Source organism: Python bivittatus, unplaced genomic scaffold (assembly GCF_059951505.1).
Source record: "Python bivittatus isolate LINGU-HERP-01145 unplaced genomic scaffold, Pbiv_v1 ctg000320_np1212, whole genome shotgun sequence".
NCBI classification, from domain to species: Eukaryota; Metazoa; Chordata; class Lepidosauria; order Squamata; family Pythonidae; genus Python; species Python bivittatus.
The window spans coordinates 2,894,036-2,951,055 of record NW_028277052.1 but is presented as its reverse complement, the minus strand read 5'-3'; the positions used below and the strand labels follow the sequence as shown (position 1 = coordinate 2,951,055).

The following is a 57,020-nucleotide window of genomic DNA, read 5'->3' as shown; positions in this document are numbered from 1 at the left end:
GTCCTGTTAAGCAAGGAATTCCCTCTTCACCTTCACACACAAGCAAAAAATACTTCCCTGGGGGCTCCTCTTACGTAATAACCATGTATCCATCGTTCAAAACCCAAGACAAACCAGGAATATTCTACATACCCCATTCGTGAATTGATTAATCAACTACACCCCTAAGAAGCTGCTTTAATTTGGTGACAGCTCCAAAGTTTTTGCACTTTGATATTCTCTGTATATTCCTGCTTCACCTTCCCACCTCCATTATCCACTGATAATCCATTTCTCCGTGGCCCAAAGGTTCCCCTACCGTGTCTGGTTATTATGGAGTTCGAAGATCCTTGATGACAGATATGGATTTACAAAACAGCAAGGAGATCTCCAGCGAAGTCTACACTTCTTCCCTGCTACCCAAGTCATTGGCTTATGAATCACCAGCAACTCAGGGATATTCTTTGTCTCTGGATACCCATTTAATTGATCAGTATGTGGACCATCGGGCTGGATCCATCCCTTCTGGAGTCTCCACTCTCCTTGGCAACTCCCCGCTGACTTCTGTCACATCATCCTTTCCAAGTGATTCTGCTCATTTTTTTAGTGTAAGTAGAAGAAAAGTGGGGTTCCATGGAGAAGGGCCTTGATTTATCATTTATTTTTGAATGCACAGCATAGCCCACCTTTCAGTTTATACGAACACTTGAGCTCATGATATTTTCAAAAAGTCCATTGCAGAGTTGAGGACCTGATGGCTCTCCCTGTGTTGTAGCACTACAATTCCCATTATCTGTGACCACCGAACAGGGGGGTTGGGGCAGATGAACAACTCCTATAAACATTGGTAGCCCATCAATAGTTGGAGTTTAAAAAATTTCCCCACATCTGTCTTAGGAGATTTAAGTAATTATGCTTCCCACACTGGCCCCAGAGATGCTTCTGGGGATCCTATGACCATGGTGACGGAAAGCCCTGAAGTTGTTGGGTTGTGCTGAATTTTGTATAGTACCACGAAGTGACATTGTGTTTGGACTCTCAGATCATGCTAAATCATACTGTGCTTTAGTTTTGGCTTAGAATTTAGTGAGCCAACCAATTCTAATCATCCTCTCAACTCAGTCTATGGGCCTTTCCCCATGGCTGATCTGAAGTTCCCTACTCAATTCTCAAGTGGGCAGAACAAAATCCTGGCTTGACATTTGCTCTGCAATGCTGATTCCTGTCCTGCCTTTATTGCCTGTTTCAAGTTGTTATAGTCCCATGACTTCCCTCCAAGATGATGGATCACAAAGACGACCCAATTTTACACATCTTGAGGCTGCCCTTGGATGGTGTTAGGGAAGGGGGAAGGACCACTTTAACATCAGTCCAGCTATCAATGATTCAAGGCTGTCTCACTCCTAGGATGGAGATGAGAGTCCACCGTGTCATGGGACCCAGCAGGAAAACGATGCTCCCAGGGCGCATCTTTGCTGCAGTTAGTGCAAGGGGGAAAGGCCCACTGTTGTGTAAATTGTGCATAATTTCATACCGGAGGGCAGGCAGCACACAAACTCAGCTACCTGCTAACCAGTGCTAACATCCAACCTGAATTGTGGCCCTGTCCATTGAAAAGAATGAAGTTGTTGGACAGCAGAGCAAAGAGAAAGTCAGATATTGTGAACGTGGGGCAGATACATCTGGGGAAAGGACCTGTTCAGGTTGGCTCATGCTGAAAAAAAAAAAGCAGTTATTGATCCACTACTCTACAGGGTGGATAGCAACATTGCCTGTGCTTTTCAAAGCACATTATCCTTATTGACCTATTGATTAGAAGCTCATGTTTTTAACAATTAGAATGCATTCCAAGACGGTTGATCTCGAGGTGTTAAATTCTGCTCCCAAGGCCAGATTCTGTGCTTGCAAAGGTTGCATCGCAGAATTTCAGGGCACATGCATCCTACTGGCTGTGGTTCATCTCTTGACGTTTCAAAGGCTTCCCAAAATAACATGAGTGGCAATCTTGATGTGCTCCTTATGCAGGCAAATTGAAACTATCTGGGAGACACGTTATGCCTCCTCTCTGTGGCCTGCACTGATAATTCTGCAGGGAAGATTGTTCCCCTTCAACACTTTTGGAACTTTAAATGCACCCCTTTCTTTCTCCAACAGAGAGACTCCTGGGAACAATCTGTGCCAGACGGCCTTGGTCAGTTGGAAGCATGTCCAGAATCTCTCCAAGTAGCTCCAGCCACCAGCTGCCTTTCAGCTCATGAGCCGGGAACAGCTTCCCAGTGTAGAAACTCCCACTGGAGTTCACCCATCTCTGGAACTCAGTCCTACTCCTTCCACCCTCTTGAAGATATCCACTACCCAGCTGCTTTCTCTGGCTCTTCAAACTACCCCTTCTCCTCATTCATGGCTGCAGTGGCCAATGATCTCCCTGTGCCCAAGATGCTCCCAGTGTCTTCTGAAGAACCTTCAGATGCAGCCTCTCTCCAAGATAGCAGCCCTTTCTGGCCCAAGGAAGACACAAGTCCTCTCTGGGGGTCCTACGAAGAACGAAGGACTTACTGAGCAGAAGGGACAGCCAGCCAAGACTTCTATGGCTTCCTATTTAAGTCACTGCTGAAAATGTTAAAGTTGGAAAGGGGCTGACCACCATTAGTTGAGACTTCCTTGTAACCACGCCCATATCACCCCAACACTAACAATCAAAAGTATGTTACGGCAAAGTTGCAGAGTGTATGGTCTACCATGACTCATGGAAAGCATGTGCTTCGCTTGTAGACGTTGCCAGTGGATCCCATGGGAGGCATCAGGAAAGAGCTCCTCCCAGCTAGCAGAAATAGCGTGGGGCTAAATGGACCAAAAAGTTGGGTTCACCTGTTACACTTAGCCACAGTCTGGTTTGCTGAAGCATGTTGAGAAACCCACTCACTGCACTTTGTAAATATATTTCCCAGCCCTGCCATTCTCTGACCATTCCCTATGTGATCATTCTCTGCATGATCTGCCATTCTCTATATGATCAGAACAAACTGTTCTTCTCCTCCAACAAGACTGCAAGGCAAGTGACAAAAGCCCATTTATTTGCACACGTTTTGAATTCTACCAAAGGGGAATTTATGATGTACGTCTCTAAAATGGCCCTTAAAGAACGGAGCCGCATCAAGAAAGCAACCAAGTCTCCTTTAAATCCTGCACAGCTACCGCTTAAATGGGTGTGCATACTCCGAACAGAGTGATCCTCGCACAAACTTAGAAAAAAGTTGAACAGATAGCACCTTATAGAAGATAACAAACACTAAAATCTAGTGAGCTAAAATTCAAAGAATTACTCGGTGCAGACCTATTCCTGCATCACATTTTGAGATGGTGATATTTGGTCCTTCTCAACTTTATTACTCTTTAATTCCTATCATCATCGTCATCATCCTCATCTGTAACTGATGGGAAAACAGCAGTCAGCCCATAACATCCGCAGAGGGTTTCTATACAATACAGTATAAGCCCCCCATAGGGATTCCCAACACTGTATGTTTTCATGGGTGTTTTGGCAGCCAACAATGCCTCCTTTTCCAAAACAAGGGGATGCAGGACATCTTCAAAACACACACTATAAACAGAGCAATAGCTACAGAAAAAAGGTTCTGACGAGGCCACCAGATGGAGCTGCGCATAGTGTACAGAAACACCCCCCCCACACACACAGCTTGCTTTCAGCTATGTGCTACCCGCAGCATCTGTTCCTTCCTGCCAGAGCCAACCACTGGCACAGCAGGAACCATTTCCTCTTTGTAATCATTGGATCCCAACCCTCAAAGAGAACTCATGGCTCCCTAGTTTGATTCTCAGGCAATTGTGTGTGTATGCTACTGACGTTTCCAGCCCAAATCCAACCCCATGTATTGAAATGTGAACCTCCTGTTCCAGCAGAACACACCCAAACATCTTCTGCAGAAATGTGATACGAAGGGTAGCCTCCTTAAGTAGGTTGCTGCCCAGAGCAACAGAGGAATCTGGATCTTTCTGCTTGCCAGACTGTGTTTTGATTTTGGCTTACTGTGTTTTGTGAACTTTCCTCACCAAACCATGGTTAGTATAATGGATGAACCTGGAATCTTATCCCCTTGTAAAGACCCCAGTCTGGGGACATGAGGGAAAGGATCAACTCTGTGCTCCAACATAATTCCTTCACTTAAATTGCTCCCAACAGTAAAGATGGTATTTTTCCCTATTCCCCTTAACTAAAAGCACTTTTTAAAAATCAAACTAGCATAAAGCTATAATCTGCTCCAACGCTTTGCCGCAAAGGCTAGACTTCTTTAACCTGATGCCTTACAAATGTGGGGGATAGCAGCTCCTGCAGTTCCCACTACCAAACATTTCTGGCAATTATGGTCCAGCACTTCTCAAGGGCTCCCCAATAGCCAAGATTGGGTATATCTTGAAGCCAATCCTGCCTTCAGTCTTAAGAGACTAATAACCACTGAATCCATCAGGGCTTGACCTAAGGGCCACCACCAACCTGAGTGCCAAAGACAGTATTCAGGCTCTACCTGTCAGGCCAATTCAAAGAACAACAGGAAAACAGTCCATCCGAGTTCAGTTCTTTTATTGCTTACATAGAGACAATCTTGCCAGACTAAATCTGTACTACTCTAACCTAGTGGATATACCCTGGGAGATTCTAGGGAGTAGCTATCCTAAATCTCTTCCCATGCTCCTGGTCCGGACTGTGTTGTCTCTTGTCTCACCTCCACTTCCTGGAATGTGCTCCCTCCTTCCTGAGAACCTGCTGCATTCCTGTAGTCCATCACACCACTGTTTCTCTTCCATGTGGTCAATACTGGCCTGGTAATCCCCCCCCCAAGAGAGTTGTCACTCCAACGTCTAGAAAAGATGCTATGCCAGCTGAACCTCTGCAGGGCAGCCAAGCTGAGCCCAAGAAGTGGAAGGCGCGGTGGAGTTCCTGCCAGCAGGGCACTATTTTCTCCACAACCTGTCCAGATGTTCAGTGTCTCAAAAGGGAATGATGATATGGGGTGCCATGGGATCCCAGTTGATTTTGCAGCGGCCTAAAACATTGTAGGATAGCTCCCACAAGGAGGAAAATCCTCAGCCAGGTTGGCCCCCAGAATGAGAGTGTTGTATTCTCACGTCTGGCCATCAGGTGGCAGTGTTTGCTAAAAGATCCTTTCTTCTGGCCTGTGGGATACCTTGCAAAGGACCCCCTCCAGTTGAATAGAAGCAGTGGACCTTCTCTGGAGGTATTGCCAAATGCCCCCACTTGAGCTGGGTGGTGCATGTTTTATGCCACCTTCCAGAATGCCCTGCAGAGGCTCCATGGTGCCTTGAAAAGTCACTCCCAGCCAGACAAACTGGACGTTTGCAGGATTCCTGGTGATCAGAACTGCAAAAAAACCTGGGCTGAATTCCAAGCACCTTCACAACCAGTTTTCCCATGTGATTCTGGAACACCTTCATGAAGTCCTCTGAGGAGCACTTCTGAAAGGAGCTGTTCTGTCTCACAGATGCTTGCTTGGACACATTCATTGTGCATGCCAGTGAAAATGTTTCTACAGGTCAACATAATCTATTTCACCTAAGACTGTGGTGCATCTGGGGAGCAGGGCATTTTGAACCAGTCCGATCAGTGGACAAAGGAGCTACTTGTTCCAGGATCACATCAGCCCTTCCTGGTAGGCCGTCCAAACCAGTTACTTTGGTAGAAAAAAATGGAGAGTCCATTCTCCCCATTTAGCAGAATGAAAGAATGGACTGGGGATCTATTGTGGACTGCCTAACTTTCAACTGCATTGTCTGGAACACTCCCTTGTTTAATGTATCAATATACGGAAGTGTAGGAATAGAGTAAGGAGTTTTGTCATGAGCAAATAAAAATGTGAAATACAGACTCTTGCTTTATTCCAGAAGTCGTAGGCCTTATTCCAGCCAAGACAGACAGACAGACAAGGAAGGAAGGAAGGAAGGAAGGAAGGAAGGAAGGAAGGAAGGAAGGAAGGAAGGAAGGAAGGAAGGAAGGAAGGAAGGAAGGAAGGAAGGAAGGAAGGAAGGAAGGTAGGTAGGTAGGTAGGTAGGTAGGTAGGTTGGTTGGTTGGTTGGTTGGTTGGTTGGTTGGTTGGTTGGTTGTAGTCTAAGAAGCTAATTTCTAAGAACCGTTTCTGCCAAGCAAGTCCAACAACGCTCTCATTATCCCCTTTTATGACCTGGTTCAGACTCCTTTACCAAACCCTTCAGATATTTGAGCAAACAACGGAGAGCCCGAAACAGGAAGGGGGACAACCAAGTCAAGCTGGACTCCAGGACTGACGTTCCTATCTCTGCCCTGCCATCTTGGCACTCCTTCTCGTCAGGGGATGTCTTCACTTTCTTCTTTCTTTTCAAAGTCCTGCTCCAACTTGCTGCGATGGAAACCGATCTCTGCACGCTGGGCATACCGCTGACCCCCCTTCTCCTCCAGCAATTTGGGGCGGTTGCGACATCTCTTTTGAGGCCTTTGTCAAAGCAAGACCTGGCGAGGAAAACAACAGAATAAAGTCATTCGAGCAATCCTGGACTTTGCCCCCAAGACAAATGGATTCAGGAAGGCAGGTGGAGCAGAGCTGGGGTGGCCTGGGCTTGTCCGGAGCAGATTCTGTCTTGATAAGCAAAAGGCCTCTGCATGCAATCTGCTATTCGGGGGCTGCCCCAGTTTTCTGCTTCCAGCCCCCGCCAGCAGGACACACACACACACACTTGAAGCCCGAGGCGTCAGCCAGAACACGCAACCTATGGGAAAGACCATTACAAGAATCGATGGTGCATCTCTGCTCTCCAAAACAGCAACTCTCCTTCTGCTGATTGCACAGAAGGGCCCCCAACCCTGCACTGAGTTGCGTCCTTCTCGAAGAAAAATCCCTCGATTTGCAGCATATTTGTCCGCATGAAATGTCTTAGCTTCCTTGGAAACTGTTCTGGCAGAGGAGGCACAGCTGTGCCCACTGTTTGAATTACTCCATTCAGGGGCAGGAAGGAAAGCCCAGGGACGGAGCTCCATCGTCCTGGGCCTGCAGAGTCAAGGTGGAGTTTGGTGGGGCCTTCTCTTCCTTTAGGGGATCTTGAGGGGCAAGGGCAATCCTCCCATCATGAACTTTGGATGGCACTGGAGAGTTGAGGGTGCCAGGTTCAGTTTCCCATCATGCATCTCAACTAGCATCAGACTCAGGGCATTGTGGGAATTGAAAGGGCAGCTGGCGAAGCCCCCCCACTCAAAATGCCAGGCGGTGCCTGCTTTTTCCAGATGGCCCATGGATGCCCACTGTGCCCTGCTGCTGAGTCTAATGGAGAACACTTTGCGCATGAGCAGAAATACTTGCTTATGCTCCTTACATCAAATATGCCCCCTAAATGTAAAGTTGTGGCTGAAAGAGGAAAAACCAGCCAGATGCTACTTACCCAATTCACACTTTGTCTCTCTAGGACCATCACTATTCCGCGCCCAGCTCCATACCTAAACGCCTGCAGCTCAATCCAGCCCAGAGTGCTCGTGCAGAAATTATGAATTCTGCCCAGCTACATTATCTTTGAAAAGGGGGCCAACTCCACATCTGCTTTTTTTTTTAAGTGCATCATTGAAAATTACTATGCAAAAGTGACTTATAGCTGAGGGGGAGAAAAGGGGGAAAAAGCTAATGCCCAAACACCTAAATGCTTCCCAACTGCAAAAAATAAATAAATAAATAAAACAATAAAAAAATTCCAGGACCTTGTAGACCAGTGTTTTTCCAACAGGGCCACTTTAAGATGTGTGGACTTCAACTCCCAGAATTCCCCAGCCAGCCATGCTGGCTGGGGAATTCTGGGAGTTGAAGTCCACACATCTTAAAGTGGCCCTGTTGGAAAAACACTGCTTTAGATACATCTGTAGCAATGTTGCCTTTAGAGTAGGAATGTTGCCAAGCAATTCTTGAGCAGATGGTTACCCAGTAATCGCACATCCTGGCTTGGCTTGGGACACACTCATGCCCCTTTTAAAGGACTGCCTGGGTTAAGTCCCACGACGTGGTTCCACATACCTGCATTGAAGCCTTAGTAGTGGAGGCTCCTGGTCAAAGGATAGGACAGTCTTCCAACAACCCCTTCTTTCAGTTCTGAAAGTGCACAGCTTCGACCCTTAATTGCCATTACTTACTGATGAGAGATTTTGGTTTTGAATCCTCACTCAGTCACAGACGCACTGCTGATTAGAAAGAGGGCCCCTCAATATTAAATCTATGCCCAACAATGCAGTTCCTCTCAGACCGAAGTCCATTGTGCTTAAATTCATTGTTTGTAATGAGCTAGGCCAGAGTTGTGCAATTCAAAAGCCACACTGCGCTTTGCTACGCATGTCAAAGGCTATACCCCAAAAGATGCCCCAACCAAGGGCCCATTCTGAGAACAAGTTCAGGAAACGTAAGGGATGGAACCACCTCCTTATATCACTGCAAGGCTCAAGGCACCCATTTTGTGCTTTAAAACTACCCAACCCCACTCAAAATACCCATAAAATATCCCAGTTTTAACCCACCCACAAAAGGGAGGCTGAGGGTTCCTTCAGTGTCACCCAACTGTAGCTTACGAAAGAAGCAAATCGTCTAATGCGATCTGTGAAACCAGCTATTCAATCAGTCCTCCGTCACCTTCAGATATGTTGCTAAGTCAACTTTTAACCAGTTTCCTTTAAAAGAGCTAAGAGGGATGGCAAAGAGGAGAGAGGAAAAAGAGAGAGAGAGAGAGAAGGATGCAGGTCAGATTCAAAGGCCAATGTTTATTATCTTGAACTCCAGTCCTATGCATATTCATGCTGTTTTTTCCTGAAATTGAGAGAGGATTATTTCCAAATTTGGCAGATTTTGATATTCCAGAAATTAGGGTTCCCTGGTTGAGTTTTGGAAACAGCCAGTTCACATCCAACCATTTCTACCTTCCTGAGAATGACTCTGGAGTTTAGTGGGCACCTTTCAGATTCTATATTCTATCACAAGAGCAACCAATAAATGTTGTTGTTCAGTCTCTTCTCACCCAGCATCCTCTAGATCTGTTAGATCACAATTCCCATTATCCCCAGCTAGCATTGTGTTTGGGGTGATGGGAACTGTAGCCCAAGAGATCCAAGTAGAGGGGATCTTCCAACTTCTGCATAATTTCCCAGGATTTCATCTGAAACTGGAGATCAAAACAAGGTAGCATTTTCCCGCTGAAGCCCCAAACTGGTTAGGTCAACTTTCCCCATATATGAAATAGCATTTAATTCCAAACCTTTATCTTCCCTGCTTCCTCTTTAAATAAACATTGAACTCTTCTGTTTGGAATAATGTTTTCCATCTCCCTCTGCCATCCAAAAAAAGGATTTTTTCTTATCTGGACATTGTTCATCAATCCAGAGCAGGGGGCATTATTTTTGCAGTTTGAACAGAAGATCTTTCTATTAGATACATTCATGAATTTTGAGACTCAAGGGCGCAAAATATACGGTTTGAAAAAGCAAGATATATGTCCCCATTTCAAGTCATGGCTACTTATTTTGAAAAGGGAAGACCAGCACAGACCCCATTTGGAGAATTCAGTTTCATTTTTAAAAGTAATATATTAAGCTATGCTTGCTTCTTCCACCCACGCAACCAATACAATAATCCCCCAACCTGTAGGCATGACAGGACTCAGCAGCAGGAGGTTTATGTTAAGGTCCCTGAGGATATGCAGAGTGCATCTTTCAGGTATCACTACCAGAACTCAGGGCCAAAGCTTGCAGGCCTCCCTTAAACTTTCGTATTCAAGTATTACAGGCCAAGAATACATGTTATGAGACAGGCCATTATTTGAAAGATCCAGTTCAGGGGGGCAGATCCTTGGGCAAACTCCCCCAGCAATTCATATCTCCCTGGGGTCCTGGTCTAGCGCCTCTCTTCCTCATGAACGTCGTGAGAGTTTCCAATGTCAGTACAGACAGTCTCTGAATTTTAAGCGGTGGCTGAGCCCTCAAATCACCCTCTCCTTTTGTAAAACCCTGCTGGGTACTCTCTCAGATTTCTAGAGTGTCACATAACCCCTTCTGGGATACCTTTCAGATTATGCAGTTTAAAAAAAAAAGTGGAAGGAAGACAGAGCATTTAAATGTGCAAGAGATGCTCTGAAAGACTGAAAGCAGAAAAGGAATTGCATTGTCAAGTCAGCAATACACGTCTCTTTATCTCAAATCAAGAATATTTGTTGAAGTATTTCAAAAAAACAAAAAATGAACTGGAACAATAGCCAAATTATATTCATAGTAGATCATTAACAACTTAGCCTACATTTTCGTTGACCTAGCTCTCCCAAGTTCCTTCTAGGGAGGCATGGGAGGAAAAGGTGTGAAAGAATCCAGAATCAAAATTTGGAAATTTCCTCTGAAGTTACAATACACCTCAGCCTACCTTCCACATGACTGTAAGGATATAGAAGTGGGGGGAAATCCAGCTTTCCAAAGACGCTGAGCTCCCACAATGCAAATCGGAACAGCTATAGCAAAGGAGAAGTTAAAAACACACCTACATCAAGGAGAAGAATGGGGGGAGTGGGGCAGAAAGGGGGGACACATCAGAAGTTCCCAAGGTTCATGGAATGATGTTCCCCATTCACCAACCACCACTGCTTACAGGCCTCAATGGCTATCTTCTTGACCATGTCACGCCCCCCTTGCAGGCCATCCTTGTCCACAAAAATATCAGGCAGCCCCCCCAAATGTACCCCAATCCCCAGATCTCCCCAAACTGTTGCAGAGAGATGTCATCAGGTGGCGGGTGGAATGGAAGCCCCAGGGATGACCCAGAATTTGTCATCTGCAAAAATGTGGGCTCTCTTTGGGGGCGCCTGCCTTGTTTGGGGCAAGGAAGCTAAAAAGCTGAAAAGGTCCCCCAAAGGGGGGCCCTAGGAAGACAAGGCCAGCGGATCTTGTTCCCCCAGACCCTCTCCTAGATGGGGATATGCAGGGTTTTCCTCCAAGAGAGTCCATTTTCTGAAGCCTTTGAATATTCAAATTGAAACTATCGCGCAATCCTTGATTGTCAAATCAATGGATTCTAGAGGTTTTAAATACTTGGCTTGTGGGGAGAAAAATTCAAACTTATATCCGTAGGTATAAAAGATTAATATTGTTTGTCTCCCAGTCAAGATCTGCACCAAGGATTTAGAATTCTTTTTTAATCCAAAAAATCCTGTTTTCTTGCATGTTTTCCTTTTGCATTAGGAAGCCCAGCTGAGTGTTCTTGATTTGGTCCACACGACACAGTTGGGGGTGGAAAACAAATTTCTCCATTTTCTGTTCCTGCAGAATGTCAGGTAAGTCAAAATTGAATCTCCACTGGGTTTTGGGGTGTGGGGTCAGATTCCTTCTCTCCCATGCCTTTTTGAACAGTTTGCCTTCAAATTATTAAAAAAAGAATGGAAAGGAAAGGAGAGAACGGGAAAAGAGAGTCAGTTTCCCAAATTCACAGAGCAATGAAATCAAATGTTTTTAAGTGCATGCATGTTAAACCAAACCTGATGCAAACTCATATACATAAAATACACACAGAGACACACACGCGCGCACACACACACACACACAGTGCCGTTGCGCCAGGGCTGTACAGAGATTCCCAGCTGCGAGTGCTCTGGAATGTGGTTGCTCCAAATATGGTTGTTGAAACCATTCTTTGGGGGGGGGGGAGGAAAAAAAAATCACTAAGTACATTGCTAATCCTTAATCTGCCTGGTTAAAAATTGCACTTTTCAGAACAGACTGAGAGTTTCTGGCATTTCAAGCTAGGGAAGTGGGTTGCAAAGTGTTTTTTCAACCTGTGTGTATGTATGTACCCCAAACCCCAACCAGTTCATTATAATTTGGATAAACGAGGGAGGGGGGCTGCCATCCCGCTCACCAAAGTGCTGGGTTCGAGAAGGACCGGCCACGCGGGCGCAAAACGGCCCGTGGCACGGGAAGGGCCCCCCTTTCTGGGGGGCGCGGGGCTGCTCAAGGGGGTCCCCCGCACACCGACCGGGCTCAGAAGGGTCCCCCACCCGCTCGTGCAGTGCTTCCGGCGGCCAGCAGCAGCGCTGCCGCGCACCGAGTTCCGCGCGCGAAGCAGCAGCGCGCTCCTCGCCCGCCGCAGCACTCCCGAGGCGCGACCGGCGCGGTCTGCGCCTGCCTCCCCGGGAGCCGCTCCCGGCAGCCGGGAGAGGCGGGCGAGGGGCGGGCGGGGGTCGGCGGGGCGCGTCCGGTGCAACTGGCGGAGAGGAAACTGGGGCAGCTTCGGGCGCGCGTCGGGCTGCCCGCTGCGGGGAAGGAACCGCGAGTGCCACAGCGCGCTGCGCCCCTGGAAGCGGGCTTCGGGGCGACGCCGGGCGCGTCTCCCCCAGCGCCGCCACCCCTCCCGGCGAGGCAGAGGCCGGGGCCGGGGCGCCGTGCCATCGCCGCCGCCCGGCCACGGCTGGCCGGAGAGGGGCGGCCGGCGCTCCGCCCTCCGCGCACGGCCCCGGGAGGCTCTCCAGGGAGCGCGCGGGCCGGCGCGGGCTCCGCTCTTCTCGCGGGCGCCGGGGCTCTCCCTTCCCCTCTGCCCCACCTCCCCCCCCGAACCGGACCGGGAGGCAGCCGCGGCGCCCGCCGCCCCCTGCTTGGGGCGCCGCAGGAGCTGCGAGCGGGCCGGCCTTCCCGCTCCTCCCACCCGGGCGATGCTGCGCCCGAGGACGGAGACGCGCAGGCTGTCAACCCTGCGCCCGCGTCCCCGGGCAGGCAGTCGCGCCACAACCTCCCGGGCGCGCTCTGCAGACCGCGGTGGCAGCCGAGTCCTCCGCGCCCCCTCCGGACGATCTCGCCTCCCGGAGAGCGGCGGGACCGGCGAGAGGACGCAGAGCCCCCGAACGCCCAGCCTCCCTGGCCTTCCCGCAGCCCCTCTCCTCCTCCTCCTCCGCTCCCAGGTCCGAGCCGCCCGCCCGCCCCGCTCGCCCCTTCCCCGGCAACGAGCGCGCGACTCACTCCCGACGGCCGGCGCTGCCGCACCGCCCAGAGGCGTCCAGGACCCTCCTCGCTCCGGCGTCAAATCGCAGGACGCGGGGCGCTCGGCAGCCGCGCAGGCAAAACTACACTTCCCAGGATGCCTTGAGGGGGAAAAAAGCCCAGGTGGTCCAGACCCCCAGGGGGGGTCTGTGTTCAACAGGCTTCTCCAACCTGGAGCCCTCGGAGCCAATGGTCATCCACCATAAATTGCCCACCTTGGGCAGGGATCTCCAAGGGATGTCCCACACATCCGGAGGGCGCCAGCTTGAGGAAGGTGGGTTGAAGTCCGCAGAGCACCTCAACACCAGGCAAACGCTAAGCCCCAGCGAAGAAACTGCAAAGACGCGGTTGTACGCCGCAAACACACTGTTTTAATGTTTTTACTGATTTTTGTGTACTTTAATGTATTTTATTAATGTATGGCCACTTCTGTGCAGTTTTACCTTAGTTGTTACGACCTGGGGTCAAAACAATAAATACATAACATTGAAGATACAAAGAATACCATTTTTAAGGATTTTAGCCGAACGTCTGCTAGATAGGTCGTGTGGGAAGGACATCTGGATGGAACCTGGTCTAAAAAACATGCCACTTGGGTATTCCTAAAATTGTCCAGGGTCTATACGTTACAACTCGTGCTTTTGAAATCGTTCTTAACGGATTCTGAGCTAGAGATAAATAGTAAATAAGAAGCTTGCCACCCACCTCGAACTGCCGAGGGATCCAGACAAGAAGTGTGTGTGTCGGGGGGGGGGGGGACGAGAGATCTGCACGGGGCAGAGATGCGACACCGTGGAAGCGGGTCTAAAGTGAGGCTCTGGGAGGAGGGCTGGCAGACGGACCTGGCCCCGTGGTTCAAGACCCGAACGGCCGTGAGAGTTGAATGAAATCGTGGAGCCCCTCGGGTGTGGTTGCTGTGCAAAGCATCGTGCCACGCTTGGAATCCTTGGGTCAAGAACAGAATCCCAGCAGCCAATGTCTTTGTACAAGGTGATGATTTGAGCAGCCAAAATTATGGAGCGGGGGGAAGCTGGTGCCAAAAAGGGGATCAAACTCTAGCACTTCCTGGCATAAGAAATAGTGATGGCAATTTTAAGAGGAGATTCAGCGAATGAGTGGGGAATAAGAGCACTGGTCTTGAATCTCTCTAAGCTTAGAGGTAGCGTTTGGCTATGGATAATTGGGAACGCAATTCACTCCCGTTTTTCTTGGATATTGCTGAATGATGCTCTTTTTCATTTTGTTAGCTGCCTAAAGTATCACCTGGAGTAGAAAGCAGAGATTTAAAGAGAGCAAGTAGATGTATTTTAAAAACGTTCTACTTGGAGACTTCTTTTCAAAAGCACTCTATGGATCTCTGTAAAAACCCAGGGTGGGGCTGGAAAGACCTCCTGTATAGGCTAAACCTCCTGAGCTCATCTTAATCTTCTTACAAAGGCTCATGAAAAACTTGGCAACTTTTCCTGCTTGAAGAATTCAGTTAGTCGCAGTCTAAATCTTGTTGCTGAAATTCGAAGCAGTTGTGAGTCTGGAATTTTCTTGTGCTTGGAGACGTTATTAAACGCCCCATAAGAGCCAGCAGGGGACAGGGGTTAAGCTGTTGGACGAGGAGTGAGAGACCCAGGTTCAAATCCACCCTTAGCTTTAGATCCTCCCTGGGTGACGGGGCCATTTTTTCTCAGCCCACTGTTCTTCACAGGGTGTTATTTTGGGGATAAACTAATCCCATGAAAATTGCTGTGAGGAAAAGCAGAATATAAATCTAACAAAGAAAGAAAGAAAGAAAGAAAGAAAGAAAGAAAGAAAGAAAGAAAGAAAGAAAGAAAGAAAGAAAGAAAGAAATATAACTGCCTGTTTTCCATTCAGACTTTCTTCTGCCCCTCTCTGCCCTTGCTTAGTATGTATATACATGCTGAGGATTGTCCTAAAAAAATTTCTTTCCCATTTCTGGATAAAGCATTGGAGCAAATACCAATCTGTTAAGTATTTAATAAGATTTGCTAGAAGTTGTTTCCTAGGATGGAGCTACCAAGTTGGAAAGAACACAATTGGATAGTCACACTGGCGTTAGTTTAAAAAAAGAAAATATTCTTCCAGGTGCCACAAATTACTTTCTGTTCATGTTTAAGCAGGGGGGTGGGGGCATGATTTTCAATCCAAATGTGCCTAGAGGCCAACTAGGAAGGGCTGGGATTTGAACTCAAAACCCAGTGAAGAGGACCTTTGCACAGAGGGCTCTAAGCCCTAATCTTAAACCAAGACAATGCAGTTTGCAAATTCCAGTGTATGGTTTAATGCAGTGTTTTTCAAACTTGGCCACTTTAAGATGGGTGGACTTCAACTCCAGCTGGCTGGGGAATTCTGGGAGTTGAAGTCCACCCATCTTAAAGTGGCCAAGTTTGAAAAACACTCATTTATTGTAATGGATGAAGCTTGCCAAGGGTGGTTTATTTAATAAACTCTGGCTAATGTGCAAGCCAGATCAAAGCCAGAAGATGTTGACCCCTTGGTCATCAAACACTGTGCTCACCCATAGCTTCTTCTAACCAGAAGTGGCTTTCAAGAAGCCACAACTGGCCGCGGCAGCACTTTACATGTTGTGCTTAGAAGAGTGCCGCGAGGTCCAACCAGTTCTGAAGCCTAACCCTGGCCACGGTGGCCTTGAGTGTCCCGTCTCTGCCCAAAGACCTTTTTCATTCTCTCCCTTCAGGGAAGGCGAAGATCTACCAAGGTGTCCGAGTCAAGATGACAGTGAAGGAGCTTCTACAGCAGAGGAGAGCCAAACAGGCCGCCGTGGCTGAGGCTGTAAGCATCTTTTTAAAACTCTTTGAAGGTTCAGACACTCAACGAGCCATTTGCAATAAATCATCTCCCACCACACTTCAAGTCAATTCTTTGGTGGATATCAAGGGAATGCAATTTCCCCCCCAATCATTTCTTCAGCTTCCAGTAGATGGGCTCCAAGAACAAATCCTTTTCAGCCCCAGTGCTTCACCAAGCCTCCCTTTAACAAGCCCCCAATGATAGGCACCTCAATGGTCTGCCTTGGGTTTCTCCCAATTCTCCCGCAATTTGATGCACGAGAATTTGCTTTCAGCTTTCCCTTGACAGAGAACCGACGGCTGGAGAGGTTCTCCTGGTGGATCTGGCCAAGGGGGGTTGCAGAGTATATCTCTCCCCTGAGATCTGCAGCCTCCCCCTGGCTTTCCGTGGTCCTCTTAAACCCCCAAGGGAGATCCCAGGAGAACCTGCCTGCTGTTCATCACTGCTGCTCTCACCGCTAAGGGGGAAAGTCCAGCCCATGGGGCTCGGCTGTAGAGTTTTGTTCTCCTGCCAGAGAAATCCAGTTACATTTCTTTGCTCATCACCTCATTCGGAGAATTTCAAAAGGTCCTTTGTGCCTTGCTCTACTCGGGGGTTGTGGAGGACTCACCCTTTTGAATCCACAGTGTGTGAACTGCTGCCCTTCCCTTCCTCTGGATTGGTCACAAACAGTGGGTGGGTCGCGCCACGGAGGTTGCATTCACACTTTGGCAGGGTTCCTTGTAAGATGAGGCTTTCCATCTTGCGGGAACCCAGCCCTGGATGACTCAGTGTATTGCACTGCTCCCAGCCCATTCAGTGAACTGTAGTTCAGAGGACCACAGCTGAGTCCATGTGCGAAATGGAACTTTTGGCTGCCGAAGGTAGAAAAATCCAGTGAGGTGAAATGCAGGGTGAACCTGAAGGAGAGAATGAACTAAATCCCTGGAACTTAGTTCTGGGACATCAAAATCCTTTGGTGCCGCATCCTTTCTTGATGGAATCAGCATTGCTGGGCCTTGTAACAAACCCAGAAAATAACCCTCATTGGGTACAAATAAAATAGGGTAAAGTCTCCCTCAAATTGGGCTGATGGCTTTATGGAGACGTCCATGTCGTTTCCTTGGCACCAAGGTGGAAGTGATTTTACTGTTGCCCTCTTCCAGAATGTTTTGTCTGACTTCCAAGCCTACCCACAGCTCAAGAGTTCCCAAATGGGATGGTCCCCCACTCAAGTTTTAACTAACCCTGCTAAGACTTTTATGAGGTCACCAAGGTCAGGTGCTAATATTTGGACAATAATGGCCACCACCATCCCATGGATCATCCCAAACCACGGATATGGACGTGGTCTGCAAGAGAAGGAAGATTGAGGCAGGGCAGAAGGCCCACAGCTGCCACGGCTCTGAGTCCGCTTGGTACGTGAAAGAAAGCTGTTGGCTCAGTCTGGCTTCTGCTTGACAGCAGAAGAGTAATTCCCTCTCCCTTCAGAGGTAAGCCTTGAGGATGATGCTTGCTTAAAAAGATGGCTCAACAGGATGGATACAGTGCTCACCGGAGACTCCTTGGGCTGGGAGCTGAACCCGGCCATCAGGATGTGACCAATCCTCGGGTTCAAGTGAATTTGGCTGGGCCATGAGAACTCAGCTGTTGCTTTTTCTCTAACCTGAAGCTTTTGCAGCCCTGTCCGAGCAGACCTATGGATGCTTTGAGGGGAGAAGGCAGGCCCCCCCAAGGGCACTTTTCCCCTTCTCTGAGTCAATGAATGTTCAAAAAGTTGGGGGGGGGGAGAGTGCTTCTACATGTCATGTGACCTGCAGATGTTTAAAGGCAATTAAAAGGCAAACACTGAAAACGTGAATTTAAATATATATAGAGAGAGGAAGAGATGAAAGCTAGGTTTAGAGTTTCTGCTTAAGAGCAAGATTTCAAGCCAACTTAATTATTTTGCATGTGCTGAAACTGAAATAGAAATCAGTTGCAGGATATGTTTGCATCCTCAGGACTTTTTTCCAGGTAATTAAGATTATTTCCATTTCATTCTCAAATTACAGTTACTCCTCTTGCATTAATCCCTTCTCTGCTTGTTCTTCCCTTTCTGGAAGAAAATTGCTATTCTTTGCAGCATCTATGAGCCTGTGTTTTCTCTTTGAGAATGGCAGTCTAGTAAACACTTCCCTAAACAGATCCATTTCAGGGACTGGATTCTCATATTGCACTAAATATTTATGTAGTTTGTGACCAGTTTTATCTTAGCATGTTGTGTGAACTGAGCCCTTGCAATTTGTAAGCCACGGTGCAATGGGCTTGGTGCAATGGACTGACTTATTCAAGCCACTGTTAAGCAAACACTGATTTAACCGAGGAATTCAAAGCATTCAACTCAGGGATCGTGTGGCATGCCAGGACCCATTTAGTGGCCTCAGAGGTGAGATTTTTTTAGGGTGTGGACAAAATCTTCATAAGCCTTGCAGATGCTTACAATGCCCATTTCACTCCTTAAAGCTCCCCAAAGCCCCTCCTAAGATGGGTCCTCGCTAATCCAAGCAGACTCCAGCATGGCCTTTGAACTGGTGGATGGTTCAAAACCTTGCATGACATATGAACCAAGTTAGTTCTGCCTTTGTAGGAGACAGCACGCTGGCTGGGGAATTCTGGGAGTTGAAGTCCACCCATCCTAAAGTGGCCAAGTTTGAAAAACGCTGATCTAGTGCCACCCCCTGCCCCGGACAGGGATCTTGTCTCCTCTAATCTCCTCCTCACCTGCTCACAACCTTGGAAGGTTCCTGACTCTGTATGTCTTCACTGGAGAACAGTCAGAGAGATCTGTAGGTGCGTCATTTTCTGCTTTGGCCCCAGCAAGGACAGGAGCTGTAAAGCACAAGGAGAACGTTCTTGCAAGGTGCACTACAAGCATTTCAAGAGTAACTTCTGGGGTGCTTCAAGGCGAGGGGCTCCTGGCGTGATCAAAAGCCATTCCAGTTTTCTCTTCTTCACAACAGTTTTGCTGCAAGAAAAGTTCCGAGAAGCAGCTGGAAAACCCAAGGTTTGGCTGGGTTCACGCACCGCACTACCCTTTGGTTTCCTGAGCCTGTGTCTCTTGACTAAGCCAGAATTGGCAGGTTCACACAACATGGTACAGCATAAACTATGATTTTAAAACCACAGCTGCTGGATTCACAGGTGGCTTGGGGTGATCGGGGAACCCAGCCCACGTGGGAGAGCCTGCAGAAGCCTGTGAGCAAAGTGGGGTTAAAAAGCAGGGTTCTGTTAAAACTTTGAATGCTTCCTGGAACAGAATACAAAGCTTGATCTTTTTGAACGAGTCTTTACTTCTTGCAGTGAACTTAAAGCACAGCACTTTTCTAGCATTTGTGAGAAGCTGTTTCTCTCAACTTCCTACCTGTTTCCTCTTCTCCCATATGGTATTGAGAAGATCTTTTTCAGTTTCATTTGCTTCTGAGAATGGCCTGATGTTGTATCTGTTCTCTTGTTATTATTACAGTGTCACTCTTTTCATTCTTTAAAAACTCCCACGCAAACTTAATTGCTTGTTTTCAAGCACATTTTAAATGTTTCAGTACAGGTATCAAAACAACCATGTTGTGTTCTTCTTTAAAATGTCAAATGGGTCATTCCTTTAGGACAGTGGTTAAAGTGTGGTCTGGGGACCCCTGGGGGTCTCCAAGATCCTTGGGGGGGGGTCTGCAAAGTCAAATAGATAACTATTTTAAAATTTCTCAGTTTTAATTTCTAATACAATACATATTGCTAGATATAACCCATGTAAAAGCTCTTTGGGGTCCTCAATCGTTTTTACGAATGTCAAGGGGTCCTGAGACCAAAATGCTTGAGAACCGCTGCTTTAGGATGGCATAAAACTTTCTGAAGGTTTCCACTTACTTTCTCCCTAACTAGAAGGAGCTTCCTTCAGAATTCTTTGAGGTGTTCACCCCAGAAGAGAACTCAACTCAATTTTGAATGTTGCCTGAGTGGATAACCTGGTGATAGATGCAGAAACATTTTGCTCTGCTTCTTGAAAATTACCCCTTGTGTTTCCTGAGCAGAAGGCTCTTGCACTTGTTTCAAATTTTTCTGGAGTTTGCAACTTCTGTTGGTTGTTGCATCTCATGTAAAAGCAGCTGCTAACAAAAGGAGTGACCAGAGGAGGGTGATCAGTTCTAAAGAATCTATCTGCAAACAATAATTTTTTCTTTCTTTCTTTTTTCCCTTTCCATCTCCTCCCTCCCTCCCTTCCCCTGCTTTTTCCTTTCTTCCCTTTCCCTTTCCCTTCCCTTTCCCTTTCCCCTTCCCCTTCCCTTCCCCTCCTTCCCTCCTTCCTTCCTCCCTCCTTCCTTCCCTCCCTGCTTTCCTGCCTTCCTTGCAGTTTTACAACACATGTTAAGGACACCCCAGAAAGGAATGGCTCTGAATAAGAGCCCTAGTTATGCTGCCCTACAGCATCTCATCAGCTTTCTCCATTTTGGAGAGAAATGCTGGACTTACCTCTGTCATGTAAGGGGTGAAGGAAGGGGGTGGGGGCAGCGAGTCCTTCCGTGTTTTATTATTGGAGAAACACCCCCAGATTTGTTTTGCTCTGTTCCTTTTTATTCTCAGGTTTTCGGAGAATGCAGTGGAAACGTCCAGGGCAGTGAGTCTCTTTCCCCTCCCTGTGCAGGTTGGTACAAAACAGCACCATTCTCCTCTCCCCAACACCCACACAGGCACACAAACACACACAGGCACACACCTCCTTCTTTTCTGAGCTTTCTACACCTATTCCCAGCCATTTCTTCTTGGGTCTTGGCTTCCAGTTGGGCACAAGGCAGTTCAGGATGAAGATGGGCAATCCCCAGTGGGCAGGAGCGCGCTGAATGCAGATGAGGATCCAGACAGGGTGGGTAGGGTTGGTGGGAGCTAACAAGCTTTAAAAGAAAAAAGGGAAAGTTTTTCCAGCTCCGTTTGCTGCGTTCTCTTTCCGGAATGGATTGAGAGGCAGTCAGCAGACCTGGTGCATTCATTTCCTTTTCCTCCTCTTGCTTAAGCTAACTTATTTTTTGGCCAGTATGATTCCAGCCAGCCAAGCTTGCTTTTTTTCCCCCAGCTGTTCTTCTCTCTCCTTCTCTCTTTCCTCCAGAAATCCAGAAGGAATTAATCTTTTCTTATCTTGTATCAGTTCCTTCTGGGCCCACAAAAGTCTCCAGGATGTAACAGGGTTTTAGCGGCAGATATGCTGGCATTTATTCCCCCCCAGTCCTTCAGGCCACCAAAAGATGAAGAAACGCCAAGCAAGCGAAAATGGATGGTTGCGTGAAGAAGCAGCAGTGCTCAGTTCTGAGCTCTTTGGAGGAATTTGGGGGGAAGGGGGAAATTGATTTTTTTAAGCAAATAGAAATAGGAAGGGAAAACAGAGTTTGAATAAAATTTGGGGTAGGGGGATGTTGGCTCATAGGATCCCCAAACCTTGCTTCTGTGCCTTCAATGGCTCCCTGACATACAGAAAACTATTTTGACATGCATATTTTAATGCAAATTTTTGTTATGCTAATTTTTCCTGGAGACTTGCTATTTACCAGGTTAAGCTTCTTCCAGCATCTATCTCACAGCAGAGATGGCTTTGGTACCAAAAGGGTTTCTGGAAATCCCACACCTGGTTTTCCTTCTCTTAGTTCCTTACGTAGATGCAGAATCTTCCTTGTCCAGCTGTTTACAACCTTGGCAGTTCCAGAACGGTGCTTCCTGTGAGGAAATTCCCAATTATCTGGATCAGCTGGTGGATTCTTGTCTTCAGGCTGAGCCACCTCTGGAGGTCCCCTTGGCCCTGGTACAGGACCACCTGCCTTGCTCGCCTGAGAGCTTCCAGCCATCCCTCACCTGCCTGGTACCTGAGTTTCTGTTTCTATAGATCTGGACCCCCAGAGGGGAGGGTTTCCAAATCCAGGGTAGTGCCTGGTCCCTCGAGGAAAGGCCTGCTTTGGTGCAAGGGCAGAGGGGCCAGATGCCAGGACTATAAAACACTGGGGAGAGTTGATGCAGCCTTGCAGTTGAGGGAGTCGGCAGGCAGTCACTTGGCTGGTGGGGAGAGCAAATCGGTCCATTTCTGTGTCTCTCGTTTCATCTTTGCAAACCGGTCCAGTTTGCTTGAGGACAATTGCTGTCTTGGGACTCAGATTGTGCTCTCTTGTTTTAGCTGATTAACACCACCTGGGTGCACTCTTACTTGAGTGTAAGCCCCACTGGACACAGTGCAGCTTACTTCTGAGCAAGCAGGCCTAAGGCTATCCCATGAATTCAGACTGAAATTCGCACGCCGAAGAGTGAGCACTTCATCCTTGTTTTCTTGTTTCAGGGTTCTGGATCCCCGGAAGCTCCTGATCCCACCAGCTCCTTCGATTACAGTTACTCCCTGTCCCAGATGCTTCCTTCTGCCCCGCTCGGCTACGGCTCCCCACCTCTGGATGGCAAGAGCTGCCTGTATCCGTCCCCAGAGGAACGCTCCTGCCAGCAGCACACCCACGTCCAACACACCTCCGGCCTATCGACGTGCTACTGCACCCCTTGTGGCTCCCAGCACTTGGACACTTGCAGAGCCCCAGAATATTTCCCCTACGCGACCGTGGATTGCAAAGACTATGCGCCTTCGGTCTCTGTGGCAGATGACTTCTGGAAGGATAGGAGTTGGGACGTGTGCTACAGTTAGCCAAGGAATGACTGTCTGCTGTTGTGAGTGCAGGAGAACTGTCGACTCAGGTTGCCATTTTGGTTGCCCGGCGCTCCAGATGATACCTTCCTCAGGTCAACCGATATGGAAAGTGCAGGATGCAAGCTTTAGAGATCCACAGAATTCATCATTGGGTTGAGTAGAAGAGAGGAAATCCTTTTAAACCATTGTTTGGGCTAAAACAACCCATCTACCCCTCCCCCACTGACGTCTGTCATGAAAGAATTCAAATTCTGTCGCAAGACAAGCTGAGTTCTGCAACCTCTTCAGTATATTTGCAAACTGCCTCTTGTGTCCTGTAATTTGCTGGGCTGCGGCACTCCAACCCCCCCCCTTCCAATATCTCATCCAACTGTTTTCTCCATTCCAGTTTTTGCCATGCCGTCAATGAACATAAGTTCCGCACTTCTAAGGGCTAAGAATGCACTTTAAGAAACAATCAAGCAATAAATAAATAAAGGTGATTTTTTTTTTTTTGGCTCTACAAAGTTAAGCCTCCAGAAGTAACTGCTGCAAGTTTTCAGAGCGTGAAGGCAACAATGGCATAATTATTACCTGTAGAGAGACCTGTGGACTATTTGTATGCTTAAAATTCACCAGCCCTGAAAACTGCATACCCTCCATACTGAAGAATTCTGTGAGACCTGGAAGCTTGCATACCCCTACCAATGAAATGCTTGACTGACTTCATAACTCTCATAAATGCAACATGTATATCCTTGCGCTCAGATCAAATGAGTATGTATATTTTTCCCGCGAACGGATGATAATCTATGCTGAATTCACCTTTTGGTAGCTTTTTCTGTCGGGTTTCCTTAACAATGCACACAATATTTGAAACCACATCACAACATTTTTTTCTCCCAACCAATCAATGTGTATGTTTTAAGATTCCATTAAATGAATGTCAACCAGTTGGTGGGGGAGAAGTGTGTGTTTTATTTGATCTTTCAATGCAGCGTGCAAATTCGCCTGCCACACACGCGTGTGTCAAAGAACTCAAGACGGTGGTCGTGACTCTGCAGTTCAGACCATTCCCCTTTTGACATGCCTTGCATGTAAGAGAGGCGCAGGGCTTCAGTTGTATGGCCTGGCCACCATTTTGACTTCTTTGCCCCCTCCCCGTGGATACTTCTGACAGGATATCTGTCTAGAACCATAAGACTGTATGGAAGCATCCCTGATCAATGCTTTTTCCATTGTTGAACAGCTTTTAATTATTAGGAAGTTTTTCCTAATTTGTAACCAACATCTGCTTATCTTTAATTGCCAAAGCCACAGCGAACAAATCTGTTCCACTTTGGGCTCACTGTTATTTAGATAGCTGAATTGTAATTATTCTTAATCTGCTCCAGGAAACACAGTTTGCTTTTCAGCAGGGATGTCCGCAAGGTGTGGTCAAAAAAGCCCAGGAGGGTGGCTGTGATGGTGTGATCAAAGCTGGACCTGTTTTTTATGTGCGACACACATAAAAAGAGCTTCAGGGGTGCCATGGGGGCCCCCCTCTTGGACTTTTTTAACCCCACCCTGCAGACAGAAAAACGAAAACCTCTTTTGCACAGGGAAAAAACAGTTCTGAGAAACTGCAAGTCAGGTCATGGTCGAATGATAATCCACAGCCAGGGACTTACACACTGGTGGAGAAAAATCTGCACGTGCGCGTGCGCACACACACACACACACAAAACACTTAATTTAGCCAAAACTGATGTACCGCACTGCTTCGCTTAACCTGATCTGAAGCTTTGCAGCGAACGGCTTTGGAACTCAAAAACAGCACTTTGTACCCGTGATGAAGATCAGAACCTCCCTTCTATTTCTTTTTTCTTTCTGTACCCATTTTATTCCCTTTTTTCTTTGCCTTCCCTTCATTTTGAGTTTAGCCTGTATTTTCTTTTACTATGGTTACCAAAACTTTCAATGAAAATTATTTTTTAACGAAAAGGATCTCAAAAAAAATAGCACGTTGGGGAAAAAAGGGCTGGAAACAAATGGGAGCTGTGCAGTTGACCTTACCTGGGTATCACCTGGCTATACGGCTACCTCCCATTAATCACTAACAGCCCCACCCAGCCCAAAGGACACAGAGGGGCATTTTTCCACCCATGCATGGCAGATCTTGTGCCAGCTTCTCCCTTCATTTTGCACTCACCATCAGAAGCCCAGAACTCTCTGGATTGGCAGGAAGCAGGTTTTAAAATAGCCTCCATCCCATGCTCAACACCAGGCTATTTTAAATATAAGGGCGGCATAAGGGGACTCGTTTTGAGAGGAGGGGGGTTGCAGGGTGTTGTGGGGGGCGGTCCCCTGGGAATGTCCCATCTCAGGCAGCTTCAAAGCAGCTTCCGTGGAGGAGGGCGGCGGAGGTCAGAAATCAAGGGCTTTCCTGCAGCTGGCCTTGGGGTTCTGGGTTCTCTCGGCCGAATCTATCTCAAAGGCTCTGTTCAAGGGATAATGGAAGAGGTCGACTGGAGGAGGATGCTCTACTTTTTTATTTATTTTAGTTGTTATTAAACTGATATGCCGCCCCTCTCCCCCAAAGGAGGAGGGAGATTCATTCTAGGAGAATGAATGGGAGAATCCCCATTCTTTCTTTAAAACAGTGTTTCTAACTTTAAGCTATGTGGACTTCAGGCGAAACCAGCCTGGAACTTGCCTCGGGTTCAGGGAGAGGCAGAGAAGAACCCTTTCCCCGGCCAATTTCGGCTGACCCAGGACTGGCCTCTCTTCACCTTCCCGTCTACATTCACACAACCTGCTGAACCTAGTTACTGATTCACCAGAGTTGAAACTAACCAAGTTTAACATGGCACAAATACAGAGACCAGGTTTCTGACCAGTCAGGCTAACTGAGCCTTGGACGTGGAAAGGAAAGTAATCTTCACGTGTAAAGACTGAAATTCAAAAGTGAGAGCAACCACCTTTTTATGGAAAAGTCTCAGAAAACATTGACTAATGCTTGCCACAAAAGAGGCAAACCTGACTGAGTTCATACATTGCCCCAAGCAATAACTTCTTTAACTCTGGCTAGTCAATTAGGCCACTGTTAGTATGCAAATATACTCAGCTGTAAACCAGAGCTTGCAAACGGAGTTCGTACAACAAAATGAAACCAGTCCCATCGTGATTTGTAACCAACCCAGCCTCTGTGATTTGTAAGCCATGGTTTAATGCTCAACCATGGGGTATGCCATTGTGGTTTCTAGCCATAAACCATGGCTAAGCAAAGCAGCTAAGAGGCACGTCTCCTGCGTGTCAGACGAATCAGTCCCAACAGAAGCGAATATGGGTAACTCAGGACTGAACCATGGAGTCCTTGGGGTTCTCTGAGCTTGGTTGTTTAATTGCAAACATTTTGTTACCCGGCTAGGTCACATCTTCAGTTTCTTTGCCTTACTAGTTCAGGAGACTATTCCCCTGGCTGCGACCAGAAAAAAAATCTGTCTGCAACTTTCTTCGGAGAAGAAATTTGAGCAGCACTTCTTTTCCAGCCCCCGTGAGAGAGACCTTAGGCACTCACTCGACATTTGGCTCCCCAGGTGCTACTACAGAGCCTGGACACTGATTTGCATAGGCTCTGTAGTAGCACCTGGGGAGCCAAATGTCGAGTGAGTGCCTAAGGTCTCTCTCACGGGGGCTGGAAAAGAAGTGCTGCTCAAATTTCTTCTCCGAAGAAAGTTGTGGACAGATTTTTTTTCTGGTCGCAGCCAGGGGAATAGTCTCCTGAACTAGTAAGGCAAAGAAATGATGCGTTAATTGCCTTTCTTTTTAAAAGGACTCCCTGCTCCCTAATAAGGTTATTTGCTCCCCAGCATAGCGGCTGGGGGACAGCCCACGCTTCTCTCTGCAACTTGCACCCCCGGCTGTTGGGCCCCCTGCAACCCACCCTTTAAACCCACCCGGAGGGAGTGAAAGCCGCAGTCCCCAGCTGCTGTCCTACAGGCCACACCTTAACAGACAGATAATCTTTATGAGTCTTTTGTTTGCCCGCACCCATCCCTGAGCAGCACCAGTTTGACCCCTAATTCAGACCAGGCGAAGTCTTGTAAACCCTCCTTCCACCACGAATGCGGCGATGCCGTATTGGGGGATACACGGAGAAGGTCCTTCCCAGCTGCAGATAGGGCTGACCCCGACAATGGCTCCTGGTGCCACCCGACTGTAAACGCGGGCAGCTGTTCTGCCTTTCGTGAATACATTCGGGACAGCAAAGCAGAGAGAAGAAGCCTCAGCAAAACGTAGGAAGGTAACCCATGGATGGGGGCTCCCCATAACAGTGATCAGAGACATTGGTAAAATTGGGGGGCTCCACTCACCACCGCCAGCTGCCAACAGGGCCTCACCTACCCATTCCTTTGTCTTCCAATTCCTTCCATCTAGTATTTCCTGTTTCCCCACCCCCTTTAATTTAAACAGATATGGGGGCCAGGGGATGTGACCTCTGCTGTTTTATTTTTTTAAAAGGACATAGCCTTGAATTTGCAACCCTTTGAGCTGCAGGTCCCTAGACTTGGGCCTGATTGTCCAGCCCAAATCGTATCTTGAAGGACATTGTGCATTGTTACCCTCAAGTTTCTGCTCCTTCCATCTCCAGCCATCCACCCGCATGTGGACCATAACTTTGATAGGAGACTCTGTTCATGGAGGGTTGATCCCTGGTTTGCAAATGCTACGAAGGAGACCCAAGTGAGTACAGGGAAGCTCAACCAGCCCCATTTGTGTGATGGGAATACACCTCGGTGCGGCCCTTCTGCGCCACTCTTTGTGGCAAGAGAACGGAGCCACAGTGTCCGCAGATGAGAAATGCCCCAGAGCATACTCTGAAGGTCAAAGGTGGCTTCAGGAATGACCCCAATCCTTCTCTTTGAAGGAGGAAAGCGAAAGATATACTTTCCTTGGAGGGGGAAGAGTGCTGCAGGGAGTCCAGCCGAGATAAAACCGCAATTTTCAGGTGATTCTATCAGGGCAAGCAGAAAGCCATGAAGATTATCAGGAGTGCTGGCAGACAGATGTGCTTTAACAGATGAGCTATTGCCCCATGCTGTGGCTCCAGAAAGATAACTCGAAAAATGTCCGTGCACGTGGGTGGGTGTGCGTGAGAGAGAGCGAGAAAGAGAGTAAAAACCTCTGGGGTGAATGATGTATGACCTCCATCCACAGACACCCTTGATATTAAGCAAGGTCACGGCTAGCACACACATGCCCGAGGCCTCGGGGTCAAGGGCTGACTGCAAATGCCGATGGGCATATTTGCCAGACCAACCTTTCCAAAAGTGAAGAAAACCTTGCCCGTAGGAGATTTTCGTTCATCTCTTATAAAATGTCCCTCTTATAAAATGTCCCCCGCTCTAATATTTTGCCTCCCCAGCTCACCTCTCTCCCACTTAACACTGCTTACCTGTTTGACTCACAAGGTCCAGTGGAATACAGTAAATATTTATACACTTTAAGTCCAGTTGTTTTTTTTAGAGCCCTGCTCTGATTAGCGTTGGTATTTACTCAGGAGTTAAAGGCAGAGTGTTGGCTTGTCTTCAGCAGGAATGATTATTTGCAGAACGTGAAAGTCCGCACAAATCTTCAAAAACGGTGGCTGGGTCACGGTTGAACCCAAGGCAAAAGCTGGATAGGATAGCTGACATGCAACGGTAGGTAGGATTTGACCCTTGCTAACTTCCCAGGCTTACTTCTGAGAAGTCCTCTCTTACTATTGCTTTCCAACCACCAGTATTCAGACCTCCTGCCTTTGAAAATGGCCCTTCCATGGACTAATCCTTCACTCTGTGCTCACGCATGTTCAATAGCCCAAGCACGCCCGGTGTGAGAAATTAACTTCTTCCCTTCTCGCCAGGTTCAAGAGGGGCCAGCCTGCTGCCTCAGGGCCAGCGCCAGTCCTGGCAATGCCATGGATGTGCCCATGTGGTTTTCTTGGCAGTAATAAGGAACTGCTTGGCCACTGTCTTCTTCCAAGGTAGTTTCCCAACCCCTCTGTAGCCTACACCCATGGAATGTCCTGTGAGCCTCCCATCTCAGGACCAACCAGGCTGGACCCTGCTTAGCATTGTGACCTCACCCAAGGTACAGGTTGCCAGAAAGGCGTATGATATCATGGTTTAAGTCAAAGAACTTCCCCCCATGCCCCTTCTCCAAATCTGCTCTCCACCCTCATGTGTGATGTGGCTTCACCTCCCCCCACCCCATAATGTGACTTCTGGCTCAGTGTGTTGCATGTGCCCAGCCAGGGATGGTTAATGCAACAAACCATAGTTAAACAGATCGTGGCTTAGCAGGATGTGGGCAAACCCACTCAGTACATCCTAGGCATGGGAGAAAGTGGGTTGAAGAGCGCAGAGGAACGGGGTAAGCTTCTCCCAGGTCAGCCTCCAGCATGGAATGGTCCTATCCTTTCGATTGCTTTTTCATATTTCCCATCTTTTTTCTTATCTCCTCCTCCAACAATGTAATAAACTGGGAACAATTTAATAAATGAAGAGGGAACTGTTGCCCATCTCTTGGCTTGTAGAGGGTTGTGGGTCTCCCGCCGGGCAGCAGCCATCAAAAAATGGAAGCTGTCCGGGGTTAAGGGTGCACAGCCCCGTCGGATCATTCGGCTTCGGTTCTGCAGGGTGGCTCCAACGGCTGCCATTCCACACCTCCAGTGCCACGTTTCTTTCACTGACAAATGAGGGCAAGGCCTGCCTTTAATGTGGCTCATTTTCTCCCTGCAGACAAAGAGCCAATTGTATGTCTCTGGGCTGAAATCCAAGCCCCCTTCCAAAGAAGCGAGGGTGTGGGAAGCATCTTAAGCCTTTCTTTTCTTTACGACTCTCCTCGTGTTGGCCCTCGGCTTTTGCAAACACAGTTAGTACCCAGACTGTTGTATTGTACACACGATAAAAAAACTGTACAGTATGAATGCTTGGAATGTCAACAGCCTTTTCGGAAATGAAGCAACGCCGTTGGCCAAGACGCTCCCTCTGAAAGCTTCCCTTTCTCTACCAGGATCGGCTTTCTAAGGGCCTCTCTGGAGACTGGCGATTCTTCTTAACTGCAAGCCCTCATCTCTACCACCACCTTCCCACTGCCACCAAGACCGGCCTGGTCCAGCCGGACTTATGGGGCCAGAAATGCTAATCTAGTATTTTGGGGGAAGGGAGCAAGGTCGTCTGCCCAGTTTACTCTCCTAGAAAAGATTACATGAACTGGACACCTAGCCTGGTTGAAGAAGGGGTTGTGGTAAAACAGAGCTGAGCAGAGCTACTAGGAGGAAGCTGCTAGTATCTGGGCAGCTGGTAGATTTGGCAGCCGAGAGCTCAGATTATTCTGCAGATGGGGGCATCTCTTACCCCAACTGTATGTGGCAGGGGGTCTACTCTGTAAATACACAAGGGGTGAGGGAGTCAGAAGATAGCCAAGTTGCCCAAGTTGAGAATACATGTCAGTCCCACCAAATTGCTAGGCAAAAATACAGGCCAGATCAGCTTCTGAACTTGGGGATGTTCACAGGGTGTGGTTAAAAAAAGTCAAGATGGCAGCCATGACTGCAATCAAAGCTCCACCCCATCTGAACTCATCTTAATTAGGTCTGCCTTTTACATCTTTAGCTGTAAACCAGCACACGTGCATTTGTCACAAAGCCTTTGTGCCACATCTATGCTAGGATCTTCTCCTTCTCCTTCTCCTTCTCCTTCTCCTTCTCCTTCTCCTTCTCCTTCTCCTTCTCCTTCTCCTTCTCCTCCTTGTCCTCCTCCTTCTACTCCTTCTCCTTCCTTCTCCTTCCTTCCTCTCCCAAAGCCATTCTGCACTTGTCTTTCCCTCAACACCAAGCAAAGACAGGCCCAGATTTTCAAAAACAATAGAAACTCAGACCTACTGATCTTAACTGATGCGTCCTACACGTGTGAATATAGATATATTTATCCACACACATACACAAAAGGCCCCCAGTATCTTCCTTACTGGCCTGAAACCTAAATATCAAAGATTCAAACTTAAAAAAAAAACCAAGAAGCTATAAGAATGGCAAGATCTATTTTGTCCATCTGTTTTCCAAAGGTAGAAAAATGCCATCATTCAAAGGGGATTTGCCACAGTGTAAGCCAGCTTCCCTCAACTGAGCTATGTTGGATTTCCATGGGGAGGAGCTGAAATCCATGACATGAAATCCATAACCTCTAACCAAGCAAAGTGCTTCTTAATTGCTGAGCAGGAGTTTGGCTGAGAGGTGTGGAAAACTGAATCTGGGCTGTGGCTGCAGTATCTGCCTCAGATCGACCCCTCCAGCCTTTTACCCCTGCAAGAACTTGAAGCCCAACCTACAGGGCTGTAGAAATTCCCCCACCAGGATCTTTTTAAATTGCACTAGAGCCATCAAACTGCTTTGCCCAAATTATATTGATCTTCTTTTTTTCCAAGCTCACTGAGATAGAAGGAATCTCTCTGCAGGAGAGATGCACGATCTTTCAGGAGTAAGAAGCTGCACATCAAGGGGTGAAGGGCCATGAAACTGCATGGTGCCAGATGGGCTGGGGGAAGCTGAGTTGTTTTAAACAGGTTAATGCTTGGATGGAGGCCACCAGGAGATATCAGATCTCTAGATTAGACTGGGGAAAAATTGGAAGAAGAGAATGGCAAACTCCTTTCATCTTTTTGCCAAGAAGTAAAATGGAGATGTGTACAGGATCACCAGGACTCAACCTTGAGTCAAGGGACCCTTAAATTTTAATTTTAGGGCATCCTCAAATGTTGGCTATCCTCATTGTTATGATTATGGGGGAGGAACTTGGTTGCCAATTTTTGGTCATTGGGGTCAAAAGGGTCTGTGCAGCCCACCCAAAAAGGGTGCTGGAGGCCACACTCTTTGTTCTGGTTGCAAAGTTGGGAGACACTCAAAGTTGCTGTTTCTTTTCCAAAACAGATGCTGGTGTTTCCGTCCCACTTTTTTGAAACTTTGGAAAAAGCAAGAGAAGCAGAGGGTCACATAGAAATTACAGTGAAAGAGGGAGAGAGAAGGAAGGAAGAACAGGAGAAAGAGATGAATTCCCTTTGAACTGCAGAGATCTGAGGATCTGAACACCATCCCTTTGGGCTAAAAATCCAGTCCTACAGTCCTTCAACTGGCAGGCTGTTGTTTAAATCATATGTGTCATTTGTTTCATCCTGAAGAAGAAGTTTCTCAAGTGTCAGAGGACCCATCTCCTTCCTGGTATCCTCCAGTGCTTGGGGGAGCGGATCAGCCCCTGAAATGGGAAGGGGAACAAACTGGGGGGCAGGGAGGGCCGTTGAAGCTGGCTGGTACTGCAGGGAAGATGCTGGTAAGGTTGGGATGGGCTGAGTCCATGGGAAGTAACTCAGAGGAGCTGGCTGGTCAATCACATCCAGATGAGGCATCACAGCTGGGGTTGAGGCAGACCTAGCCTGAGGGACAAAACACATGTGGGTCACTCTTTCTCCCCAGACGCTGAGGCTCAGTGAAATACTGCCTCTGATCCTGGAAGCCCCAGTCTTAACCTTAACTTATTGCAGCCTCTCTCGGTCCAACATCTTGGGAGAAGACCAGTGGATGGAAAACAGAGTAGACTATCACCCACAAATATATGCCTTCTTTCCTTGGGAACAGACCCTGATCCATTCAGTGTCTTCACTATCCATGCACCAGTGCCAGTCCAGTGGGTATTTGAACACCAGGCTGGACCTGCAGAGTTTGGGAAGGGTAGAAAGAGATGAGCATTTCGCCCTCTCTCGCAGTGTTAGAATTCAGGCAGCGGGATTCAAGGCAGAGAAATGGAAGGCATTCTTCACGCCATACAGGGGCAAAATTCACCAGATAAATGGGGAACCTGGCAGGAAGGTAGGCCTCCGTGGCATCTGCTGGGAGTCCAAAAAATCAAGATGGTAGACCCCCTTTTATTTGGTCGTGTGGGTTTCTCTTGAAGTTGAACACCCAAAATCTACCAAAGGAAAGGGCAAGGAATTGCATTCAAGATACAGCTGCAAATAACACAGCACAACTATCACGGTGATTCAGACAAGAGAAGAAAACGTGACATATATCATCCAGGTTCTCCCTGCAGATATTCAAATGTGATACTCAATATTCTGAGTCATGAGACAGAACAATGCAATTTATGGTGTTCTTTAATTACAACAGTGCACGAGCTGCAAATGAGAACCATAAGGCTCTTTGTTCAGGCCCACCTAGTGCAGAAACCTGACAATTGCGTGACCTCTCTCTCCCATTCTTTCATTCTTCCTGAGCTGCAAACAATGATCACCGAAGGATGCTTTACTTTCTCACCCAAACAGCCTTCCATCGGTAACCACCTGTGCTTAAATCAGAAGCTAAGAAAATTTGCATCCAAAAACATTCTCTTCATGATGGCCCTCTGAGAATTTTGATGTCAAATATTTGCCAGCTGTTCAAATCTTTGCAGAATGCTCACTGCATATTTCCTACGGGGGCTTCACCCCCAGCGATGATTAATTCAACTTGCTGGTATTTTACATAGCTGCAACATTTAATAACGCAGAGAGGCCGACAGACGATGGGCAGTCTGGAGGAAAACATTCCACATTTGAATTGCAAATCTTGAACACATCCTCTCCAGCCATGCTTACAGATTTATTATTTATTTAATTTTTGAAATAGCTGCTACTCTGACGCCAACAGAACATATCAGGGCCATGCAGCTGTCCAGATTTGGTGGAAAAAAAGGTGCTTCCGGGTACCCAGGCGTGCAAACGTCGCAACAATCTGGACTGACAGCCAATCGGCATTTACTCACTCTGGTGAATGACTGAACACCGACAACTCTCAATAGCTGTTGACAGTGTTGCCTCCTATCATTTCAGGTGGCCTTGCCCCATCCCACCCCATCCCATTGTTCCTAAACAAACTTCCCTCCTTTCCAAAAAAAGAGAAAATAAAAATGCCCAGGGAATTACTATTACTGATTATTATAAAATGCACTGAAACATGTAGCCTTGCTTGAAACTCCTGCCTTGGTGGCCAAGTTGTGTTGTATTCCCAATCCCCCACAGTGCTGGCATACCAGAAGTTTTGCATCTGAGGACCTTTTCTGGACCTGCTACAGTGGAAACCCAGGAGGTGGGAGATGGAGGGCAAGGAACGAATCCTCTCTCATGGGAGCATAGGCCACCCGTGGAAGCCCAGTGCAGCGCTGTATTGCTATTTCCAAAACTGCCTTTGTTGCCCTGGGATGGCATTTCCCCCTTCGTGCCCCCCATGGCAGCGGCAGAACCATGTCACACTTGCGGATCTCCGTCATGGCCTAACACAACCGACGTGGGGCTCATCTCACTCTGCTCAGGGATGGTGCTGTCCTGTGGAAGACCTCGTGGTGTTTGTCACTACGTCCATCGCACTCCAAGAAAAGAAAAAATCCAGCAGATTTGGGAGATTCCCACCCTATATCTGTGATGGAATGGACTTATGAAGGCTAGGCTCAGGGAGATAAGCGTGTTCTTAGCCCCCAGCAGGAGCGTGGGAGGTTCAAGAAGATTAGGCTGGCACCTCCCTAAGGAATTCACAGTGTTGTGGCTGGCTGGCTTGGGAACTGGGGTCCAGTCTGGGGAGATTTCTATCTTGAGTTGAAGCTAATAAACGCAACAGAACTGTATTTGCATTGTCTCTTGGAGTTCTTTGGGCTGAACCTGACATCAATCTCCCCAGACTGAACCCCAGTTCCCAAGCCAGCCAGCCACAACACCATGAATTCCTTAGGGAGGTGCCAGCCTCATCTTCTTGAACCTCCCACGCTCCTGCTGGGGGCTAAGAACACGCTTATCTCCCTGAGCCTGGCCTTCATAAGTCCATTCCATCACAATATCCCACCCCATGGCATTAGTGGAAAAGAGGCCAACTATCACAGGGATGGCACCGTACCAAACTCACCGCAAAGTTTGTGATCAGTGGCTGGGAGGTATAGGTCAGCACTGATGACGTCCCCACGAGGGTATAGCTGGGGCAGACCGGCTGAACGAACATGTCCGTCGTGTAAGGACAGCTGACCGTTTCATGAGACACGTAGTCGGGGGAAGCAGCCCACGGCGTCAAAGGTTGCAGGGTGGCCGGGGACGGTTGAGTCAGCCACCCAGAGTAGACGGCGCTGTCATCCATCAGGGGCAGCGAAGGGGTGACAAAGTCTGAATCAGAATACACTTGACCTTCTCGCAAAAGAGAGAAATGGGAAAGTTGAAGCTGAACCGAAGACGGCGAATGAGCAAAAGTACGCTGGTGGGGAGAAAGAAACGCCCAAAGAATTCTGAAACTCTTACCAGTGGGTGAATAAGATGGAAGCGACTGGTGGGGGAAAAACACCTAAAGGAAAATGAGAGCTTGATATTATTTAAGAGCAATAAACCACAAGGAGAAGAATTACTCAGAGCCTGATTAGGAAACTCTTTATCAGTAATGCTCAGACTGCAACTACGGTTCAAGATGAAATGGTCAGAAGGAGAAGAAAATGTTTGTGGAAAACTCCCAAGCGTTCACAGCCTGGCCCACAACTGATTTTCATTGCTGTTGCTGATGTGGGCACATCTGCTCTGATCTGAGAGGCAGTTTGGGCCAGAGGAAGTTGGCGTGTCATTCTAAAGCAGAGTTTTCCAACCTTGGCCACTTTAAGATGCGCGGACTTCAACTCCCAGAATTCCCCAGCCAGCATGGCTGGCTGGGGAATTCTGGGAGTTGAAGTCCGCGCATCTTAAAGTGGCCAAGGTTGGAACTCTGCTCTAAAGGGAAGTGACTCGTGGCAAGCCCGGGGATCCAGCCCCAGGAGGCCATGGAAGGGAGAGGATGAAGCAGCACAGAGAAAGATGCCCACCATTCTCCCTGGCTGTGTCTTACCGCCATGCCTTCGGGAGCCCCCTTGGCATTCTGAACGCTGCCACGTTTCCTCTTCAGTAACTCTTTCACCGGCTCTTTCACCCGGACCCCTTGGTAGGGGCGGGGCGGCAGGGGCTGTTCAGGTGCAGAAGCTAGGAAGATATTTTCAGCATTATTTCCCTCCTTAGTACTTCAAAGATGCTTTCTTCATTTCAACTGACATTTTTCAAACTCGGCCAGTTTCAGCTGTGCGGACTTCAACTCCCAGAATACCCCAGCTGGCTGGGGAATTCTGGGAGTTGAAGTCCACACAGCTGAAACTGGCCGAGTTTGAAAAACACGGAATTTAATGATAGTGTCATCCCTGGCAATGCTCGTGCACAACCTGGCATCCTCGGGGGCATCAGCTGGAAACAATAATGAAACATGGCTTTTTAGGGTCACGGGAGGGAAAGGTTGGTTCTGTTTTGTCTTGTTTTTTTAAATAAAACTATAAATAACCATCTAAAGTTAAACACTTTAAAAATCAACTTTAAACCTGTAAACAACCTTCCAGTGTGAGGAACGTTGTGTTATGCCAGCGATAGTGGCATTACCGTAACATTCCCAGATGAGTAAATGTATAAACATGACGCCAAGTTATCTGAGCCAGCTTTTCTATTTTAAAATCAAAGAGTGTCGGTGGTTTAATTCATTTACTAATCCATCCTGGTTTTCTATGGGGAGCATTACCCATAGCTGAGAAGAACAATAAAAGACAAGATTTTTTTTAAACGGGGATCCCCTTAAAACTTCTTTAAAAGTCCTGCGTGGATATTAACCATTTCAATCCAGAAGGGGAAGGATCCATTTGTACTAGCCATGCTGAGAGTTCCTCTGATCATGCACAGAGGGCCCGCTCCATCGAACCGAACCTATTGGTGGATGAAATTAAAAGACGCTTGCTCCTTGGGAGGAAAGCCATGGCAAGCCTAGATAGCATATTAAAAAGCAGAGACGTCACCTTGCCAACAAAGATCCGCATAGTCAAAGCTATGGTTTTTCCAGTAGTAATGTATGGCTGTGAGAGCTGGACCATCAAGAAGGCCGAGCGCCGAAGAATTGATGCCTTTGAACTGTGGTGCTGGAGAAGACTCTTGAGAGTCCCCTGGACTGCTAGGAGGTCAAACCAGTCAATCTTAAAGGAAATCAACCCTGATTGCTCATTGGAAGGATCGATAATGAAGCTCAAGCTCAGATATTTTGGCCACCTAATGCGAAGAGAGATCTCTTTGGAGAAGACCCTGATGCTGGGAAAGATTGAAGGCAAAAGGAGAAGAGGACGGCAGAGGATGAGATGGTTAGATAGCATCACTGAAGCAATGAGCATGAAACTGAGCAAACTCAGGGAGGCAGTGAAGGACAGGAAGGCCTGGCGCAATATGGTTCATGGGGTCACGAAGAGTCGGACACGACTTATCGACTAAACAACAACAAAAATGGGAAGAGGAGGGGTGATTTCTCAGTATTAGATTAAATGTACGTTCAGCTTCAAGATGTCGAACATCTAAAGAGTAGATGTAAACAGCCTATTCCAGACAATATCTGAAGTGCGCCTGAACGTTTTGTGATGGGGGATTTATTCATTTATTATTCAAATTTACACAGCTGCCCATTCAGTACAGGGCTCTGGGCGGCTCACGGACAATTAAAAAACAGTATAAAAACACCCAAAACATACAATCATTTAACAACAATATGTAAAAGCCACAGTGGTGGGTTGCTGAGTCTACGGTGCCAACTGTTGTTCCAATTTATTTCACCCAGTCCTGCTTTGGCTCTCGTTCCGTTTACTTGCGACGTGATACGGCTTGGGTGTAACTTCAAAAAGGCCCCTGAGATATGCAGCAAATTTAAAATAGGTTGAACCCGGTTGGCGTGATACCCTTGGCCTCAGACGATCAGAATTTAGGGAGAATTTTGCAGACTGCCAGGCCCCTTCTGAACTACAGCTGCTCGGGTTTAGAGTCAGCAGTGTCTACAAGAAGGGTCTAGCCCAGTGTTTCTCAACCTTGGCCACTCTAAGATGTGTGGATTTCAACTCCCAGAATTCCCCAGCCAGCATGGCTGGCTGGGGAATTCTGGAAGTTGAAGTCCAGACATCTTAAAGTGGCCAAGGTTGAGAAACACTGGGCTAGACAATCAAGACAGTGGCGAATGAAAACAGGAGGGAATATAACAATTCAATTCTATATCTGAAGCGGGCAAACCTTAGCCCAAACGACATATGCCATGCCCTTCCTTGAATGTTGCCCACCCACATTTCCAGCTGAATGTCTGAGTCTAAAGTCACGCAGATATTTGCATCAGATACTTCATTTCCACCAAGCCGTGGGTAAAACCCATTATTTATTTATTTTTAAAAACGTTCGAACCCACCCACTAATGAAGTCCTCGGGGGCAGCCTGATTTGGAAAACCAGAACTTAAAAGATTCAGCAACGTGTTCAGCAAGCAGGCAAAAGGGAAAGAAACGCCAAGCAGATTGATGGCATCATCTTTTGGGGAGGGGGGGGGTAAAATGTTGACTCCCAAAAACTGTGGAATGCCCATCTCCAGGTTGCGCCAAGTCGTTAAGAGGGAATCAAATAACCAGCCTTGGAAGGAGGTTTTCTTCATGATCGTATCAGTGGAAAGTCTTCTCCCACCCGCACTTTGCCCCTTTTCAGAGAAACCATGCCTTTCAGAAAGGTTGGAGCACACTATAAATATTTATAGCAGTAATTTAATTATATTAAAACGGAGATTGCCTGGTATTATTGCGAGATACTAGGGCCTTTATCTTGCAAGGAAGAAAGACGGCTATCCAGGAAAGGGAAACTCTTAAATACCTTCCTAGCCGTGTTAATTTTTACATGATAAATTTCCAGGAATATGCCCAGGCAATTCATGTGAGTCGGTTCCTAAATTGCAGATGCTTACAGAGTTTCATGGGAACTAGATTAATCAGAGTAATGAGATTTGGAGTCCACCACCTGTAATGGGCCCCAGACTGTGGACAGCTGCCTTGAATTAATAGAAATATTATAAAATATCAAAAGTCACCTCCAATGATCCTGGAAATTCCCAACATCCAGAGACCGGGGAGCGTGTGTAACTATAGCAGATGGAAGATTGGGCAGAACCTTTGGACATCTGCGTGAATTTGGTGGGCAAATCGTTGAGCTTTGTTTCACCGGAACTCACTTGAGCTATTGTTTGGGTCACAAACAGATCCCAGGCAGATAAAGAACTGAAGTAGCTGCCAAGTCAGATCTTTGAGTGACAGCCTTTGTCTAGCACCTTCTAGAGCAGGGTTCCTCAACCTTGGCGACTTGAAGATGTGTGGACTACAACTTCCAGAATTCCCCAGCCAGCCAACCAATTCTGGGAGTTGTAGTCCACACATCTTCAACTCGCCAAGGTTGAGGAACCCTGTTCTAGAGAACTTGCCCTTTAGGTGATCCCTTCCATTAGAAGGCCTGGTTGGTGAGCCAGATAAGAACCCAAGAGGGGAAGTTCCCCATCCCAAGGTGGACCTCCAGACCAAAATGTGAATTCTCCTGACTGCAAAGCAGAACCCTTTTTGCCCTCCTCCGCTATCCCCTCTCAAATCCCCAGCACCCCTGAAGGAGCATTGCTTCAAAAAGGGCTGCGTTTGGCAACACTCACCATCTTACCCAAGACCAGAGAATTTGGGGTTGGCAGTTGCCCCTTGCGAAACAGAGCAGAGTCCCCTTTTGTCAAATCTGCAAACCTTCCATTAGCATCTCTAAGTTCCTTCTAAATGGTTTTTTGGGGACTGATTTCACACCAATCCCGACCATTGCATTTTAAGCCAACTTTACTTCGGAACCAGCAACTCTCATCTTGGGGAGCTTTGCACGGCTGACTCAGTTTGAAGCTCAAAGGGCACGCTTAACACCCTCCAAGACTTTGGCAGGTGACAACCCTATCAGTTTTGCCGTGCGAACGAAAGCAAACAGTTGCTTTTCTTCCTTCCCCCCCCCCCTTTGCTTCTCCAACATAATCGCACACAAAAACATTAAAATAATAAGCTTTTGAGAAGATACAATGGAAATCTTTTCCTGTTTGCAGAAGCCCTTGAAAGCAAACGTTCGCTTGATAAAGAAACAAGCCCACACACTCTCATACGCTCGCAAAGAATAACTATCATAAAAATTAATCCAAGTGTTTTATTAGTTAGCCAGTTGGAGATCTTGGCTCACGACTACAATTTAAAAAAAAGGGGGGGGAATTGCATAAAATGCTTTCTCACACCTTCTCATCCAGTGTCCGCCTTTTAAAAAAAAGCAAGCAGGGCTTCTTAAAGTTGCACATGGAGCCAACCTATCCAGGTAAATGCTCAGCCTTTCTTAAACAGTTGTTGGGATGCTTCAAAATTATAGCTTTTAACAACTAGGTTAACAGTCAATCCTTCTTCCCAAAGGAACCTGGGAATTGTCGATGGCTGGCAGAAACACCCCCAAGCTGCTAAGGTGCACTGGGGACGTTACGCTCCTAAAAGGTGTTCTAGAAGTCCTGCACGTTTATAATTCAGGTAAAGCCGCCAGTTACTTGCAAGCAACTCTACACTGCAACTTATCTTCTCTCCAAGAAGATCAAAGCAGAAATATCAGCAAAAACTCTGTTTCTAGTGGACTGAAGCAGCATTCAGAAGGTCAGGACAGTGTTTCTCAACCTTGGCAACTTTAAGATAGGTGGACTTCAACTCCCAGAATTCCCCAGCCAGCCATGCTGGCTGGGAAATTCTGGGAGTTGAAGTCCACCTATCTTAAAGTTGCCAAGGTTGAGAAACACTGGGTCAGGAGCTCATAGGTCATTTGGAACCAAGACAAACTTGTCCCAGAACTTTATATAAATACTAGGAATATCCACACGTTATGGTCAAACAAGTCAAAATGGGGGCTGTGATGGTGCATCACACATAAAAAGCAGGCAGTCCTTCAATCGCACCATCACACCACCATTTTGACTTGTTTGACCATATATTGCAGATACCTCTGATAAGGACAGAAACATACAGGGCTACGATGCTACCCAAGACTCCGCTATTGGTAAGTACTGGCTGGCTTCATAAAATATGCAAAACCATGGCTTGTTTAACCCTTGTATATTGAAAAAAATAACACCTGACTTAGTTCCTCAACACGCTGAGCCCAAGGCCAAATGAGTTATTTTATGGCTTAATGTCACATGCTGACCCCAGTTTCAGGGGTTGACAATGCCAGATGGAAAGGTTAAAAAGCTGGATGGGAGATCCTCGGGAGATCGTAGGGCTCTCAGAATCTCGGAAGAAGAGCAAACGCAAAGCACTTTGGGATTGTTGTCAAGAAAACAGCATTGCTACCTACTGGGAAGTCACTAAAAGTGCAACAGCTCAGAGTGGACGTGACTTTAAGGCCCAATCATTACCACGAGCAAAGCTATTAAATCAAATCATCTTTAAGGTAGACCACCCTTTGCAAGATGGGTCAGGGCATTATTCCTACATTTGATAAAAGGAACTCAGCACAGAGAGGTGGAGTAGGCAAGCAAGGTGCCATGGGATCACAGGATGACAGAAATGGAAAACCACAGGAGGAAGTCCAGGAGATGCAAGCAGTTCTCAGGTATAGGAACAAGAACTCCAGACCAAGCCAGACAAGCTGAGGGCAAACGCAGCAGGGAACAAGCTAACACTAGAATAAAGAATCAGGAAGAAAGGCTTGAGTGAACTAGAAGATAGCAAAATATTGATGGTGAGCAGCTGAGGAAACAGCTGTTGACCAGCCACCTTCCTCACATATCACTTCTTCCTTCCTTTTTCAGAAGCGACTGGAAAGGTGGAGCAGTTATGGCTGGGGCTAATTTCAAGAGGAAGCTTGATAGCATAAATGCAAAGAGGGCAATATAGAGAAACTGTAAGCGTCTGTGGGAATGACCTTGGGAGACGGACTTGGGGGGAAGAGATGCGGCCTAGGGAATGATCAGATAAGAAGGGGCATAGTCCTCAGCTGCATAACGGAAAGAGAAAGAGACTTAGAAAGGACCCTCCCTGTGATGGACTGGAATGGTGGGAGGGGAGTAAAGAATGTGCTCTCATCTCCAGAGGAGCGAGGAAGAGATAAGCGGAGGAGACTGGCACCTCCCTAAGAAATTCCATCGCCTGGGAACTGGTTTCATTCTGGGAAGATTCTTGTTAAGGGGGTTGTAGCTAATAAACCTTGCTGGATTGATTCTGCATGGTCTCCTGGAGTTCCTTGGGCTAGGCCCGACACTCCCTAACTTATCAGGTTGTAAAAGAGACGGCAGGAGATTTGTACTATCAGACTTGCAAGATTCTGTTATTATAGCCTTACAATAAAGATTTAGCTCATCTGGTTGTGTTTCCTGTTTTGTCTACCTGGGAAGGCTGACAAAACACATGCAACATCAGGAGGTAGAACACTCACTTCTTGGACCTACTTGGAAGCTGTTTTGAAGAACATCAGGAGAACATCCATATTAGGTCCATCCAGTGGATGCTGGTTCCACATTAAGGTTTGCCCAATCCAGCCTCCTGCTTTCAATTATGACACCCAGATGTTTCCCAGCAGATCGCATGCATAGCTTGAAGACCATAGCTGTTTGCCATTGCTTCTCTCCACACCACCTCTGAATCTAGAGGTTCTATAATCTGAAACTAGAGGTTCTGTTGTGCTGTCATAGCTAGCAGCTGTTGAGAGTTGATAATCTTGAATGTCCACCCCACAGATAGAACAGTTATCCTTGGATATGAGGTTAAGAAAATCAGAAAAATCTCAAAAGCACCATCTTAGAAGGAAACATGGGAATGAATCTCTCTCTGACCTTTCAAGGACCTGCTCCCTACTTGGCTAGCATGATGTCGAGTAACAGGCTGAATCTGTGGGAACACCTCTGCCTCTGAACAACACTGTGTTGTTGTTGCCAGCTTAGAGCTAAGTCAACAGGCTGAAGATCAGCTTTATTTATTTGCTTGTCAATTGCTCCATCACCTCATTAGTAAGCTCGGGGCCTCTATTTCACACCCTGTGCATCTCCGGGAATGCTCTGATTCCCTGGCAGTGTCAACATTGCACATCTCAGAGCGTGTTGAGTCCTGTCTGCAGGAGGAAACCCACAGGACCTGGTTGCGAAATTGACACAGGTCTGGCTTTCCCAAGGAAAGGGAATCTTTGCTTTCTTGAAGCAAAATGGATAATTACAAAGATGTGAACTTGGCAATGCCAGGCTGACCTGTCCTCATTCTTGTGGAGTTCTCCTTGCCCTGGTAACCCACGTTCAAACTGATGTGATTAAAAAAAAAAAAACCAAGTTCTTAAAGTTCTGCTAGCCTTGTCAGCAGCGAACAGCTGGCATACAAAACTTCAGTTAACTCATCTACTCCCACGGGGTTTTTTGGGTTCTGGTGTTCCCAAGGTGGCTGTGCCTGAACGGAGATGTGCATGATCAACCACATTACTGTTTCGTCTTTCAGTATCACAGCTTAAGTTTTCAAACCTGGGCTCTGAGTCTCCACCTGACCCATCAGCGAAGGGCTCAGAAAACACACATCCAAGAGAGGCCAAACAGGACAATGCTCTGAGAGTCTATGTCCTGGAATTCTCATGACCAGTTTGATCTGCCTACCCCAGATGCCTGTTTTCCAGCTAACAAGCCAATGCCTCTCAAAAGTCCATAAGTACAATCTGAAGCCAGTCAGTCTCTTCAATAATGCTACGTCCTGAGACCTTGGTGGTGCCAGATTGCCAACCTGACCAGTAGTTCTTTTCCATTAGCTTCATCCTCAGGGCATCACCCTGCCCTATGGGAGGATGATGGATATTTCCTTGAATGCACCCAAAGGGAGCATATTGCCCTTGCCCTCAAGGTTATGGCATGGATGTATGTTGCACCACAATCCAGATGTGGAGTCTCTGAAAACCCATGCCAGAAAAAGAAAGTCCAAGGAAAGTGGTAAGGAGGATGCTTGGGAATGTTCCATCTGGTTGAAGGATGTCCAAATGCCTCTGATGTTAGGAGAAGAGTTAACCATGTGCTTAAGGTAGCAACATTTTACCATTTTCTTGAGAGGAAGAGCCACTGAATTCAATGGGATTTCCTTCTGAATAAACAAATCACTTCTGCATTGACCCAGCATAGCACTGGGCTGACATTTGAAAAATGTTCAACTGTGGTTGCTCTGACTGTGTCCACTCATTCTCTCAAACCATAGTTTGTCCAAGGCTTCTCAGCTAAGTCACAGTGCTGAGTCATCAGTCACACTGTGTGAGCCACAGCAGCTAGATTCCCAAAATGAGCTAAGCTAAAGTTAACCCACATGGTGGTTTAGTGTAATGTTTGAATCAAGCCATCACAGATACAGTCCCGGAGGACTAAGACGTCCTATTCATTGGTGGCTAGTAGTGTTCATTTCTCATCAAAAGCAGTTTGAACAGCGGTTTTACAATGTTTGAAACTGGTAATTCACATATTGCTCTCCCATTTTTGAAGCCATGCAACTAATAACTATCCACGTTCAGAAACAAAGGTTGAAATCTATCTGACTCCCGCCCTTCTGCCTTTCCATTTCGACCATTAATTCCTGATGTCTTAAACAGGACAATTCTAGGAATGTCTGCTCATATGAAAGTAACTCTCAGATGAAGTCACTTTTGATTATAGTTTTGATAGCACTGCTCTGCAGCCTTTGTGCTGGTGCTGTGGTTTATTTAATGGCTATTACAATATGTTAGACCTTTAAAAAGTATGTTTGCTACTGGTGAATGTATTTTTACTTTGATCTAGTCAGCTAATTCCTAATTACATTATGCACGGGAGGAATGATGAAGCTACAGTTTTGTGCAAACATACTTAAGAGTAAGCCCCTTTAGGTTCTGTGAGATTTACTTCTGAGTAGCTCTACTAGCTTTGGATTGGCTGTGGATACATAAAAGAGGTTTGCCTGCAGTAGCTCTGTGGAAAGATTGAAGCTTTCTGTTCTTGCTTAAATAGTTTTATAGCAGTTGGGCTTAGTGTCTCTGTCAGGGAGACAGTGTTCCCCATTTCCTTATGATTTCACATTTTTAAAAGGCAGGTGCCATATCAAAAATGGAAATTCTTTGGTGTGCACTGAGAATCACACTAGCATTTTCTTAGAAAAAATACTGCAATTGTGAATTGTTCCATGACACTTCAGCTGTCGTGACTAACCCTCTCAGAAGCATTGGAAAAATAGCCTGAGCTGTTGTTATACAAATGGGAAACTTGTAAGCCTCCAGGCAAGGTGTAAATCTCATGATTCACTTTCTTTCATCCCCCAGCTCTCTGTGAAATGGGTCTCTGACTTCACTCCTCTTTGGGCTTCCTCCTGGTCTCAGCACATCTCACCTCCTCTGGCTCCCTTAGACTCACTCGTTTCCCCAGATGAGAAATGAAAACTCTTTCATTTCTGCTAGTTCCTATGTTCAGCTTGGGCATGGGGATGGTCTTGCACTCAAAATGGTATCGCCAAGAGAGAGGAATGAAGAAGCCTGAAGTTTGTCAAATGGAAAAAAAGAGAAAAAAAGGGGGGGGCCCTCTCCCCAAAACCACCAAAGAGATCTAAGCTTGCTCAGTGACCGTGGAATGCTGGAAAGGGAGTGAGAAGGGAAGAGCGTCTTTAGAAAAGAAAGGAAGCAACATTTTGTGGCAAGTTGTACTTATCTCCACTTAGTTGCGCTTAGGTGAAAAACCCTCTTTTTAAGGCTTTTCCTGGAGTTGCTTTATCGTAGCTTGCAGGGATTAAAGCTTTGAGGCTGCTCTTGTTTCCTTGGGCCATAGAGCTGGTCTCTGAAAAATTCACGCTGGATTGCATTTTCAACTCCCTGCAGAAATTCTGAGCCGGAAAGCAAGTGACCCTGCTCTCCTGAAGGAGATTGGGGCAGTTCTAAACAGAGGGTTAGAAGCAAGAGAGTATTGTCCAAAAGTTACTAAAAGAGAGGGTGTCTCTGAGCTTACACAATGCCCAGACCCTTTGCTATAATTCCACCTACGCTGGTGCGAGAATTGGGCCACCTCATCGTGAGGAACTCCTGCCCTGGATCTTCTCCTCCTGATCCTTGGCAAGCCACATCTTCTCATCCTTAGCTTCTCCATCTCTAAAAGAGGAATACTTATGATCTACCCCACAGGAGCAACAGTGCAATAAAAGTGGAAAGCATTTTGGAAGACAAGCAGAGATTCTTTACTCCTTTTACAGTTCTACTGTTAAGGAGCCAATGACTTCCGTAGCATTTGTTCAAGTTATGAGAAGAAGAAGAAGAAGAAGAAGAAGAAGAAGAAGAAGAAGAAGAAGAAGAAGAAGAAGAAGAAGAAGAAGAAGAAGAAGAAGAAGAAGAAGACTTCAGAACTTACATTTTTGCCAGTGCATGTCTGATGCAAGGTGGAATCCCCCTCTGGTCCCTCTTACTCTGTCTCTGTGGGGGGTTTTTTGGTAGCTCTTTTGTGCTTTTATGTGATAACAGGCTGTCAAGATGTCTCTTTCAGATTTTTTTTAAAAGACCAGGTTTCTGCTGTGGGGTGTGACGTTGTCACATCCTCTAACCACAATTTTTTTTCCCTCCCTTTCATTCTGTGCCACTTGATGTGGAAGATGGTGCATACGAAACGTCGTCCTGTCTGAGAAGAAGGAGAAGGAGGTGGTGCTGGTGTCTCATAAGACCCAGGGGACAAATGCACGGGAGCAAACTCCTTTGCTCTGCAGCTTAGGACTTTTCAGCTGGAATATCCCACAGATGTGCACCCTTAGCACATCTGGGTTACATCAGAGGAATCATCTATAGAAAACACATGTTTTACCTGTCAACATTTCTATGTTGAATTCAGGATCTTCCACTAAAAATCAGCCAGAGAAGTCCTTTCTCTGAGCTGGTGCCCATTAGAGGAGATATGACTGAACCAAATGAATCAGGAGTCATCTTCTTCTTCTTCTTTTGCTAAAACAGAGGTGTGCAAATGAAACTCCAGGAAATCCATGTGCCCACCCCTAAATCTCTCTGTGGCCACCAGGCAGCCTCCCCAAATTGGCACAAATTATAATCCAAAATAGAAGGGGAAATGGCTAAATAACGGGACATGATTGGGTGAACTGTCTTGGATTCACAAGATGCTATTTTTGTTCAACTTAAATGGAAGTCAAATTCTATTTTTGCTTGTTTGCTGAAAGGCCATGTTTGGCCTAGAGGAAGACTCACTCCCTTGATCTCACTCCCTTGCTTCTCTTCATTCACATCAGTCAAAGGATTTCTCCCGGTGATGCCCCACCATTTCAAAACCCAGAGCTGGATGGTGACAGAGTCCTTGGGTTAGGGCAGAGTTTCCCAACCTTAGCAACTTTAAGATGTCTGGACTTCAACTCCCAGAATTCTCCAGCCAGCATGCTGGCTGGGGAATTCTGGGAGTTGAAGTCCAGACATCTTAAAGTTGCTAAGGTTGAGAAACACTGGGTCAGGGGGTCTGTCTGTCTGTCTGTCTGTCTTTTCCTTCTGCAGAAGCTTCTCAACTCCCTGGGGTCACTATCTCAGCAACTGGGAGGAAACACCTGGATGTTCTTCATGCTTCGTTGGACACCAAAAAAAGAGAGAGAGAGCACTACTTCTTTCGGGTTGGTTTGTGTGCAATATAAGATTTCCAAAAAGGGAGGCCAAAGGCTCTGAGTTAGTCATCCTTTCAGCAAATAACATTTTAGCACACAGCAAGATGAAGAGGTAAAGAGGACACAACAGTTTCCGGAAAGGCAGAAGGTTGAATTCAAAACGCAGGAAGAGCTCCACTGAGCCAAGCTGAAAGCTCGGGGATTTAACCTTCTGGGTCCAGAGTGCCAAAGCAAGATCCCTGAGATCCCTCTGGCACCTTATGCTCAAGTTAGCAGCCCTTCAGAGTCGTCCTTCATCCACTGTATTCCCTTCTAAAGCCATCCAACTTGACACTCATCCCCACATCTCTAGCAGTGGGTTTCAGAGCTGAGCTACACCTTCTGTGGGTCCTTTCCAGGTCTTGGAATCTCACTCAGTTCCACTTCTTCAGGTAGCTCCCTAGGGATCCCATCTTTCAGAGAAGGCCTGGACCATTTTCCCCACCCAGTTCCTAATTTCCCCCCCATCATTTTCCCCATTACTTTTTTTTTTTTGAAGCTGGAAAGCCTCAGATGTTGGGTCAACACTATCATCATACCTCTTAGGAGAACAATTTTCAGTTATTTTGGTTGTTGTCTTCTGTTGGTGTTACAATTACACACAGTCGTTCAAAGGTGGACTTACAGTGGATTTGTATCATAGATAAAAATAGGTGGGTTGTGTTTTTTTTTAAATCCCTTTTCCAATGTCCCCCAGCACTGAAATTGCCTTTGGTCTTCTCCCCTCCCAGAATGCTTGCAACTTAGCTGCCTTAACTATTTAAAAAAATAATTAAAAATGAATATTAAAACCAGCAATTAAACTAAAACAGCAATTGCTTGAGCACCATAGTGTGTTTTCCCCACGTCTGTGCCCTCAATCAAGCATATGCAGAAACACAAACACGAAACTCAGGAAAGTTTAAAAGCAATGTGTACCGTAGCTTGGGGAAGTTTCATTCAAAGAAAGAAAAATCAAATATTCTTTCAGTCCGCTCTCAGAGTAACTTTGGGGGACTTGATTACATATTATCAAACCAAGCTGACTCAAGACCGTAGTCCAGCGTCTGTGCTCTTCCACGGCACACGGAATACTATCCAATTTAAAAACAAATCAAAAGTAAGAAAACATAAATTATAACCAAACCCATCTCACTCACAGTTTTTTGGCAATGGGTGGTAATAATCCACTTGTATCTTGTATATACAGCGATAAGATAAATTGTTGGACTAGATCATTAAACAAATCCATCCGCTCCCAAAACAACTTACAATATATCTCTTATACCTCCTTTGTCACCGTTTTCGAAAGATCAGACAGCCAAGTTGTTGAATAGCAGAGCTCAAAGATGCTGGTTCTCTCTTATGAAATAACCTTTGGATTCATTCAGTAGCCTGATGCCCTTGGAAACATCAAATGTTTTATCCCTCATTTGGCCGTGCCAACAGGGTACTCGATAACAACTGTCTTTGCACGCTTAGAAAAGGGCTCTGCTTGAAGCTACAGTCAAACAAACCACAATATCGCTGAGCATACTGTGTGGACCCAGCCATGGCAGCTTGTAAAGCATGGTTTATTGCTTAGCATGTGGTATGGACTCAGGAAGTGGTGGTTCATTCAGTAAACCATGATATATCAGCATGATATATAAACACAGCTCGATTGTTGGCTGTGACTTTTTGCCCTATTCCTCTCCAGGATGAAATGCTTTCTTTCTTGCTGTGTCTCATTGGGAGTTTCTAGCCGCAGGAACACACAACTTGCACCCTCGTGATGTTTTGGACCACAACTCACACAATCCCTTTCTGTTGGTCTTGCTGGCTAAGGCTGATGAGAATTGATCCACATCTTCTGGAAGCTGGCCCTCCATGCCCTGATCCACCGACAGCCGATTTGGGGCTTAGGTAAATTAAAGAAGTTCCTAAGATTTTTTTCTTCAGCCTTATTTCTCATTCATTACAACACATATCCTCCATCTGAACATGTTTCTGCAGGAATGAGGGTTCTGCTTTGTTTCCATGACGGGCAATTTCTTTTCTTTTTTTTAAAGAATGTTATCTCCGACTCCTCCTTAGGAATGAATGGCCTCCAAAAAGCACAGAGAGCAGCAGACAGGGCAAGAGGAATTCCTGGGGGAAACGTAGGGTGGGCTTCTGCCTTGCAACGTGGTAAAGCGGGAGGGAAAGAATGGAGCAGACGTGCATCTGCCCCATCCCTGAGAGATGTTGGAAGCCCTCCCAAGTCCTGGTGGCCACGTTCTTCTCAAGCCCGAGATTTCACTGCATGATTACAAACAAATGTGTTTGGAGCAGCGAAAAATAGACAAGGCCGTAATTCAGGGCTGCCTCCAGGTTTATGGGGGTCTTTGAGAAAAATGACCTCAGGGCACCATCCCTGTCCTCCTAGTTGCCCATTCCCACTTTGAAAGCCTTCTTATTGGCAAGCCAGAGGCACATATCAAACTCCCAGAATGCCCCAAAGCACGCTCCCTCAAAAGGTTTAGAGCAGTGTTTCTCAACCTTACCAAATTTCAGATGTGTGGACTTGAACTCCCAGAATTCCCTAGCCAGTGCTGGCTGGGAAATTCTGGGAGTTCAAGTCCACACATTTTAAAGTGGCCAAGGTTGAGAAACACTGCTCTAGAGCATTCTGGGAATTTAAACTTGCATTTAGCTGCTTGTGGCTGCCATGAGAGCCTAAGGGAAGGATTGCCAGACTAATGAATGGTACTTCATTGTTGGCTTCCTCAAATGCATAACAGACGCAGGACTGCCTATGTGAACCCCACAGCCCTGGTCTTCACACCACCCCTGCCCACTGTCTCTCTTCTGTTGCCTGAGGTGGTGGCCTCATGCACCTAAGGGACAACCCTGTGCCAGAAGTGTCTCCCAAACGTTAAATGTTGCAACCAGCTCACAGGTTGTTTCCACCACCATCACCCGCCACCCCAGTTTCCTCCACCCCTCCAGCTTATTCTTCTCCTTCACCTAAAGAATGACAGATGATTCACCACTTCAACTTGATGGGCATGGAGGAATGCCCTCTGTGGGAAACTTTGCATAAAGCTTTGGCAGGGAAGGGAAGAGGAAAGAACGTCCAGCAATCACGGGGTACAATTTCCTCTAAAGACAGAGCAAAGGGAGCAGGACAGCTTGACATGGAACTCCAAAAATGGCCCTACACTGTGGAGGGATCCTCGCGAATTTGGGATTCTTCCTTTCTCATTCAATTAACAGCAGATCTTTATGTCAGGTTAAGGAGAGTTCATACCAGTCTCAAAAGAAGTGTTCCACTTGGCGGGTGTGGGGTGGGAAGAAGATTCTAATCAAGAAGCCAAAGAGCAACTTATCACACAAAGATATGCACACACCTGGACATGTCCAAGGAATGTCATTAACTCCAAATTAGTTAATGACATCCCTTGGGTCCAGCCTGCAGCTTTGTCTACATGCTAAGTCAGAGTGTTTCAAACTTGGCAACGTTAAGATCTGTGGACTTCAACTGCCAGAATTCCCCAGCCAGCTTTGTCAGGATGGAGATGGAGAAGGAGAAGGAGACACGGTTAAATGTGTCAGTCATGATCCTATGGTGAAGGAGTTCCAAAGACCTCAGATCTAACCAGGATTCTTCTTGCAGCCTGGGTCTTCTTCCATCTCAATGAAATGTTTAAAATGTTAATATATTTGGTAGTTGCTAATGGACTTGGCATGTTTTGTCCTTTCCTGGGGTAAATCTGCCACCTGCTGGCCAGCTGTTCACCAAACAGACCTCCAAGGACTTGTGAACAGACATTAAAAAATGCAGTTTACTTCCAGGTATTCACTTAATCCAAGGTAGACAGCCATTCTGGGCAACTTTGCCAGACAATCCACAAAGCTTCAGGGGGCTTTGCAGGACAGAGAAAAGTCTTCTGGGCTGGGCCCCCCACAGCAGGTGATGGAGGATGCCAAGTCAGCTCTTCTCTCCCAGCCATGGTCCCTAAGCTTCTACTCTTGTGGGGGGGGGGGGAGATATTGATTGACCTCTCAGGTAAAGATTGCAAGGTTTAAAAGCAGGAAATGCATCTGAAGCACTTGAATCTTCATGGATGAGAAGGTGCAGGTGATTGTTCATCCAGAAGCCAGAGCTTAAAAACGTACCCCCACGCTGAAAGAGAAACTTTGAGAGGGATCAGTATCCCACCCATACACAGACATTAGCCTGTCTGGAAGACCAGGCGCATCCAGAGTTGGTTCTTCACAGTGTAGAAGAAAGCCAAGGAACGTCTACTCAACAAGCTACTGTTAAAGAGAAGCACATGGGAAGTCTGCAAAGACCTAGATCAGCCAAGTGAATTCTTCTCTCTTCTGGAGCCTAAAATGGGTGACATCTCAGCCTACCGTTTCTTGGGATCCTGCAGTTTAGTGGTCTTCAGAAAAGAGAACCCCCAACACAGATACAGCAAGATCTGAAGTCTGGAATTATTCCACATTTAAATCTCAAACAAGCAAACTAAGGACGTAAATTAGTTGGGAATATATGTTTCCCTCTGTTTTAATCTCCATCTCTCTCTCTCTTGCTTTGTTTTAAATCCCTGTTATTAATTATAACAATAGTTGTAATTGTGCCAGACAAAGTGGAAAACACAGTCTATTGAGAATACCTACAGGCTACGTTTCTTGCAAATCAAGTTGATTTCTGAAGATGGCATGGAAGGTTGAGGCAGCTTTCTTGGCAACAGTATGGAAGTGCTCTTCCACCCCCTTCTTCTAGGACATCTACTGGTTTTCCCTTGCAAGCCTACATCATGACACTTCCTCTTCGTCTCCAAGAAAGTACTAACTCCTGGCTGCCCCTGTCTAGTGTTGGAGGTTATCCAAGATGGGCTGGGTGCTGTCCCAGACTGAAGAACAAAAAAGTCAACAGACTGCAATGGTGCAAATGAAGCTCTGCCTGTTTTTACGTGCTTCTATTGCACTGTTAAATCCTCCATGTTGACTTTTCTGACACACCCTGAAGACACCCCTGGATAAAAACAAAGGACGCCAATCTTTTTGCAACTTCAAATCTATGTTTTCCAAGCAAATTCCTGCCAATTGAACTGCTTAGCTAATTAATATGTCTCAGATATGAAGTTTGAACTTTAGTCAGGAGATGGTTACAGTTCATCTAACTGTAAAATTGAACACCCAAATGGTCTCAAATACACCTTGCCAGCCTTCGTCCTTGAATTACAGGGGGCATACCTGGGAAGAACGGCATTCATAAGATTGGACAGCGCTTTTTCCAGCAAAGTAGTAAAATCAGTTTGCTAGCTTTCAACCTGGAGCCACTCCAGTGGGAAAATTTGGGAGGAGGTTAATATATGTTGTTGGGTGGAATAATCTGAGAATGATGTGCAGAAGAAATTGACTGTGACTAATCCATTGTTGGTGGAAGAACATAGAGTTAAGTCACTTCTCCTGTGCCCCTCCTAAGTCTTGGGTGCTAAATAATCTTTTGTTTCTTTTTCTACTACAATTGACAGTAAACCTTCAGGGTAAATAATGACTCTATGTGTCTTCTCTAAAATGCTAAAAGCCCTGGAAGAGTCCCAAAGTATGAATCCATTGAATATAATTTGTTTAGGCTTTCCAATTCCCTGGGACAGTATGGTATGTTCGTTAAAGATTTAGAGCACCACACGCACCAGGAAGATATCAACAAAGCTGACATTGAATGCCATCTCTCCTGGTCCAACTCTTGAAAGGCTCACCAGTTTGGAACCGGCCAACTCAAGTTCAATCTAAGGGCTGGAAATGTAGTTTCAAGACTGGTTGTGACCCACAGAGTAGCTGGAGTGTTCTGCTGCATGAAGCCATCATGCAGTTGATTTGCTCAAACCCAGTGTCAGCCCCGCAAGGTAGACCAGACTAAGAGACCAATGCCATATAGGCCAGGACTACTTTTAAAATCTAACAAACAAGGGTGAAGTCCCCTGTATGGTGAAAAACGAAGGCAACTACGAAGCACATTAGTTCACACAAGCTCCCTCTCACACATTAAAAGAACGTATGAGTGGAAGCATGAACGTCATAGGGGTTTCTCTGAGACCCCACCAGTGAGGTGGAGGATGGACGCATCTCCAAGCATTCATGCGTAGGGATGGGCAAAAACCTCTCTGCAGACAGATTCATGACTCTTGAGCAACTCCATCCAGAGGGGCCCATATGAGGCCCTTGGGCCAGGAGGAGCCTTAGATATATCCATCAAGGCACAGCCTTCCACCGCTCTTGTGCACTCAGTGTGTATGTGTATTACGCACCCCATTAATATGATTCAGTTTCCAGTGATGAACACCAGGGAATTGAGGGTTTCTAGGCACCATGTCTTTCATTTTAAGTGGAGCCAACTGAAGGCAACATATCTGAGATCCCACCACCCCAAAAAGCCCAGTCATGGTTGTATCTCCTGCTTTTCCTGAGTGCTCTTGGATGCTTGCAACAAAAACGTTGAATCCGCTCCTTCCTCCACACAGAGTAAGAACGCAGGACCCCTGACAAGGCTACCCAGACTGAAGTGGTCTTTCTTGGAGGAGAAGCACCCCCGTTCTTAAAAAAAGAAAGTAAGAATGAGCTGCGACTCTGTGTGGTTAGGCCAGGTGATTTTTCAGAAGAAGAATTTTTCCTCCAAGTTCCTCTGATGTTTACCAAAGGGCTAAATTTCCATATTGGGCAGTACCCAGCACAGTTTGGATTACACATTAAACAATGTCAGAATCGTTTATGCTTCAACAATCCAAAGAATAGAGGCTACAGTTCCTGGGTTGCGAGGAGGGTCAGGGGTAGAAATTTGAAAGCACCAAGTGGAGGCCCCAGGACCGGCCCTTCATAAGGGAGACCTCCTACTCTCCGGATGGCTAAGGCAGCAACAGCATCACTGGTGCAAATCAGGGTTTCTTCCACTCACGTGCAGAATGTCAGAGTTATGCCTGAAGGCAGCATCCTTAAAATGCCAGCAAATCCCTCATTGCTCAGCAAAGAGTCCATTTATAAGCTCTGGGTCTTAAAAGGATGGGGAAGTCCCTAGCAGGAAGGCTGGTGTGGGTCTTCTGGGCTGTGTGGCCGTGTTCTGGAGGTTTTGTTTCCTAACGTTTCGCCAGCACCTGTGACCGGCATCTTCAGAGTGCAGGAGCACAGACAGGAGCAGTTCTCTCTGTGCCCAGGGTGATGTGACCCTTTTGTGGGTATTTATAGAGATCTGAGGGGGAAGGGGGATTGGGGATGTGTGGGGGGGTTGGGTTACTGAGTGGCTGCCTGTTTTGGTGTCAGATCTGTGTGTATCTTCCTGGGGGTTAGGCAGGGTTTTTTCTTCTACTGAATTGTTAACAAGGGGCTGCTGGGGGTGATTAGCAAGTTCATTGTGTGAACTGTTCACATGTCCTGGTGGTTGAGCTGAGTTCGTTGACCTTTTGCAGGCTGTATTTTTCAGGATTGGTAGCCAGGTTTTGTTGATTTTTAGACTCTCCTCTTTTTTATTGATACTGTGCTGGTGTTTGTGAATCTCAGTGGTTCCCGGTATAGCCTGGTATAGTGGCTGTTGGTGTTGTCCAGTATCTCTGTGTTTTCAAATAGGATTTTGTGCCCAGTGTGCTTGAGAGCATGTTCAGCTACTGCAGATTTTTCTGGTTGCTGTAGTCTGCAGTGTCTTTCGTGTTCTTTTATCCTGGTATGGATGCTGCGTTTTGTGGTCCCGATGTATACTTGCCTGCAACTGCCCCCTTCCCCCCCCCCTCAGATCTCTATAAATACCCACAAAAAATCATCCTGGGCACAGAGAGAACTGCTCCTGTCTGTGCTCCTGCACTCTGAAGATGCCGGTCACAGATGCTGGCGAAACGTTAGGAAACAAAACTTCCAGAACACGGCCACACAGCCCGGAAGACCCACACCAGCCATCATATGCCGGCCGTGAGAGCCTTCCCTAGCAGGAAGATTAAAAAAGTCAGGATGGTGCCACACATATGCAGCCCACACAAGAAAGGGATAGGGCTTCAATTGTGTGACTACAGATGCCAACTTGACTTTTTTTGACACACACACACACCCCTTTGGGTGTCCTTGCACGCAAGCCACCCTGAGCTCATCCAGGGGAGTAGAAGTGTAATGAGTTGCAATCAGAAAGACTAAAAACATGCACAGTTCCCTCCAGTTCCTGTGGAACTTGCTCAAGCTCCTCCATCACATCCAGCTGAAGTTGTCTGAAACAAGCCCGAATTCTTGCTGGTGGCAGGCAGGACAGGACCTGTTTCATGGGGCACCAAGGAAGTACGGCAGCTTGTCTGGCTTGCCCTGCCAGCTGCTCTCAAAGGGGGTTGGGGGAGGCCTGGAGAACATTCCTGGCCACAACAACAGGCTCTTGACTTGCAACTGGAATGTCCTTCCTGGAACCAGGTGGGGTTGAGGGGCTTCACCTGCAGCGGACCCTTGCATCACTCCAAAGCACCACTTTTCCTTGTAGAAACAAAGAAAAGAAGACAGTTTAGAGGTCAGAAAGGGAAATCTGTTGGTGTCTTCCTTCTCACTGTGAGGAAAGCCAACTTGATGCCTCCCTGCATGGCATGAGGGGGAGAGAGAGAGAGAGAGAGAGAGAGATATTTCTGCCCCTCTAAGATGATTAGAAATGAGGGTCACCCAGAAAATCTAAATGCTGGGAGATTCAAAGCTGATAAAAGCAAATCTTTTTTCATACAACACATTGCTAAACTGGAATTTGTGGCCACCAGCTTAGGGACACCAACTTAGATGGGCAGATTTATGGTTAAGCCATGATTGCATGTCTTGATGGAAGCTCAATTATATGAGTGTTAGAAACAAAGACAAGCGCATCCGAACCATCTGCAGGTCAGAAGCCACAGTAGAAGGCCTTTTGCACTTCCCATCGGTTGACGCACATAACCTTCTCCAGCCATCTCGTCTTGTGGTCCCGACTGCACTTAGCACATGAAGCTTCAACGGGAAAGCCAAAAAGAAGTTTTCTAACCAAGTGCCCTCATTAAACCTCTGATACCTGTTTTTGTTTTCAAAAAAGATCTTATTGACTCCATGATGAATGACCGAACCTTGTTTGCATAGCTGTGATACATTACCTGAATGCTGATGCCCATTTTGTTGTGATCAAGGTGAGCCCCCATCACCCCTTGCTCTGTACTTTCTTCCTCTTCTTTTATATCCATTCAAACAAAGTCCAGGTGCTTCACAATTTCCCACAAACCGTAGCAGCCAGTGACCTGCCCTGGGCTCTAACACAATAGGCCTTCTTTGTAACCCCTGGATAACATTGCTATGGATAAAAAGGACAATTATTTATTTAGTGTTGATAGTTTGGGCCCTTTAGTAGTGAAATGGAGAGACACGCTTTATGGAAACACTAGATTTGGCTACAGGTTCCTTCTGGATTCACCGCCCCTTTGTGGTTCTGTTGAAGTGGGCTTTGTTGTTGTTGTCCAGTCGTTAAGTCGTGTCCGACTCTTCGTGACCCCATGAACCATATCACGCCAGGCCTTCCTGTCCTTCACTGCCTCCCGGAGTTTGCTCAGTTTCATGCTCATTGCTTCAGTGATGCTCTCTAACCATCTCGTCCTCTGCCGTCCTCTTCTCCTTTTGCCTTCAATCTTTCCCAGCATCGGGGTCTTTTCCAAAGAGATCTCTCTTCGCATTAGGTGGCCAAAGTATCTGAGCTTGAACTTCAGTGTCAATCCTTCCAATGAGCAATCAGGGTTGATTTCCTTTAGGATTGACTGGCTTGACCTCCTAGCAGTCCAGGGGACTCTTGTGTGTAAATTGTACTCCACAGAGAAGAGGGAAAATATGAGCGGGTCAAACCAGAGTCCACTGAAGGAGAAAAACAGAATTGGATTGAGGTTGCAAAGAATAAGAACTGCTCTTCTTGGGGAACAGAGGACAGAGCTGGTAGAAGTCTCCTTTGCCCCAAATTCTTT

The 57,020-nt window shown here is 46.8% G+C and overlaps 3 protein-coding genes and 1 long non-coding RNA gene across 6 annotated transcripts in view; 2 read left to right on the top strand and 2 right to left on the bottom strand.

The window, feature by feature from the left end:
- POU2AF2 (POU class 2 homeobox associating factor 2) overlaps positions 1 to 2,538 on the top strand; it is a 9,645-nt gene extending 7,107 nt beyond the window's left edge. Inside the window, exons 4-5 of the mRNA XM_025174462.1 lie at positions 289 to 587; positions 2,134 to 2,538. Of these exons, the coding sequence (XP_025030230.1) occupies positions 289 to 587; positions 2,134 to 2,538 (704 nt within the window). The remainder of the gene's footprint in view (positions 1 to 288; positions 588 to 2,133) is intronic.
- Positions 2,539 to 10,169: 7,631 nt separating this feature from the next.
- Positions 10,170 to 21,453, bottom strand: LOC112542214 (uncharacterized). Of its 2 annotated transcripts, none has more exons than XR_003086044.2 (3): positions 20,574 to 21,453; positions 18,587 to 18,694; positions 10,170 to 11,406 (listed from the first exon to the last, which is right to left on the bottom strand). It is a non-coding gene; the product is annotated as an uncharacterized LOC112542214 (long non-coding RNA). The 2 variants fall into 2 exon arrangements; XR_003086043.2 differs by lacking the exon at positions 20,574 to 21,453 and adding an exon at positions 20,330 to 20,507.
- On the top strand, positions 15,432 to 23,450 carry POU2AF3 (POU class 2 homeobox associating factor 3). 2 transcript variants are annotated; one of them, XM_025174464.2, is made up of 4 exons: positions 15,432 to 15,826; positions 20,441 to 20,501; positions 21,493 to 21,704; positions 22,173 to 23,450. In XM_025174464.2, exons 1-4 carry the CDS (start codon positions 15,767 to 15,769, stop codon positions 22,521 to 22,523), a joined length of 684 nt encoding a protein of 227 aa, XP_025030232.2. In that variant the 5' UTR covers positions 15,432 to 15,766; the 3' UTR covers positions 22,524 to 23,450. The 2 variants fall into 2 exon arrangements, with proteins under 2 accessions (XP_025030232.2, XP_025030233.1); XM_025174465.2 differs by lacking the exon at positions 15,432 to 15,826 and adding an exon at positions 20,112 to 20,338.
- A 7,103-nt stretch (positions 23,451 to 30,553) lies between these two features.
- Positions 30,554 to 45,923, bottom strand: POU2AF1 (POU class 2 homeobox associating factor 1). Its single transcript, XM_088138968.1, has 5 exons — positions 45,804 to 45,923; positions 35,410 to 35,540; positions 34,839 to 34,881; positions 34,456 to 34,727; positions 30,554 to 31,958 (listed from the first exon to the last, which is right to left on the bottom strand). The coding sequence occupies exons 1-5, from the start codon at positions 45,817 to 45,819 to the stop codon at positions 31,644 to 31,646; spliced, it is 777 nt and encodes a 258-aa protein (XP_087995094.1). The 5' UTR covers positions 45,820 to 45,923; the 3' UTR covers positions 30,554 to 31,643.
- Between the last annotated feature and the right edge of the window lie 11,097 nt (positions 45,924 to 57,020).

Bases quoted from the DNA above. Each gene is read 5' to 3' on its own strand.
- POU2AF3 (XM_025174465.2), top strand. From the start codon at position 20,222: ATGTTAAGGACACCCCAGAAAGGAATGGCTCTGAATAAGAGCCCTAGT. The intron at 20,502-21,492 runs GTTGGTACAAAA...TCCTTCTCTTAG, and splicing joins TCTTTCCCCTCCCTGTGCAG to TTCCTTACGTAGATGCAGAA. The intron at 21,705-22,172 runs GTACCTGAGTTT...TTCTTGTTTCAG, and splicing joins AGCCATCCCTCACCTGCCTG to GGTTCTGGATCCCCGGAAGC.
- POU2AF1 (XM_088138968.1), bottom strand. The intron at 34,882-35,409 runs GTAAGACACAGC...ATTTTCCTTTAG, and splicing joins GGGCTCCCGAAGGCATGGCG to GTGTTTTTCCCCCACCAGTC. The intron at 31,959-34,455 runs GTGAGTTTGGTA...TTTGTCCCTCAG, and splicing joins CACTGATCACAAACTTTGCG to GCTAGGTCTGCCTCAACCCC.